At 50.8% G+C, this 68,747-nt stretch overlaps 4 protein-coding genes across 13 annotated transcripts; 1 reads left to right on the top strand and 3 right to left on the bottom strand.

The window, feature by feature from the left end:
- Positions 1–18,733: 18,733 nt before the first annotated feature.
- On the top strand, positions 18,734–25,356 carry DUS3L (dihydrouridine synthase 3 like). 3 transcript variants are annotated; one of them, XM_061355901.1, is made up of 13 exons: positions 18,734–18,799; positions 18,899–19,196; positions 19,840–20,424; positions 20,891–20,932; positions 21,028–21,180; positions 21,461–21,577; positions 21,918–21,983; positions 22,060–22,170; positions 22,605–22,701; positions 23,185–23,260; positions 23,539–23,727; positions 23,807–23,935; positions 25,193–25,355. In XM_061355901.1, exons 1-13 carry the CDS (start codon positions 18,750–18,752, stop codon positions 25,263–25,265), a joined length of 1,986 nt encoding a protein of 661 aa, XP_061211885.1. In that variant the 5' UTR covers positions 18,734–18,749; the 3' UTR covers positions 25,266–25,355. The 3 variants fall into 3 exon arrangements, with proteins under 3 accessions (XP_061211885.1, XP_061211882.1, XP_061211883.1); XM_061355898.1 differs by lacking the exon at positions 23,539–23,727; XM_061355899.1 differs by lacking the exons at positions 21,918–21,983; positions 23,539–23,727 and having other exon boundaries at positions 25,193–25,356.
- A 1,820-nt stretch (positions 25,357–27,176) lies between these two features.
- Positions 27,177–36,579, bottom strand: TIMM44 (translocase of inner mitochondrial membrane 44). The gene is made up of 13 exons (XM_061355897.1): positions 36,464–36,579; positions 35,475–35,582; positions 34,822–34,992; positions 34,309–34,389; positions 33,275–33,424; positions 32,485–32,624; positions 31,990–32,075; positions 30,915–31,007; positions 30,348–30,472; positions 29,702–29,752; positions 29,196–29,285; positions 28,617–28,727; positions 27,177–27,839 (listed from the first exon to the last, which is right to left on the bottom strand). Exons 1-13 carry the CDS (start codon positions 36,491–36,493, stop codon positions 27,720–27,722), a joined length of 1,356 nt encoding a protein of 451 aa, XP_061211881.1. The 5' UTR covers positions 36,494–36,579; the 3' UTR covers positions 27,177–27,719.
- A 928-nt stretch (positions 36,580–37,507) lies between these two features.
- On the bottom strand, positions 37,508–50,525 carry HNRNPM (heterogeneous nuclear ribonucleoprotein M). Of its 8 annotated transcripts, none has more exons than XM_061355916.1 (15): positions 50,120–50,525; positions 49,917–50,034; positions 47,501–47,566; positions 47,369–47,404; positions 47,083–47,236; positions 46,068–46,117; positions 45,382–45,442; positions 43,335–43,436; positions 42,714–42,758; positions 42,273–42,347; positions 41,817–41,915; positions 40,298–40,369; positions 39,065–39,846; positions 38,756–38,807; positions 37,508–37,963 (listed from the first exon to the last, which is right to left on the bottom strand). In XM_061355916.1, the coding sequence occupies exons 1-15, from the start codon at positions 50,212–50,214 to the stop codon at positions 37,800–37,802; spliced, it is 1,971 nt and encodes a 656-aa protein (XP_061211900.1). In that variant the 5' UTR covers positions 50,215–50,525; the 3' UTR covers positions 37,508–37,799. The 8 variants fall into 8 exon arrangements, with proteins under 8 accessions (XP_061211900.1, XP_061211902.1, XP_061211895.1 ...); XM_061355918.1 differs by having other exon boundaries at positions 49,941–50,034; positions 50,120–50,491; XM_061355911.1 differs by having other exon boundaries at positions 47,369–47,566; positions 50,120–50,491.
- Positions 50,526–50,775: 250 nt separating this feature from the next.
- Positions 50,776–62,190, bottom strand: LOC133213602 (heterogeneous nuclear ribonucleoprotein M-like). The gene is made up of 3 exons (XM_061355934.1): positions 61,976–62,190; positions 57,799–57,968; positions 50,776–50,991 (listed from the first exon to the last, which is right to left on the bottom strand). Exons 1-3 carry the CDS (start codon positions 62,173–62,175, stop codon positions 50,927–50,929), a joined length of 435 nt encoding a protein of 144 aa, XP_061211918.1. The 5' UTR covers positions 62,176–62,190; the 3' UTR covers positions 50,776–50,926.
- Between the last annotated feature and the right edge of the window lie 6,557 nt (positions 62,191–68,747).

Here is a 68,747-nt window from a genome sequence, read left to right as displayed (position 1 = left end):
CAGTGTCTGAGCTGCATCTTCTAAGGGATACAAGAGGTTAATATTAACAAACGCCTGTCTTGAGCCATGCTAATGCCACAGCAGAACAGAGCACCCCTGCCAAGAAGCTTATCTGAGGCTCTTTGTGAACAAAGTGAACCCTGGAAGGTGGCAGGCTCAGTGACAGGGAGCAGGGATGCAAGCCAAGATCGCTGCCTCTGGCCAGAAGAGAAATTTCCATCTTAGAGAGGAGCCACCCCATCCTGATAACCCCGCTGTTCCCAGCATGGAGAGGGGCCTCGAGGGGCCAGGACCCTGCTCCCTGGGAGCTCTTGGCACAGCTCGGCTCTGCTGGGGCAGCATCTCATGGCTCTGACTGCACAGACGGACACTTAGGCTAAAAAGCATCCTTAAGGGATGCAGCACAAAGCAGGCAGCCCTGCACTGAGCTCCGTGGTGGCTCTGCCTTTCTGCTGGCTCCTGCACCTTGTAAACTGGGACAGAAAAGAGCCCCTCACCCAGTCGTTACCCACTGTTAGAGCCTCTCTGCTTCACACACCACAGGTCTGAGCTCCTGCAGGACACGGCTATCACACCAGATAGACACAATGAGCCTTTCAGCCCTTCAGACCTCTGGACATACACTTGAATGAGCTGTATGTCTAATGAATATGTGGGAAAATCTCAGCGCTGCACAGAGGCTCCGGCTCAAACCTTCTGCTTCCCAAATCCTCTCGAGGCCGTGCGGGAAGGGAAAGCTCCAGCCCGATGCTCTTCCCATCCCAACGCCCAGCCGGGGTCGGTAGGAATCAGCGGTGACCGAGCACAGCCCGTCTCTGCCTCTGTGTTTGCTCTGAACCGGGGGAGTTGGTGGCTCCAAACTGGGGGAGTTGGTGGCTCCAAACTGGAGGAGCTGGTGGCTCCAAACTGGGGGAGTTGGTGGCTCCAAACTGGAGGAGCTGGTGGCTCCAAACTGGAGGAGTTGGTGGCTCCAAACTGAGCCGGGCCCCAGCAGTTCCTGGGAATTTAATGCACAGATCACCCCTCTGGAGCTACCGTGCACCAGCAAAGGGACCCCGGGCTTCAAGCCCTCTCCCTGCAGCTGGGAGGCTGCTCCGCCTGGCCTGTGACTGTGCTCTGCAGGCAGCATAAAGGGAAACCCTGTGCCCTTCAGGCTGGGGAAAGGCAGAGAGAACAACGCAAGGGGAGGGACCACCAGGCTGGACTGAAGACATGAGGGTGGCTGCATCCCACTGCTTCAGGTACAGGCACCCGAGTGGAGCGGTGCAGCAGCCCTTCAGTGAGCTCCAGGTGGGCACTGAGCTGCTCCCAGCGCCTCCCGCTCTCTCCAGCGGGCTGGAACTCGCTGTCCTCCGGTTGCTTTACTCTCTAAAAGCAGCGTAGGAAGCTCGTGAAGCGTTCCCTGCTCCCTGGGGCACGAGAGAAAGAACAGGTCTGTCTGCTCCTGGAGAGGGGCAGCGACAGATAGGACCTGGGGTGTGAAGATCCCAATTAGCCTTGGCAGGCAGCGCAAGCTGCAGGAGCTTCCTCTTATCCTCGCGTGCCCTGCCATCGGCAGAGCTCTGCCGCTGATCCCCTGGAGTGACAGCAGGGTTTAATCTCCATGGAGATGGGGCTAATACAAGCCTCTGATCTGCTGCAGGTGGTGGCTTGGCTACTCACAGTGCATCAGGAGCCAGGCTACCTTTTTCCTTCTGTTCCCCACCCCTTTTGGCAGCCGCCCTGGAGCGTGTCTGGATGCTGGGACAGGGTTCAGGGACCACAAGTGCTCTCATTGCCTCCAGCCTGTGTGGAGGAGAAGGGCAGAAGCAAAGCCCTGGGTGCAGCAGGGGAAGCCCACAGCAGGGGTGGGACCTGGCTGCTCATACACCCGCAGTGGTCAGTATTGGGCCAGCTCAGAGGTGCTGTGTAGGGATGATGTGGTAATGCTGGAGCTGAGGATGCTCCTGAGCACGCAGCTGGGACACACAGTGCCCACACCTTACTGCAGCTCCAGGAATGGTGTCTGACTTTCCCAAAGGATTCTCCATTCGTGACAGATTTCTCTTAGGGTTTATTTTCCTTCCTTTGCAAAAACCTTGTTTGGACAATGCACGGCAACATCCTCGCTTCCTACAGACGGGGATTAAAGCGACCAGATGCTTGTTTGCTCGCACTGGACCTAAAACATTCAACAGAGTGAGTTTGTCTTTTCCCAGCTGGAGACTTCCCTCTGTGTGTTTTGAGGCCAGGCTCATGCTCTCCATAGCCCAGCAGGTCCCCAGCACACAGAGCTGAGCTCCCCAGTGTGTGGTCCTCCAGCACCAGCCTCTGAATGCACCTGCACTTTGGATCATAGGGAAAGAGACCTGATGAGGCTGTGTTGCACGTGGCTGTAGCTACACAGCACTCTGCAAGCAATAGGGATGCAATAAACCTTACATGAGGCAGAGATGCAGCACAACATGAGGATTCTGGATGGACAGGGAGGACACCAAGGTTCAGAGCTGAGCCCAGAGCTCTTCCCATCAGCTGCAGATGTCTCGTTGCCAAAGCTGGACGGGGTTTATGGAGTCAGAGTTGAAGGGGCTGCTCTTGGCATCCTCAAAATCAGTTGCCATTGCAGAAGCCTCCCAAGAACCCCATCTTACCGTGCTGGCACCCATCTGCTCTTCCTTCCTGAAGCCCATAAAGGGGGAGCAAAGGACCCAGCAGGCAGGAGGCTCTTCTGCAGCTGAGGTTTCCCTCCTCATTGTTGTGGTGCCAACAGCAGAGGCGAGGAGGACTGAAGACATTTGCTAAGGAAACGAACAGCATAAATAAGCCATGCAGAGGTGCTGCAATGGCTGGACTCTAACGGGGAGTCTCAGAGCAGCCTGCTCTTTCCGGGCTTATTCCCTCTCCTCTGCCAAAAGGAGACAATCAAAGGCTTGGCCTTGGCTAAGAGCTATGAATACTCTCAGCTGTAGACTCTGCTCACACCCAGCAGGGTGGTGCAAACCTTGGCACACCCGGGAATGAAGCAGGAAGGAGGAATATTGATGCCTCCATAGGAAAAGCAGCACCCATCAGCAAGCAGAGGTTTGAACATCTGGTGGCTGCAGGAGGTCTGGGCTCCCCCCATCCCCATCGCATCCTGCAGATACCAATGCACTGAAGGAGCCTGCTCCAGACCCCTCACAGCCAAAGAGGAACCATTGCAGGTGAAGGGGACCCAGCTGCAGCCCTGCAAGGGGCTCTCCCATCCCAGTCACTGGTTTCCAGGCTGCATTCCCATCCCCATCACAGCTGGCTCCAGGATAGAGCACAGGGATGTGTGGATGTGCTCTGCAGCACGGCTGTGCATAACCCTCTGTGGTCCAGCTTAGCGTGGCTGAGCCTCCCTGGCAGGTAGCCCTGATGGGCTAATGGCTGTGTCTGATTGTATTCCCCAAATGACTCTCTGTGTTCCTAGAGCCCCAGCCAGACCCCAAGACTATTTGTGTTGGCTTGGAACCCTCTGCCCATCTCTGCGCAGCGGGAGCACGTAACCACAGGGATTTGTTAATAGAAACCAAAGCAGAACTCACCAGCAAGGCTTGCAGGCAAGGGGCCTGGCCTAGAACAACAGCTCAGGGCTTTGCTGTCACAAATGGGATCTTCCAGCATTTCCAGAGCTCTCCTGGACCTTCCACTGGAGTGACTGCAGAGCAACAGCAAAGCCCAGGCCCGTGGTAGCAGGGCTCCACTCCACAAGTGCCCCAGTCTGATTTTAGACAGCTCAGGGGCTGAGGTTCCCTTTGACTCCCTTTAGAGACAAAGGCCACGTCGACGTGATGGATTCTGTGCTGCTTTTCCTCACCCACTTGGACTGGAACCCAGCTGAGCCCATCTGGTGTCAATGGCTGTGCAGAAGTTCCTGTTTCAGCTGAAACAAGATCTGAGGTTTGCTCCCTCTACCATACATTGAGTCTGCAGCAGTTTAAACATCAAACCAAGGTCAGGATTAGAGTGTTCAGCGGGCCCCGAGGCCAAGCTCTCATCCTCATGTTAATCCTCATGTACCCTACGTTGGTCATGCAAACCAAGGGCACAGGGAGCAGGCTTTGTGGTGGTTCCCTCCATTGAGGGTTGGATCTTTGTCACCTGCCAAAATCAGAGGCTACTTGTATAAGGGACAAACCTCTCCTTAGCAACGTTCCCTCCCCAGTCTCCTTCTCCCATAGCCAGAAGCTGCAATGAATGCAAGATGCGCACATCCCAGTAGGGTTCTGGGGCAGCACTGCTCAGATCACAGCTCAAGAGCATCCAAGTGACCTGAGGCCAAGCTCCTTGTGCAGATCTATGCACCCAGGGCTTAGTTCCCAGCAGGGAGGCAAGGATCTAGCGCTCATTCCCCATGTGTGAATGCAATCTGCCTTGAATTTAAATGCAATAATCCCAGCCTAACCCCACAAACCACAATTGACACTTCGCAGGGAAAGCCAGGGTGTTTGGGATAACACATTGCCAAACGTCTCCCAGTTCATAACGCTCCAAAACCAGTGCAAAATGCGCAGGGGTCCAGGAGGGAGGAATGCTGGGCAAGTGGAAGTGTTGCTGGGAATGTTTCTTATTCACAGCCAGGCTAAATCACTGCAGAGCAGGGCTCTGCAGCCTTTTCATTAGCTCCAAGGACAACAGCAGAGCTCCTCAGCAGGTGTCAATTGCCAGAGCTCAATTCTGGGTGAGATCCTCTGATTTACCCCATACTGAGGACTCAGTTCCATTGCTGGGACAGAAACATCTGCCTTAGAGCTGTGTGTCCACCCAGAACTGCCCATCCTTAACAGCAACCACAGTGCAGTGGTGACTGAGGTGTTACTGGAGGACTAACATCATCTCCAGGGAGATCCTTCTTGGTTCCAGTCATTCTTACCTGTCCCAGGTCATGGAGCTGTTATCCCAGGTCTATGTTCCTCCCATTTATGCACAGCACACGAGATGCTCTTCAGCAGCATGGTGATGGTGATGGGCCCCTCCGGCTCTGATGGCACTGGGAAAATCTGGGACTGGAAAACTTTCTCCCACTTCCAATTGGGACAAATCTTTCCTCAAATCATCTCCCATCCTAAATCCTTGTGACTGGGCTGAAACAAATGAAGCGTGTTAGGTTTAGGCAGCAGGCAATGAGAGTACATGAAGGGAAGCAGGGGGCTGGCAGGACTTAACACAGCTCACGAGACTCTGCAATGGCCAAACTCAGCCCAGGCCTGGGCAAATGCCTCTGAGCTGGCTGCAGACATGGCTCAATTGGCTTTGGTAGGGTTTAGATTGCATCAGCCATGCAAAAGGGGCTACTGCTGTGCTGGGGCTGCTTACAGGATGGTTTTCCCCCATGAACTGAATTGCCAGACCAAGGTCAAAGTCCCTCAGTACGATGGAGGTAGCTGCAAAGCCTTGTGCTGGTCAGTACCTGGTCCAGGGCATCCCTCTGATCTCTGCTGGAAAGTGGCATCCAAGCGCTCTGGAGCTCCCTCTTCATCAGGAACGCTGCCTTCTTCCACGTGTTCCTCCCTATCCAACAGGGATGGAAGCTGCATTCCTTCACCCTGCAGCTCTCACAAGTGAGGTCATTTGATTTCCTGAGCAAGAGAGTGGCCAAAGCCCCCCAGAAGCTCACAAACACCATTAATTAATTAACATTCTTATTCACAATGTAAGGCCCAGTTAGTATCTGGCATGAAAAACTCAAAAGAGAATGTGCAGATGCCAGCAGCACAGGAGCTGATTCCTTTTAGTCTATACACACACATACGTATATATATATATAAAATCTAAATATATGGGGATGTATATACGTACATTCATATATACAGAGAGCAAGAGAGCTTTTACCAACCTGCTTGGACTCCCCAGATGTCCAAAAGCCCCAATCCAGCAGCACTCATTGGAAAATCTCACTTCAGTGATTTTCAGAGCCATGAAGAGCCCCGTGTTTGCTGGCACCACCAGAGAGGATGGCTGAGGACATCAATCTTCATTGCCATTAGCACTGGAAAGAATGTCCAACCCCATTTAGGATGGAGAGCAGCATCTCACACGTTACGGGCTGTTTCCTTGCTCATAAATCTCCCATCACCATACAGCACCGTGGCTGTTTTGCTTTGCTGGGCTGTGCTGAACAGATATTTTTGTAAGGCCAGACGTGGGTAATGCAAACAGAGGCACCTCCCATTGACTTCCACTTGCTGCAGAAAGGGCTAAAAGCAGATTTCAACGTCCTAACCTGGTGTAAGAAAGGAGTAAATCAACCCTGGGTGGCAAATGGGGTGTAAAGGAGAGGAGGATTAGCTCTGTATAGAGGGAAGTACATGCAAAGCAAGAGCCATCAGTCACCAGCATGGTGCTGAGCCCCCTTCTCCTCAGTGACATGACTCTGGAGGGGCAACAGAGCAAGGGATGCTGGAGCCAGGTCCCAGGAAGGGGACATGGCAGCATCAGAGCCACGTTGCCCTCTTGGGTTTGTGCTCCACAAAGCCTCTCCCCGAGCAGAATGGGCCCATTCCACAGGCTGCAGTGCTGGAGCACTCCATGCCCCTCAGCCCATTCAACATAGGAAACCTCTGCCTGACAATGAGCTCAGAATAACAACAGTCAGGCCTGCTCCTAACCTTGGGTGGCTTTTGCTGTCTGCTTTTGCCATTCTCTTCTAACAGCTCCCAGAGCTGGGATGCCAACAGCAGGATTGATATCCAGCCTTGCACGCTCAGGGATATCGGCCTGATTTCTTTATTGGAGCCAGGAGGAATGATTTCTATTATTCCAAGACCAGGGAAAGCATGTTCAGGCTGATAAATATCTGTCAGCAAAAGCCATTAGCTGATTAAGTGAACTACAAGGGGAACATAAAAGACAACACAGCCCTGTCATTCCCAGGAGCTCAATGGCCCTTTCCTCCATGCAGGATTTCTACTGGATTTCATAGAGTGTTTTCTGCAGGTCTGCACTCGTGTTGGTCTATTAAAGGGATGGATCAACAGCATTAGTCCAAACTAAACCTCATTCTCAGAGATCACAAGGAAGCACCTGCCCAGCATCAGCTTCCACTTTTGGGTCTTGCAAGCATCAAGTCTGGGCTCAGCTTTGGTGCAAACCCTGCACCAGGAAGTGTTGGCCTCCTCTCCAGGACAGGTTATGGACCAAACAAGGTCCATAGCAGCAAGGAACAGCCCTCTTTTGTGCCTCAGTTTCCCCCTCTGTCAAATAGAGATCATGGCATCTCTGTCCAAAGTTAACCACTCAAGCTTTGAGTCCCATTTAAGCAGTCAGTGCTGGTGATGAAAGCCTTTACCAGTGTGCTGTAGGGCCTGTGGGTTTTAGTGCCAATCTCAAAGCCTCCGTTCCTAGAGGGATCACACACCTTTAGGGGAAGGGGCTATAGGGAAAACCCCAGAAACATCACCCCAAAAGCCCTAAGAACTAAAATGCAATGAAAGGGATGCTCATTATTTCCTTCTTAACCTGCTCGGTCTTCAGTACAGGTCAGTAGCTGCTGGGGGATCAGGTGGTGGTTTCTCACTTGGAAAGGACTGGGGTCAGCAGTGGTGCCCTGGGAAGCCCCAGTCCCCACTGGCCCTCCTCTCTGCTTGGCTGGCAGCAGTGAGAGCCAGGATTTACTGCACAGCCACGCTTCAGATCCAGCCCTGTCTCTCGTCTGCCACTCGAGGAAACTTCAGGATATTGCGGGTGAGAAGCAGGCTCAGCCTTAATCCCAAATCTTGCAGGAGAGCAGCGGGTTCACGGCAGGGCTGATCCTCCATCGCTGTGCACCGCAGCTTGTGCAGGATTATGCCTCCCCCTGGACTCTGTACAGGCACACAAGGGAAGGAGAAGGATGGATGCAGAGCTGGACTCCGCACCTCCTGCTTTCCCTACCTTCTTCGGCAGCACAGCCCCTCCGTGCCAGCTCGGTGAGAAAAGCCAGGCACGCCATAAACCAGGGAACTAATTGCCCCCAGATGTCTCATTAAGGCCACAGGAAAATCCTTCCAGGGTCAGGAAAGCACTTGTGGAAAGCACCAGGGTCACGCTGCCACAGCTTCCCTGGGGCTACCAGCAGAGCAACAGCTTCGTGGCACCCGAGCACACAACCACCACCAAGCCATGGACCAGCAGCAGCTCTGCAGAGCAGGGGCACCGACCTCAGTGTGGCTCAGGCCTTGCACTGCAGGCAGCAGGGTGGATGCGACAGCAGGAGAGGAACGAGAGCACCCTCCAGCAGCTTACCGAGCCTGTCCATCCTGCTAAAGCTGCTCCCAGCAAAGCCAAGCTTCTCAATAGCCCCTGTCCCCATGACACGAGGCAGGTTTCACATCCACCCCATTAGCCCTGCTGTGCTCCCTGCAGCGGTGCTTATCCCGTGGGATAACGGCCTCGTGTCCTGCCCGGGCAGCAGGAAGCCTTGGGGTGACCGAGGTAACGTTGCTTATGGAAGCTACTCCATCTGCAACTCGTCCCATGCCGGAACAGCAGCGGAGAGATAAGGAGTCTCAAAGGTCTCATGGAAAACTCTGACAAGCAGTCTATTTTGAGCTGCCCTGGCTCGCTTTTCCTGCTGGCTGCTCCCTCCCTGTGTGCACGCATGGGATGAGCTGGACCTTGGGTCTCTGGAGGGCAGGAGAGGGGAGGAAGCTGTCCCCTTCGACAGGAGGCAAGCAGGGGCAGCAGCAGTGGTGTGCGTGGGAACGTGTCCATCCAGGAGAAGCATCCCGAGCTGGTGAGCAGCTTCCCAACGGGAAGGACTTCAAGTGATGCAGTGTCCTGGTCTCCATCTGCAGAGTTATCTCAGCTCAGATGCTTTTGCCTGGGGAAGGGGAGGAGGATGGAGCTCCAGGCAGGAAAAGTGCAGGAGGCAGGAATTCAAACTCTGGATGCACCCCTCCGAGAGGAGCGAACTCTGCCTCTGCCCTCACTCTGCCTCTCATCCAGAGGCTACCCAGAACAAGAGCAGAGCTGTTCTCACCCCCCCAGCCCTGCTTGGGTCCCACCACAGTGCCACGGCCAAGGAGGGCTTTGCTGCAGGGAGCCACCCCATCGGCTTCCCACCTTAGCTCCTGCCTCCCTGTTTCCAGGCTCCGCATTCCCTGCCCTTTGGCTGGCCTCACTGCTGCTCTGCAGCTTGGCACGCGCTGCACCCCGGGCTCCTTGCAGCTCCAGTACAGCTCTGCTGGGCTCACTGCAGGACCCCTGTGTAACCCCCACTCGAGGAGCTGGATCCCCAGCACCAGCCTCCATGGTTTGCTCTAACTCAGCCTCAGACCAAGGCACTGATATCCCCATGCTGCTCGCCTCCTGCTCACCATTCACTTGCGCTCCGATGGCTTCAGTCCCCACTGGCACATGAACATCAGCTTCTCTTTGCTCATTTGGACCCAAAATACGGCTTCAGAGCCCAGTTCCTCCAAAAACACCTCTAAAAAGCCACGGAACTGACCCAGTGCTGGAGGGGAGCGGAGCTGGGGTGCAGCCAGGACTCATTCCTCACCACAGCCCTGCATGGATGGGAACCGGGGCACTCGTGCTTGGGAGCAGAGCAGCCTCCCTGGGGACGAGCCGAAGGGAAACCATGACAAAGGCTGATAGGGAGAAGTGGCTGCAAAGCAAGGCGATGACATTTACTTGGTGCCAGGGAGATAAGCCCAGGGCCAGCACGTGCCAGCCAGCACCAGCTCAGCAGCTCCCAAAGCAGGCAGGGAAGCTCTGAGCACAGGCTCAGGCCTGCAATGGGTCTGTCCCAGCGTGCAGATGGCAGAGGACTTGCTCCCAGCTTGGGATGCTCAAGAGAGAGGCAGGGGTCTGCTGCTGACGCCATAGAAAGCAGTGAAGGCTGAGAAAGAGGAGGACTTTGTGACTGAAGCACTGCAGTGCCTGGGAACAGGGCTCCTGGGATATGGGAAGCACGCAGCAGACAGCTGGGGACAGGGACCGTGATCCATCCTGGAACCTCTGGAAGCAGGGAAAGGAAACAGGGAGCCAAGGCGGTTAAGTAGGGGTGTAAGAAGGAGCAAGCAATGGGCCCAAGGCTTTACCAACTATAAACACTGTGATGGAGGAGCTTGGTATTCAAAATAAGCAAAGGCAAATTAAAGGAGGGAATGAGGGGAAGGGAAAGACAGCAAGGAGGAGAAAGAGACTTGAGCAGAGATGGGCGAGCAATGCCCGGTGAAGAGAAAGCTCTGCCCAGGGTCTGCAGAAGTGACTGCTCCTTGCTTCCAGAACAACAACAGGGCTGCTCCAACCCCTCCATAAGCACACAGCTCCCCTCAGCCTATGAGGGGAACCAAGGAGGAGGCACCAGCTTGCCCAGCATTCAGGACAAAGGTTGCTCTCATCCTATTGCTCCACATGCAAAGCAAGCTGCTCCCACAGGACCTGTGCTCCACTCCCTTGGAAGCCTCAGGTGTTTATGAGACCCTGGAGAAGTTTCCAACCTTTCCATCCTTATACAGCCGTATCCCACTGGTCTCTCTCCTCCAGGTCCCAGCTCCATCCAGAGCCCTCTGCAGGCACTGAGTGATGCTCCACAGGTCAGAGGACACCTCTGGGGGGGAGAAGAGCACAGATAACCCAAGTGGCTCCATTAGCTGCAGGAGGCACCAGTGACTCTGCAGGACTGGGAAGGTTCCACCCAGGCAAGATGCTCATGAGAGCCACAGCAAACTGCTGAGTCAGCAATGCAGCCACATGGGATGGACTCGCAGGGAGCAAAGAGCCAGATGCCTTCACATGAACCCCCTTTCACCCAGCCCAAGAGGCTCCAGGACTCCTGTGCCCCATCCCTCTGGGCTCCCTGAGCTCCAGCCCAGGGCCTGGGTCCCTTCAATGAGCCCTGCAAGCTCTCCACATGTCTTCACGCTGGACCTGCACTGTTCTGCCCCAGCTCTCCAGTGTCTATCTCCATTTATCAGGCCTTCACGTTCTTTTAATCCCATCTCAGCCCTCCCCAAAGGAAGGAGATAAGAGGCAGGCTGGAAAGGCTGATAAAGGGGAACTGAACAAATCCATTAATGCAGTTTCTGTGCCAGGAATTACAAAGCTCAGCTCCTGTTAATACGCTTGCCAGCCCGAGTCCCAGCCCACCAGAGCCCAAGCAGCAAGGCAGGCTCACTACTAACCTGTCCTGAGGATAAAGCAGGCCCTGGAGGACCAGGACACTGATTCTTATGCTGCATGAGGCACTGGTTTCTTGTCTGGGCACAGAGGGGCTCAAAGCAGGGTGCCCAAACCTGACAAGCTACAGCATCCCTTCCACAGAAGCCTAAAGCAGTGCAAGTGCTGCTGCCCCAGCGCTGCCCTCTTGGCTGGGCACCAGCCCTGGCCCACGCACTCTTCACACCCTGTGCTGAGCCATTCAACGTGCTCAACCAGCAGAACAATTCCCTTTGGCTTCAGTGCCAGCAGCAAAGCTCGGTTCCAAAGAGGGAATATGCTGCAGAGCCCTGTGGACCTCAGTGAGCAGCAGTGCAGGAATCAGCAGCCTTCAGAGCAGGCTACAAGGGGGCTACAAGGATGCTGGAGAGGGGCTCTTCAGGGACTGCAGTGATAGGACAAGGGGTGATGGGTTCAGAATGAAACAGGGGAAGTTCAGGTTAGAGATAAGGCAGAAGCTCTTCCCTGTGAGGGTGCTGAGGCGCTGGCACAGGGTGCCCAGAGAAGCTGTGGCTGCCCCATCCCTGGCAGTGCTCAAGGCCAGGTTGGACACAGGGGCTTGGAGCAAGCTGCTCCAGTGGAAGGGGTCCCTGCCCGTGGTTGGAGCTGGATGAGCTTTAAGGTCCCTTCCAACCCAACCTGTTCCCTGATTCTATGAATTAGGGTCTGAGCCTTGGCCAGGAGGTGCTGGGGATGAACAAGAGCTGAAAGACCCAGGACCTGAAGCCCAACATCGAGAACATGCAGAGAGGTTAACGGTGCTGAGCTACTGCCTGCCTGCTCATGCAGGGACACAAACATCCCCCTGCGAGATGCTTCAAGACCTCTAATGTAAAAAACCAACTCACCAAGCCCCACATCACAGGAAAAGCCCAATTCAGGCCATTTTGTCAAGGTACTAAATCAAAGAGTGGAGGAGAACTTCCCACCCGGGTCGAGTGGGACAGGTTTTAATTGTGCCCTTTGGAAAAACAAATTTCCTCGCATAAATGGAGATGAATGGGCACTTCAAAAGACACAGTTGCTTTAGTCTAACCCCTCCCCATCTTCCTTGGAATGTGGCTTAATGATGCATCAGCAATATAAAAAGCAACAGAAACTAACTAAATAAATGGAGCTGCTCACCCAACCGACAGCCTCTCTGGAAGAGATCCAGGTTCTGTTTTCATTGATAGCTTCAAATAAAACAAATCCTTTCCCAGGAAAAATAAACCACGGCCACTTCAGGGAAAACCATCACAAGAGTTGCCACGGATCCCTCAGTTTATGGGAGGCAGAGGCAAGAATCCAGGTCAGGATCGCAGCACTGGGCATAGTAGCACAGAAGAGCACAAAGAACAGAACATACCCGATTTCACCCAAGAGTTCTCATCCTTTGGGGCTTTTCTCCTTCCTGAGCAGGTATTTGGGTCCCTGATGTTTGGGGATCCAGCAATGGGGGGTCTGTGTCCTGCCCTGGAGCCAGCTCCAGCACTTGTGGAAGAGCCTCCTGGTTCTTCCCTTTCCTGGGAGCTTGTTGCCAACGTGCTCCATCTTCCTCTCAGCTCCCACCTGAGCAGTCCAAAGGCTCCTTAGGAAATGGACCTAATTATCGTTGATGGATGAGGGCTGGGGCCATTACTCATCCACGAGGGATACCTCAGAGAACTGCACAGCACGCACCTGGCCTGATTCCATGCCCCCAGAACCTCTCCCATTCCCAAGGCTTCAGATCCTGAGCAAAGGGCCATGGAGCTGGGAGGACAAATACCCAGTTATTGTCCCAGCATCCCAGATGAGACCAGGCCTTCACTGGAACTGCAGGGCTGGAAAGCTCTGGAGCAGGAGCACATTAAACACAGAAGCCAAAAGAACCCAGAAACTGCAGCAGAGAGGAGGAGAAAGAGGTCTTTGAGTAAAACCGAGGGTCTCCAGCTCCTGTTCCACTATAACTACACCTGATGGAGCAGCTCAGACCTGTGCTCCCTTTCTGAGCCAGTCCAGTTCACCACATGGCCTCCAAACACTTAATGCTGTGCTGGGGCCATTGGCAGTGGCCTCAGGGCAGGAATGGGAGGTTTCTTTGGGAACTGTTGCTGGGCCAGGCTGGGGTTTGAGCCCACTGAGCAATGGATGAGCCCTTGCTTTAATGTGCTCTGTTGGCTGAAAAAGCCTTGGGCTCACAAGAGCAGAGCCATCACCAAGCTGGGTACCAAAGTTCTAAGTCCAGCAAACATGAAGCATTCTCCCCCTCAGAGAAGGGAGAGGGCTCCTTCCCTCTGTCCTGCCTTCTCTGATGGTGGGAGAGAATATCCCACATGGGAAGATATCCAAACACCCAAGCTCAAGCACTTCAGCGGGCATGAAGGCTGCAAAGCAGGGGAAGAAAGCAATAGAGAGAACCCAGAAAACAACAGAATAAAGCCCAGGCCTCTCAGCTGCAGGCAGTTTTCAAGCTGAAAGCAAACAAGTCTCTAAGCCCTTTCTACATGGATCCACCTCAATGACTTGGAGCTATCCAGGAAGAGAAATTAGAGCCTTTTCTATTACAGCAGCAGAAGGTAGAGGAGAATATGCCAGGTTGATCGAGCTCCAGTTCTGCTGGCTCGGACCCCAGAACACAACATCAGGGTTAGGGTTAGGTTCCTTCCTACGAAGGGAATATCCCTGTCCCAGGAAACAGGGAGCAGCCAGACCCGTCCTACAAACTGGTTCTCTGCAGTCACACAAGGAGCTGCATCAGTGCCAAGGAGGGGATGCAATGGGGCAGGGGAGGCAGCTCACAGGGAAACACATTGAGGGCAAGTGATGCATTGAGCCAGGCTGCAGAGGAGGGAGGGGGTGAAGCCTTATCCAGGCTGCAGGAAAACTGCTCTCTGCTTTAGGTCTCCCCCCATGAGGCCACCTGGGATCAAACCCCTGCATCAGGCACACGGGCTCCTGTCTCCCCGTTTGCCACATCTGCTGAACGGGACCATCCACCAGCACTTCCCAGGCCTTATCTCATCTCAATCCAGCGCCATGCCATCCTCCATGGGGAAAAGGGGATGAAGCTGCCGCAAAGCCTGCGCGGTGAGATAAAGGCACACCAGGGATGCTGAGCACACACCAGTGCCGCTGGGGGGTGATGCTCATCGCAGGTAGGACCCAGGAGCACCCTCAGCACCCAGTGAGGCTCCCGCAGGCTCATAACCCCCTCTCGTGGCAAACCCGCAGCTCCCTGACCCCGCACGGGAGGGCTCTTCCAGCGCTGGATGCGCTCCGCATTCCCGCAGCCCTTGGGAGGCCCTGCCATGAAGCGCGTGAATAGCGATGGTTTGCAGGGATGCAGCGGGAAAAGCGGCTGCAGGAGACAGAGAGCCCAGGGCCGAGCTGGAGAAGGGAACGGGAACCATGGAGCATCTGTGGTGATGCACGGATCAAGCATCAGTAGCACTCAGGGCACCCCACTCCTTGTATTCCTTCTTAAAGCTCTGGGATAGCAGCCTCACATCCGGACAGACCTGCTCCTGTCAGCAGCCCTGCCTCGGAGCTCAAAGCCACCACCAGCAGGCTCTTGCTGCCTCTCCCTCATTCACCCCCAGGGATATATTCCCAGCTGCAGGTGCTTTGGAGCTGTACACGGATGGCACCACCCAAGACCTCCCTTCAAGAGGGATTTGGCTACCAAATCCCTATGGAACTTGCAGGAATTCCACCCTTTGGAGACATTTCCTCTCTGCCAAACGCGGCTGACATGAGCCAGAGGATTCAGCTGCTGTCAGCAGCGGGAAGGAGCGTGCACTGGTTCAGAGATGCAATCTCACATCAGTGTCAAGCCAGCCTAGAAACCAAGTGTGTAAGCCCCTGCTGCGATGGGATATGGAGGCAGAGGAGGAGAACTGAATGGGACGGAAGTTTCCCAGTTCAGGAAGGGGAATGTTAACGCTCATTGCAACCTCCCACTGCCCCCCAGGACAGCGAGTTCTGGTAGCACAGCTCACGTTCAGCTCCCACACCTCAGCCAAAGCCCATTTGCTTCCTTCTGGACTTCCCACATCCCAGACATTGCCAAGGTCTTGGTTGGGAGAAGCCAACGGCTGCTCCCAGTGCTGCTGGTCCTTCCCCCTCCAACAGCATGAGCAGAGCTGCCAGCAGCTCAGAGCGCAGCAGAAAGCCCCCAGGTCCCTCAGCCCTTCCCCATCACACTTGGGCTCCAGGCCCTGCTCCAGTGAAGCAAACCTGCAAGGAAAGCCCCTGGTGTAACCAGGGACACGCACCCCACTGGTGAGCAGGGCAGAGATCAAGCCTTTATTCATCAATGACGGGAAAAGACACCAGAATAGAAGCTTGGGAAGGTTCTAAAGCTATTTGGGAAGTGAGGCCAAATTGGGCCCATAGCTTCAGCCAAAACAGAGAAAGTAATTAGAAAAACATTGAAAATGTGTCATTTTTAGTTCTTCTTTCTTATTTTTCTAACTCAAACGTTTTGCTTCGGAAATGATGAAACCGTTCAGTCCCAGCAGGATCTTGGCGCCTCTGTCCCAGCGAAACGGGAATGTTTGTTGGGTTTGTCCCTTACCGACTGAGTTAAATGTCAGGAGGAAACCTCAGCGGTGCCGTTCCCTGTGAAAACACAACTGAGAAGCGGACAACAGAGCTTATCTGGTGGCGCAGGGCACTGGAAGGGGCCAGCTAACGGCTTGAGGGCTCCTTTCCAGTCCAGATCCTCCGCTCCCCTCAAGTCCCAGCAGAGCCAACCCGCATGGAAGAGCAATGGGAGAGGTCAGGGATGAAGGTCCCCACTCCGGAGCACAAGGAGCTGCCCCAAAGCGGCCCTGAGAGCATGCAGGGACGTCAAAGGCTGCTGTGGAAGCCCCTCAGAGCTCCCAGCATGGGAGAAGCAGCGCTGGGAAGCCACATCCTGCCTCTCCTGTCCCCTGCCAAGGAACGAGCCTCTCCTGTGACTGCTGCTTTGGCTTCCGCTGCTTTCAGGGGCTGATGAAAAGGCCTGGGGTCTTCTCCAAGCTTCCCTACTGAAGGGCTGAGGGCCACGGCCAAGAGGCTCAGGATCCCACACTGCTCCCACCGCTTCCACACAAGCACACATGGCCCCGCCGTTCCCTTCCCTCGCTCCCTCCTCCGCTGGGAATCCCTGCCCACCCATCCCACAGAGGTGGTGCAGATCCAATGGTTTATGAGCACACGTTATCCCTGCCATAGGTAGTGCGAGATCCACAACGGAGCCTGAGCTCCAGCACACCCACAGCTCGTCCCAGAACCACGCAGGCCTTGCCCAGATAGTGACCTTTAACTGCTCCATCCTAGCCAAGGGCTCAGTCAGCGCTCCGAGCAGCTCTTCAACTGGCCTAAAGGGAACTACAGCAAGAGCTGTTTGTCTAAATCCACCACAGCACTGCCTGCCCACAGCCTGGCTCAGCCCTTTACAAGCATTAGAGGAGCACAGCCCGTTGCCAAAGCATCCCATCACAGGAGCAGATGTGGCACAGCACCTTTGGGAGTCCTGAGGGGGGGTACGGAGACCCCAGCGTGTGTCCCCATGGAGCTGCTGGGAGGAGACCGAGACCTGGTGGTTACGGCTGGGAGGGAACTGGGAGCTGAGGCATGAAACTGGAGAGGGGAAACGTTTGAGCTTTCATCTTGGAACCAGCTTCCTGATAGGAGATTTATGAGCAATGGGAATCGTCTCCTTTGCTGAAGGCTGGGAGTTCTGCTGCACGGGGCCTGGAAAACAAGACTGGATTAAAGAAGTAGACAGCAGACACGAGGGACGGGTTTTGTTTTGAGCAGAAGATGGAGAGGACCCAGCAGCTCCCCTCCAGCTCCAGCTCCCCTGCCCCACACATCAGCAGCAATCCCCCACCTGCCTCCTGTGGCCTTTGCCCCTTCCACGATGACCCAGCAAAGGGAACATTCCTGCACTGCTCTGAAGGCATCCAGACAAGTGTGAGCAGCCCAAGTTTCCATCCCAGCTGCGGAGGGGACCTGGGGGCTGCTGCAGAGCCTCATTTGTCAGCTCACAAATGGAGTAGCCAGAACCAAGGGCTTGACACATCCCAACCTTGGTGCTGGAGCGCGGGGAAGGGGCAGGGCCGTTAGCACACGTGGCTTGTTTAACTTGGACGTTGAAGCTGCCTTAGTTCTCACTGTGACAGAGCTCACACTTTCCTGTAGCCAACCTTTCCTTTCTTTCCTGCCTCCTTGGCCTTTCCCAGTCACTTCTTGGGTATTGGTTTGCTTCAAAGCTGCTTTCGTGCTGCTGAAGGGGACTGAGGTGGGAGCTCCGGCGGTCCAAGCACCACACTCACCCATGAAAGCCGCCCAGCTCCTCACTCCCCAGCCCCTCTTCCACCCTCAGAATGCCCCAAAACCAGCACGGGGTGAAGCACCACCGAGAGCATCACCTCTCTGGACCAGATCCTTCACCCGCATCCTGCACCAGCCACGGGTGGACATGAAGCTGCCTGGCTGCGTGTGGCTGAGCCCCTGGCACCTTGGCCTGTGTCCGGCTGGGATTCAGTGCCCAGGAGGAGCCAGCAATCCCATGGGATCTGTTGGGAAGTTCGCCCAAGGCCCAGCTTCATGAAGCTGCCCCCAGAGGGGAGCAGATACAAGTCTGTGACCTCAGCTGATGCAGCGAGCCCAAGCGCTCTGACTTCAGGCCTATTGCCCTCCGACAACAGCAATGAAGTCACTTCATTAATCCCCAGGGCCTCGTTTCCTCCCTTCCTGCCCTCAGCCAGGCCGACGCTTGGAGCAGGACTTTGCATTCCTCGGGTTTCACTTCCAAACTAACGAATACCCCAGCAGCCCAAGGCTCCTCTCGGCAGCAGCCCGGCTCCATCACCCACCCTGCCCACCCTTGGCAACGGCAGAAGCGCCCTGCCCGGCTCCCAGCCCTTCCCAAGGGGCGTTTCTGATGGAGAGCCCGGAGAGAACAGCACCGAGGCAGCAGGGAACGGGAACACAGGGAAACCAGAGCCCCACGTGCACAAACACCCCCTCCTGTGCTCATAAACCCACCCAACACGGGGCTCATGCCCCGAGGCCACGAGCGGAGCTGCCCTTCACCAGCCTCTAGCAGCACCTAAAGGCAAAAAGCACACGTTAGCACCGGCCGCCTCTCGCACCAGGGTGCGGGGCTGGAAGCACGCTCATGGGAACGAAGAGGGCAGTGCTGATGGAGCTGGGAAGGCCCCCAAGGCCCTTCGAGGGGACAGGGGAGATGCTTCTCCATGTGGAGAGCAGGAACGGGCGACAGCCCCCATCAGAACGCACCCCACAGCAGCGGGGGCAGAGCGGCCTCCTCCTTCCATCCACTGCAGGGAGCGCAGCTCTACCCATGGGAGCACGGAGCCCTCCCACGCTTCTGCCAGGTTGAGCTTGGACATGCGCATCCCCACAGCTCCGGCTGAGCACCCGGACCTTGTATTTACCGGTTAAACCCCTGCCCGATGCCTCCCTCCCGCTCACCACCGGTAGACCCCCACCTCCCACCCGGGCGGACACGGAGCCGCCCTGAGGCCTCACCCCCTCAGCAGCCCCTTTTATACCGCCCGCCAGGCCCCGCCCTCGTCACGTGGTCCCGGCGCGCCGCTTGCGTCATCGCTACGCGCGGCAGCATGGCGGCGGTGGTGCCGGTGGGCCCGGGGGTGGCGCCGGTTCGAGCCCGGTGAGTGCGGGCCCAAGGCTGGGTCCCCCCTTGACCCCTCCGGTACGTGCCCGGCCCCTCCGAACCCCGGCGGGGCCTCACGGTGCTGGGGCTCGGCAGGTTCCTCATCTCCAAGGAGCAGTTCCACGCGTACCTGCGGGACCGCGGCGAGGAGGAGGAGAAGAAGGAAGAGCAGCAGCAGGAGGAGGAGGAGGAGGTCGGCGTCGTCCAGGGCGAGCCCCCCGCCAAGCGGGTGAAGGCAGAGGGCAGCGGCCGGGATGAGGAAAGCCGAGAGGATGCTGGAGCCGGGGAGAAGGAGCCCGTGGGGCGGAAGCGGGCGCGGGGGCAGAACAAGAGCAGACCCTGCATGAAACCCAACTGCTACGAGCAGAACCGGCTCTGCCCGGCGGTGACGCAGGTGGGGCACGGGGGAGCCACGCTGGGAATGTGGGTTTGGGATGCAGGAGAGGGGTTCTTCATCAGGGCTGGAGCGATGGGACAAGGGGTGATGGGTTCACACTGGAGCAGGGACGTTCAGGTTGGATGTAAGGCAGAAGCTCTTCCCTGTGAGGGTGCTGAGGCGCTGGCACAGGGTGCCCAGAGAAGCTGTGGCTGCCCCATCCCTGGCAGTGCTCAAGGCCAGGTTGGACACAGGGGCTTGGAGCAAGCTGCTCCAGTGGAAGAGGTCCCTGCCCGTGGCAGGGGTTGGAACTGGATGGGCTTTAAGGTCCCTTCCAACCCAAACCATTCCATAATTCTATGATCCCTTCCTGCCCAGGGGCTCCATTCCTTTTTAAGCACACTGAAGTTGCCCTGGGGCAGGGATTGGGCAGTAGGGGCTGTGCTGGCTGGGAGGGATGAGGCAGGATGAGCTGAGCAGGACAAGTCAAGCTATCCCACTATGAGATCCCCATTTGGATGCATCAATGCCCTCCTGCAGCATCTCATGGGGTCCCCCACATCCTTGGGTGCCCAGCGCAGCTCTGGGCCAGGGCAGACTCAGCTCAGCAGGGTTTGAAGGTGCTTGTGCAGAGGTTTTCACCCCTCGTTCCTGTTGGAAGGGCTCTGCAGACAAGTGCTGCTTCGGGCCGCGGTGCCGGTTCCTTCACGACCTTGGTGAGTACATGGCCCTGAAGCCACCGGACCTGGGCCGCCGCTGCGTCCTCTTCGAAACCTTCGGCAAGTGCGCGTACGGGGCCACGTGCCGCTTCGCCCAGGCCCACCTCGGGGCCGGCTTCCGGAACATCGTCAACACGGAGCTGGCCGGGCAGTGGGAGGGGAAGGCGCTGGTGAGGAACAGCCTCTCCAAGGAGCTCCAGCACCGCCTGCGCAAGAGGAAGTTCAGCTTCAAGAGGGCTGAGTTGTTCCTGCGTGCTCTGGCCAAGCCCCGTGGGGATGGCAGGAAGGGAGGCAACGCCACCGGGTGCTCTGCAGGGGAGCAGGAGGTGCCCAACTGCACAACACCCCAGGAGGGCCATGGGGACGATCCCGCCTGTCCTGTGCTAGCAGAGCAGGGAGAAGATCCCAAAGCAGATGGTTTGCAGAGTCCCAGCCCCACAGATGATGAGGAGGCTTCCTCCATCCAAACAATGGGCTCAGTGACAGATGAAGACGTGATAAAACCACGGCCATGTGAGAAGAAGAAGGTGAGAATCTGATTGAGGGCTGCTCTCTCTTGTGTTCCTGATAAGAGACCGGGTGAGAGGCAGGCAAAGGACAGAGCTGCCTGGGAACCACATTAGGAACCACCATGAGGGGAAGGATGCAGGGATTCGGTGTTGTCCTTGGAAGGGTACTGCACAGAGCACTGCCTCCTGTCTCTCCTCCTCATCACCTCCATCCTTGCCTCCGTTACCCAGTCTTGCATCCTTCTCTATCTGTAACTGCTTTGAGTTTCCCCAAGCTGAGCAGGATTGAGTGGTTCAAGTTTATGGTTCTTGTATCCAAATGGTAGAGTCTCAGGGAATAGTTGAGGTTCTCCAACAAAACGGTGTTTTCCTGGGTTACCCACTGAGTTTCACCCAAGGCAAGTGATAACACTAACAGAGATCTTCCTGTTTAACCACTGCTGGTTCAGCTCTGCTAACGTGCTCCTCCGCCCTTGTTTTCCAGCTGGAAATCCAAGGCAAGCTCTACTTGGCTCCACTGACCACGGTAGGTGGATAGTTCTGTCCATCCTTCACAAGTTGGTGTCACCGTGTTTGGAACAGAGCCGAGGTGCTGACAGCATCTCTGCATGTCCCCTGCAGTGCGGTAACCTCCCTTTCCGAAGGATCTGCAAGCGCCTGGGGGCAGATGTCACCTGTGGGGAGATGGCCGTGTGCACCAACCTGCTGCAGGGCCAGGCCTCCGAGTGGGCTCTCCTCAAACGCCATCACACCGAAGACATTTTTGGGGTGCAGGTGAGCGCTGTCGTTCTGACAACCAAACGGGTGGGAGATCACGGGATGGCTTGGGGTGGAAGGGACCTTAAAGATCCTCCAGCTCCAACCCCTGCCACGGGCAGGGACCCCTTCCACTGGAGCAGCTTGCTCCAAGCCCCTGTGTCCAACCTGGCCTTGAGCACTGCCAGGGATGGGGCACCCTGTGCCAGGGCCTCAGCACCCTCATGATGATACCTCACATCTGAGGAGCAGCGCTGCTGCTGCAGCTCCTGCCCCTGTCCCTGTCCCTCTTTGGTAGCTGGAGGGAGCATTCCCAGACACGATGACCAAATGTGCAGAGCTCCTGAACCAGACAATTGAAGTGGACTTTGTAGACATCAACGTGGGGTGTCCCATTGACCTGGTCTACAAGAAGGTAAGAAGATGTTCTGCGGCATGGTTTGCTTCCTTCATTCAATGCTGGTCTTTCGCCTCATTCCTCACTACCTGATAGGATCCAGAGCTCCCAGTTCATTTATGGGCACTGGGCTTCAGGAGGAAGGCGAATAAGCTGTTCAGAGAGGGTTGCCTGTCTCTGGCCCAAGCTGGGAGGGAAAAGGGCTGTGGGTTTTTAATTGAAGAGTCCCCTGTCTCCAAGTCTTGAGATGCTCCAAGTCTTCCTTGCATCCCTGAGGGCTGCTATGGAGCAACTCCAGGAGCTTCTTCCCTATGGAAGGAGGCAGCAAGTCCTGCCTGTGCCGCCTTGTCCCCCGCAGGGAGGAGGCTGTGCCCTGATGACTCGGTCCAACAAGTTCGAGCAGATTGTCCGGGGGATGAACTCGGTGAGTGCGGGCAGCGGGAGAGGAGCTCATGGGGCCCACCCCTGCCCCAGCCCGGCCTCATTCTGCTGTGGTGCAGGTGCTGGATGTGCCGCTGACCGTGAAGATCCGGACGGGGGTGCAGGAGAAGATTAACGTGGCTCATAAACTCCTCCCCAGGCTCCGGGAGTGGGGAGCAGCCCTGGTCACGGTACAGGGACCCTTGCTGCGGTGCCTGGGGAGCTCTGCTTCCATGTCCCAGAGCACATCGTGGGGGTGACCTTCCCCTGCCCCACAGCTTTCAAGCACCTTTGACCAGCTGCCTCCTGTCTTTTAGTGTTTCCTGCTAATAACAGGTTAAAGTGGAGGTGCAGGGAGCATCTTCCTGCATGCTCCTGAGCCTTGTGTCCATTACAGGGGAGACTGTTCCTTGCAGTGCTCTGGGAACAGAGGTTTCGCCCAAATAAGCCTCATTACAGCAGGGTTGGGAAGTGATGGGGACCATCTCGGGTGCATGGGGATGGGTAGATCCTGCCCACAGTGGGTATTCCCTTTGCCTCCTGGGGTGGGATCCCTTACCCCAGCCTGCTCCTCTCTGCCTCCTCCTGGCATTCCACAGGGTCTCGCTGTCACTTCCCTCCCCAGCTCCACGGCCGCTCCAGGGAGCAGCGCTACACCAGGAGCGCTGACTGGGACTACATAGCAGAGTGTGCTCAAGTAGCCAGCCCCATGCCTCTGTTCGGTAGGTGATGCTGTTGTGTGCTCTTGTGGACTGAAGGTTTGAGCTTAAGGGAACAAACCAGCCCCCCCCCCCAAGGACATTTGGCCTGGGGGAAAGGCTGGAGCACCCCTGATGCTGGTGATGATGAGGATGGAGTCTTGTGCTAATCGGCCCATGTGCTTGGGGCTGTGTGTGATGAGCACTGAGCAGAGGACAAGGAACAGGCGCCAACCACTTGGGGTTTAGCAGATGCTTTCCCCCATGGGCACCATGGCACAGACAGTCCCAGCTAAACCTTCAGGGTAGGAGCTGGCAGAGGAAGAGGGGACAAGGCTCTGACATTCCCCTTACAAGGAAAAGGAATCTGATACATCCCTGAGGCGTTTCTGGTTCAGAAACAGGAGCCCCAGAGCCTCTTTGGGCAGCCCATGTCCATTCTGAGCTTTATCCCATGCCTGGATTAACATCACTTTGACCTCTGGCTTCTCCCTTCCTTCTGGACAGGGAATGGTGATATTCTGTCTTATGAAGATGCGAACCGAGCCATGCAGACGGGAGTCTCCGGAATCATGATTGCAAGGCAAGTGCCTGGGTTTCCCCTTTGCTGTTGCTGCAGGAGTCCAAAAGGGATAGAAAAAAAGATCCTTTTAAAGCCAAACCACGAGAAATTCCCTCTTGGTGAAACTCCTTTGTGGAAATGGGTCAAACCTGTTTCCATCTGTGGGAGCATCCAGCAGCTTCCTGTTTGAAACTGGGAACCGGGCTGGCAGAGAAGTGCTGGCAGGTCTCTTCAATGAGTTGGCATCTTCAGGAGCATCGGTCATGGCAGTAACGATGCCCCTGGGGTCTTGGCTGCAGAGGGGCGCTCATCAAGCCGTGGCTTTTCACTGAAATCAAGGAACAGAGGCACTGGGATATCTCCTCCAGTGAGAGATTCGAGCTCCTCAGGGACTTCACCAGCTACGGCCTCGAGCACTGGGGCTCCGATACTCAGGGAGTGGAGAAGACCAGGAAGTTCCTGCTGGAATGGCTCTCGTTCCTGTGCAGGTGATGCCTCCAGCTGGGAGGGAAGCCTGGGCCCACCTGCACGCAGCACACGCTGCCGTTGCATTGCGTCCCATTGCAGGTACATTCCCGTTGGCTTGTTGGAATTCCTACCTCAGAAGATTAATGAGCGGCCGCCCTACTACATGGGGAGAGACTACCTGGAGACCCTGATGGCGAGCCAGAACGTGGATGACTGGATCAGAATAAGGTCAGAAAGCGCTAAAGTTCATTTCAGTTCCTGCAAGGGACATCCCAGAGCCCTGCAGTGATTCTGTGCATCCTCCAGAGGGGTGCTTAGGAAGCAGCAGGGGTCAAACCAGGGCTTTACTTCAAGGCTTGAACTGAGTTTGGAGCTGTCATGTAGAGCTCTCCCAGTCCCTGCATCAGCTTCAGCAGGTCCTGCAGTGCCTCTCGCTGACCGCTCTCATGCCGCATTGTGCATCCCAGGACACACGTAGGAGCCATGGGAGGAAGCACAACCATGGGGTGTCTCAGGCTTTCAGCTCAGATCCCTGCGTGCTCTGCCTGTGGCCCGCATCCTGTTCCCATCCCCAGGCTGAGAGAGCTGAGCACGTTCCCCCTTTTCCATGAGCTGAGTCCATGCAGCAGAGAGCAGGAAACGCGTTTTCCCCACGTCCCCAAGTCCTCAGCACTGGGTTGAGCTGTCTTTGCAGGCTCAAAAATGAGAGCTGGAGCAGGCAGCTGCTGTTCCCCAGCTCATGGAAACAGATGAGCAAAACCAGAGCTTGGCTACAGCCTTCTGTGGCTTTGCTGATGCTCATCCGTTCTCTTAGCACTGGGACCAGCTGCCTAAAGCCACGTTACGAGCACAGTGGGTTTTGATCAGCACTTCTAAATGCCATTTTCCAAGCAGAACCTTCCCACATGAGGCTGCTCAATGTCCCCTCTGGTCTCTGCAGTGCCATTTATAGCCAGAACTCCCCAACATCTTAGAGTAGTTGAGGTTTATTCATTTAAGCTCATTTTAAGGAGACACTAACCAGAAGCAGGGCTCTCTAGCTCTGGTTTTGCACCGGAGGTTGAGGCTCTTGCTGTGCAATGCTGTGCCCTGCTGGGGTACTCTGACATGGCTTATGGAAAGCTTTAGTGATGCTGCAGCATCCAGGAAATAAGTTAAACCTCCTGGACTATAAAGCGAATGACTGCACCAAAAAGGCAACGTGTGAAACAGTTGTTAGTCTTAAGCCAGGCTAAATCTGAGCGTGGGAGAACTGCTTTCCATCACTGTAGGAGCTGCCCTCCAATGCTTTTTGGCACTAAGAGGGGTTTGGCTCTGCACAAGCACAGTGAGGGCTGGGGAGGAGCTTCTCAGAGGCTGGGGGTGATTTCCAGGCTTATTTGACCCCTGTGGCTGCACTCACCATCGCTGCAGAGCCCCCAGGGTACCGGTGCCTCTTGCACTGAGCACAGACCTCACCTGCTCTGTTTCACTCTTGTCTTCCAGCGAGCTGCTGCTGGGCCCCGTGCCCCCCAACTTCACCTTCCTGCCGAAGCACAAGGCCAATTCCTACAGATAGGGCTGAGGAGGCCCCTTTCCCATGGCCTGGAGTCAGGAGGAGGCCTCGGGATGCTGCGGCCAGGCTCCCGGAGCTGCGCTCTGAAAGGAAATAAAGCTTTGACGTTTGTAGCAGTGTGGCTGCTTCCACACCCAGTCCCTGCCCCACGTTGTGCTGCAGCCTCACTAACACAGAACCAGCTGTGAAGTCACCAGGAGGGATCTTTGGCCTCTGGTTCCCAGCAGGAGTTATCCCGACTCCCCCACACCACCCAGTGCTCAGAGCAGCAGCGAGAGGCCTCTTCCTACCACGATGGTTCTGGTAGTGCCAAACCCTCCCAGTGCAAGGAGGGGATGTTCTAACCCAGCCCCCCTGGGGGCCTGTGAAGCGCCAACAGCCCCAGCATCCCGTGATGGGATGTTGAGCAGGATCCAGCCAGGGAACAGCAGGCACAGCCCAGGGAAAGCACAGTCACTTCCAAGGGGGATCTACAGCTGCTTGTTTCCTGTCAGGAGACTGAAGGACCTGACAGCATTGCTTGAAGGGGGTTAGTGACACTGCAGCACCTTCCATGTGCCCCAGACAGTGCAGCACAGGCAATGGGTACAGCTGCACTGACCATGTGGCACAAAGAGGTGCAGATGGAGCTGGTCCCCCTATGGTTCTGCTCAACCAAACTTCATTTTTGCCCTCAAAATGACTATAATAAAGCACTTGCACTCAGCCTGTGAGGGTTCCCCAGGGCCCCCTTAACACCATAGAGGTGTGGGGAAGCAGAGTTTAGGGAATGGGGGGTGTTAGAGATTTAATGACTGTGCCTGTGTGGGGAGGGAGGGAGCACAGGGGACACTGGGAAATGGTACAGGAGGTGCCAAAGCCCCTCTTAGCCCATCTGAGCTGCTGAGGGGCACCGAGGCACCACCAGTGGGGAAGGAAATGGTGGGGGATGCCCTGCCCCTTCCCTGGGGGAGCCAGGACAGACCCACAGACATAGGAGCAGCTCTGGAAGCTTCCACAGCACCAGCCCAGACCCCTCCACACACAGAGCAATGCCTTTGAGCAGGCCAGCAAGCCCAGGCCTACCTGGTGCTACTGAACATTGGAGCCCAATTGACAGCTCACTGAGCAGTATTCCAGACCAATGGAAAAGCCTCCTGCTCCTCTCTCCAAACTGCCAGGAGTCTGCTGCTGGTGATTACATAAAACATAAGCCCCCAGGAGAATTCATTATCCCAAGAGCCAGAAGCAAACTGAGGTTCCACTTCAAAGGAACTCATCTGGACACGTGGAAGAGAAGGAAGAACTGGGAATGATTCTTTAATGGCAAGGAAGTGCTGTCCTGCACCATTACCCTGTTCTGTGCAGGGGCAGACCACAGCAGCAGGTCACTTCTTTGACTCCGTGTTCCCTCAGTATTCTCCCCCCACAACGATGCTTCCCATAAAGATGCAGTTGAGGAGCTGATCCACATCACAGCTCCCAAACCCAGTCTCCTGTGAGGGTACCAGCAGCTCATCCCCCAACACCTTCCCATTGCCACCAATGAAGCACAAGTCCCCCTGGTGACAACAGCCACGCTCAGGCCCCACTTCACACAGGAGGTGTGTGTATCACATCCTCTGTTCTCACCCCATGGAATAAATACCTGAGCTCCAGAGGTGATGTTCTACCTCTTACTGCATTTTATTGACTCCTGTGTTGCTGCTGTGTCCATCCCCACCCCTGAGCACCATCCTAGCACCCTGCCTGCTGTCCCCCCCCAACACCATCACATTAACCCAGCACAGAAAGGCAGCTGTGCGCTCCTGAGTGGTACCAGTGGACACAATGAACACAACACCCAAACCAACGTTCCCAGTGCAAAGCTGTGGCTGTATGAATGGTATCACTGCAATCAGCCTCAAGAACCTGCCTGATGATGCCAACCCCTCCACATGCAAACTTGATTGTATTTGGTTTGGTAAAGTGCAAGACACCGCAGCAAGAGAAGGCTTCTTGGCGTGACTCCACAAGAGTTAGCCAAGACCAATGTGCCTTAAAAGCACCTCTGAGATCTTCTGGGGGATGCTTGAGGCCACCAGAGGATGACAGCAGATGGGAATTAGACCTGGCACGTCTCACTCTCCAACACCCACCTCTGTGCATCACTGGAAGCACTGGGAAACACACAGGAGTCAAGCAGCCTCCTTCAGCCACGATTAAAAAAGGAGCCAACAGCAGCTGCTCGTGTCTCAGACCTTTCACTGGCCATCTCCCTACACCCTTACAGTGCCACAGCAAAGCAGAAGGCAGGTACTCGTCCAGTTCATGACTGGGATTGGCACAATGAGGGCACACAGAACAGCCCCCTCTTGCCAAAGGAACCAGTCCAGCCTCTTTCCCTCCTCCACAGTCCATCCCACAGCAGCCGGGTGCGAGTGCAGAGATGGAGCCACTTCCAGAGAGGTACAGGAAGCCCCTGGGTTGCCACTGTCCTCAGAGAACCTGCTCAGTGCTCGATGAGGAAATGTCCAGTAGCCTCCATGCAGCGTAGGGGTTGAGCTCGTCCTGGTCTCTGCAGAGTGCCCACACGTACAGCATCCGCAGCACCTTGTCCTGGAAGGGAAATCCTGCTGTTAGAGCCTGCGGGATGCTCAGAGACCTCACCCGATGGGGACAGGCTCCAGCCTCCTCCAGAGACTGTCCTCATGGGTTTGCTCTCTGGTTCTAAGCCTGAAGGTGCTGAGTAAGGACAGCGACTGGAAACGTTACAGCCAGGAACAGATAAAACTTTGATCTCCAAACTCAGAATTAAGAACTCCAACTCAGAACCATAGAATGGTTTGGGTTGGGAAGGACCTTAAGATCATCCAGTTCCAACCCCTTAGAGCCTGGACTAGAGACAGCGGTCTCAAAAAGCCTGGTCTTTATTAAATGCATGTATTAAGGCAGTCATTTTCTCCATCCCCTGCAAATGAGCTGACTCCAGCTCCCACCCTGTCTGCCAAGCATCTTTGTGCTCTCCTCTTATAACGCCCTTTGTGAAGGAAAGAACAGACCAGGATCAGGTGGAAGCTCTGGGATGGAGTTTCAGTGTACAGCAGGAGAGTTCAGTTCTGTCCCAGAGGAGCAGAACTCATGGTGATAACTGCAGGCAGGGAGCTACTTAATGCTCAGTTAATGGGGTTTAACACTTTGAGAGTCTGACAGGAAGAAACAGCCCACACTGAGCTGCACCAAGGACCTAACCCACAAGGTGCAGTATTATTCCTACCAGTCAATGCAGTATGTGTGACACCACCTGCTCCAGATGCACCAAGATGAATCCTAGCACCCAGGATGATTAACAGGGGATTAAGAGAGAAAGGACCTCCAGCTGAGAGCATTCCTTACCGGGTCACCTTCCACCACTTCCCCTTCCTGGTTCTTAATTACCAGCACGACCTGAGCCTGGAAAGTGATGATTAAAACTGGTCCCTGCTCCATCATCTTCCCCATGGCCAGCTGCAATGGAAGAAAATTCCATCAGGGAACAATTCCTGCAGATTAGGGTAAGAACATCAAGTATTTAACACCACTGCTCTGGCCTGACACGGCTAACACTGACAATCCCACCCTCTCCAGAGCTGCACCTGGGTTTTCCAATCAGGTTATACCTTCTCCTCAATTCTAATGTCACTCCATTCAGTATTTAAAAGAACTTCTTAACTGCAGTGCAGAGACGATGGAGAATTGAGGTTTGTTTCCCAAAGCTGTGCTCTTATAACATATAATTCTCTTCCTGCCTCTCTTTGTGGGGATGCAGAATGCTCCAGAGGATGTTGTTCTTCAGGAATTCTGGAGTTACTTTTTGGGTAACCCAGCCAGTAACTACCTCCAACTTAAGTCAGAGCAAAGAAGAAAACCCCTCCTCAGGTCATGAGTTTCTAATTCATCCCCCCCCCACAGTGAAACATAGGAAAGGGCACTCACATCAATGTTGTCAATGTCCAGAATCCTGGAGTGGAACTGGAGCCCCATGGCTTTGGCTTGCTGGATGGGATGAGCAAGCTGACTGTAAGTCTATGAACGAAGCAACAAACTTGTGTTACACGTTTGAATTTGTTCTGTCACAAAGAAAAAGGCATTTTCTGCTTACAGAGAACCACCAGCAATGACAATGAAAGCCAGGTTTTTGCAGATATGCTGAACACAGAGGTCTTGCCAAGCATCAAACAGCTACAGCAGATGCTCTGGGCTTCACAGAACCAAAGGCTCACTAAAACCCCCACCCTTCAGCTCACAGCCAGACTATTCCAGAACTCCTGCCCATATACGTGACTGCATTAGTGTTTTCTATATGTTCCCTGGGGAAGCAGCTGCACAAAGCAGGTAAGCAACATCACAGATACAACAGCTTGCAAGCAAAGGTGGCACAATACACCTACTTATAAGGGAGAATCATCACCTTTCCAGACAGTCTGAGTAGCTCTACTCACCGCTTCATAGCACCAGTCTTTGAGGACATCAAGCTCTCCAGACATCATAGACTGAAAGAGGAAATGGAATAAAATAGGAATATTTTTCCCTTTAGCTCATCCTATAATGCTGCCTCATGACTAGAAGCATCATAAACACTTCTACAGGTGTGTTAGCATGTATTAAGTGAGATACAATCATTCCCTGCACTGTTTTAGGATGAGATCATTGCTCTCTCTTAGCTTCTTCCTCTCTTCAAGCCTCAGATTTTCCAGCTCATACAAATCCCAACCCATTTCTGCTGTGCTTCAATTCCACTCCTTTCACTCTGTCTTTCCTGACGGACTGTTACAATGAAAGGAACTATATCCATTACACCTGAAGTCACAGCCTTCAGCAGTGCTGTCCTGAGTGGTCCTTAAAAACATGAAGTTCCACAGAACTTCCTTGACTAGGACCATTTCTCATGACCTCCTCTCTTCCCAAGCAGCCACAGACCACTTAAGAACCCAGTAGTACCTACACACCAAATTCCTTCCCTTATCAATATTTGATAGCACCATTTGCCCAGTGCTGTTCATTCACAGAATGGTTTGGGCTGGAAAGGACCTTAAGATCATCCAGTTCCAACCCCCTGCCATGCATCACACTGCAGCCCCTCCTCACCTCGAGGACATTGGGGATTATATCAAACTCGCACTGCTTTAAGAACCGGTCTTTGTCAAAGGATGGATCCACTTTGAGTATCTCTGTCAAAACCTCTGACATTTCTGTCTTCGAGAACAACCCACCTGAAAAACAACTCAGTGAGACCGGTGGGACAACTGCCACAGGGAACAAGGGAAAGGCGTTTGGGGAGACAACAGAGGGAAGGAGGAGGCACTTGGGACAATCTGTGGTTTAAAGGTAAGCTTCAGCTTTATCCCATACAAGCACTTGTCATGGCACTGCAACGTCTGATCCAGCAGCAGCCTGCCACTACATGATACTGGGAAATGATCCATGCCAACTGCTGTAAAGCTCCAGAATCATGGAATCATGGCATGGTTTGTGTTGGAAGGGGCCTTAAAGCTCATGGAGTTCCAAACCCTGCCATGGGCAGGGACACCTTCCAGTAGAGTAGATTGCTCCAAGCCCCGTCCAACCTGGCCTTAGGAACACCTGGAGCAGTAGCAGGCACCAGAGCAGAGCTGAGGCCAGTGATGCTCTTCCAGAGCAAGGGTGAAATGTTACCTATTAAGTCTGTGACTTTGTCTGTGACGGCTCTGGAAGCTCGAATGAATGCGTTATCACTCTCATCATACTTCATCTTCATCTCAAAGAACCCTGGAAGGAGAGGAGCTGTGAGCAGCAGTGTCCTTCACTAAGAAACAACATGAAGTGGACTGCAGAGCAAACCCACTGCTTCCCTTCTAAACCACTTCAGTGATTAACAGCTATCCACTCCCAAAGTTTCTTTTCTCCTCATCTTCCTGCAATGTTCTTAACTACCAATAACCGTAATGAGGAGAATGATGCTTTCTCTGACTTCAGCTGCCAGAAACTCTGGACCTTCTGTTCAGATTTGCAGGTAGAAAATACACCAGACTTGCTCACACCAGTAACAGCCTCCTTACAGCCTTGATTCAGTCTGCTACAAGGGGTAGCAAGATGTGGAACCAACACCAGAAAGTTTAACTGGGGCTGTGTGTCAAGAATAGATCACAAAATCACAGCATGATTTGAGTTGGAACCTTAAAGCTCATCCAGTTCCAACCCCTTCCACTGGAGCAGGCTGCTCCAAGCCCCTGGGTCCAACCTGGCCTTGAACACTGCCAGGGATGGGGCAGCCACAGCTTCTCTGGGCACCCTGTGCCAGGGCCTGGCCACCCTCAAAGGGAAGAACATTCAGTAAGTTCAGGGTTTGCCTTAAAGCCAGGCAGAAGGCAAAGTTCCACAGGTTCCAGAAACCCGCTCACTCAATACAAGATCTTTCCTCATCACAAGCTCAAGGTCAGGAAGAAGCGACCTGCCCTCTCCCTGCTGACATGCATGCATGAGTGCCCTGGCCTCTTCCCAGTGCCAGAGGGAATCTGACTAGGAAACAATGGAAAACAGAAGAGAGTTCAGCTCCTTAAGCAGTGCTGAAAGCAGGATTTGGTACCTGCAGGGAGCAGGGACTGATCAAAACCAACCCTGACTGAAGAGGGGCCCAAACATAGATGGAGCATCACGTTGAGCCTGGTTGCACAGACGGTAGGAGATCCAACCCAGCAAGAATCACAACTGGGAAAGTAAGGTGCTTTTCCATTGTCTTTGGAACACTTACTATTGAAGACCACGTTGTTGTCCTTGAAATCTTTCCACTGCTGATACCATTTTGAGTCTTTGTGCAGCACCACACCCATGGCCTCCCTAGAAGGGACACAAGACAGGGGTGCTTGTGAGCAAGTAACTTACAACTGAGTGAGAATAAGAACATCCTGAGGAGTATCAATGCAGCATCACTGAAGCTGACACACCACAGAAACATGGCTTAGTGTGGCCAGGCAGCAGAGGAAGCAAAGGAGCTCAGACTTAGTGCTGCCAAATGTAATTCAACAGCAAGATGTTAGGACTGAGGAAAGAGGGCACACAGGGCAGTCAGGAGTTCACATCAGAACCTTGTGCACCCACTTTAGCATTTTAAGTGCCCAGTTTTGCTATTGCAAGGTCCAGGATCAGCAGCTTCTGAGGGAAATCTGCTCTTAGACCTACCTGTGCTGCCAGGTCAGGCCTCACCCCACAGCCATCCCATATCACCCTAAATGCACCCCATACTTACTCATTAGCCTCAAATATTCGCTCCTCTTTAATACTCTCTCCTGAGAACTCTGTTCTTTTCCGTAGGCGCTCTGGGCGTTTGTAAGGACCGGTCTGTCCTAAAACACTTTCATCTATCTCCTTCTTGACTGTTTCTACTCCCTGAAAGGACAACATCCCCATTAGGTTGATTTACTGTTTCCCCCCATTCCCCAGAAACTGAAATTCACTTCTGCTGAAGGAAGAAATAAATACATAAAGAGGCCACAGGTTATTCTCCTCTCCCTTAGTCACCAAATGCTTCTCTGCTGATGCCTACTGGCATGCACACCAGTACCAAGGCCTTCTGCTTAAGAAGTCAACAGTCTAGAACACCAACTGGATGGTTGTACTGGATCTACCTGAAGAAAAAAGTCCCATATAGTAGAATCATAGAATGCTTTGGATTGGAAAGGACCTTAAAGCTCATCCAGCTCCAACCCCTGCCATGGGCAGGGATCCCTTCCCCTAGAGCAGCTTGCTCCAAGCCCCTGTGTCCAACCTGGCCTTGAGCACTGCCAGGGATGGGGCAGCCACAGCTTCTCTGTGCACCCTGTGCCAGCGCCTCAGCACCCTCACAGGGAAGAGCTTCTGCCTTATCTCCAACCTGAACTTCCCCTGTTTCAGTTTGAACCCATCACCCCTTGTCCTTTCACTACAGACCCTGATGACGAGCCCCCTCCAGCATCCCTGTAGCCCCCTTCAGATACTGGAAGGCTGCTCTGAGGTCACCACGCAGCCTTGGACAGTTAAAGCTTACAGCCGACAGGTACCTGAGAAATAACTTTGAAGGCTGCTGTCCTGCCCAGTTTCTCCCCTCCTTTTGTCACTGACTCTGCAGACTGCTTTGCTGTTTTTGCTGCTCCTTCCACACCTTCCTTTATCTTCCGGCCAATATCACTCCTACTGACCTCATCCAAGCTCTGCAAGAAAACACAACATGAAAGAAAAGCTCAGGTCAGGTGAAACTGGTGGAAACTGATATTGACTAACTCCTCTTTGGGCATTAGGAGGTATTTAGCATTCACACAGGACAAAACTAACCCAACCTACAGTGAGCGCACAGCTACATGTCACAGGGGAGACTGGCTGGGACACTATGGCTTGGCACTGCAGCATTGTCCAACACCTCTTTGCAGAACAGACTGGGCTGTTCATGGGACCACACACATTTGTAATAGCTGCTACCCAGAGGTTTTAACTCTTTTTTGCCTTGATATCAACGAGAATGACCAATGATGCCAGCATTAAGATAGCCAAGCCCTTCCCCTTGAATCAATCAGGTGCTTTTTCAGAGCAGGTACAGGAGCAGTGGAAATGGCTCTCTGCTATTCAACTCTTGCTGCACAATCAGGAAACACTCTTCTCAATCCCACACCTTCATATCCACCACTTCAGCTGTGTTTAGAGCCAGGACCCTGTATGCAAGAGGTTAAAAGGACTCTGCCAGTAGCTGGTTGCCCTTTTGTTCTGCACTGGCACATGTCAGATCCTCAGGGATCCTGGAATTGTCACCAGCAACAGGCAACCAACCCTGGATGGGTCACAAGCCACAGCTTCAGAGGAAGAGAAATGACAGGGTGCCACTACCAAATGGTTTTCCCTGGTTATCAATGGAATTTGGCTGATGAAGATGCTCACAGCACCTTCAACAGCACTGACCAGATACCAGTTATGTCCCCCTCAGCAAAGAGTTTTATGTCCAGCTCATAACTGCAGCAGCTAAGCCACACCAAAGCAGATTTACACAGATGGAGAGTGAAGGAGCAGAACAGGGGGACCGACTTCTTTCACAGCTGCTTTTTACCTCTTTCACTGTCCCAGTTATTTCTCCAAGTTTCTTTTTAATCACTTCAGAGGTCTTCACTGTTTCAGATTCAATGGTTTTCTGTCGGGAAAAAAAACAGGCTGCAGGAAACTGAGAATGGAAAATACTCAAGCCCAGTTTAGCACACAGCACAGCCCCTTAATGCTGTCACTGAAAGCAAAAGGGCTCCACCACAGGAAGCATCCTCCTTGAGGAACTACCATCAGAGGTTCATTTATGCAACTTGTGCTGTTTATAGTTCTTCAAAGGCTGCAAAATAAGGGTTTAAGTTCTAATGCCTCGTCCTTTCATCTGCTCATTATTTGGGAAGTCCAGTGAAGGGGCTGCTGGAAGGATTTTCCACTTAATCCCAGTATTTCCAGCCAAGCAGAACTTCCCATGAGAACAGACATACCGAATTCAGGTCATCTGCACACAGATTCAAATCTACATTCACAATGGTAACAGCTCAGTGAGTGGGCAATGAAAGCACCAAAGGGATTTCTGACTTACATATTTCCTCCTTGCTTCTCGAAGAGCGTCAGATTCTTCCAGCTTTTTAGCTTCATCTCGGAATTTCTTAATGCTTTCTTTCATCTCCTTGTTTTTCGCTAATTCCTGTTTGATGTTCTCCACAAACCCTGATATAAAACCCTTTCTTCCTCCCGCAGAGTAGCATCTGGACTAAAGAAAAGCATTCCATGTTGTAGGATCCAACGAGACATTAAATCAGACAAGAGACAAAGCCAGCAGGTAGATTTACTTAAGCCAGGCACTGAATCACTTCTAACAGAGTAAATGTTGTGGGGAATACAAAGCCACCTTAAAAAAGCAGCAGCTTAACCTCAAGAGCCAATGTTCAACACAGTTCTAATGCCCTGGGAAGCACATCTGCACAGCCATTAGCAAAGATGCTTCTCCAGGGGAAGCTTAACTCCAGAGGTTAGTTAAATAACTTGGTCGATGAAGTTACCAGAGCATCACGCCTGAACTCTGTCACTTGGACTCAGTTACTACAATATTCCTTGATCAAATACATCTTAACAAGTAGAAGCTTTCAACCTACAACCGGTGCTTCTCAGAGATCCATCCCAATCGAACAGATCAGTGCTCTAATGAGGAAGCACTTTTGACCTGAAATAAGAAGAAATCAGCTGTTAACCAACCTGATGGGCCTCTAAACCAGGCGGGCTCATGCCATACACTGTACCCCTGGGGACTGCAGGAACTGGGTATCTTCTGGATATCAGCCATATGCCATTGATGAGACATTTCTGCAACAAAAATGTAAGGTCTGGTGTACAATGCAAGAGGACAGAAACCCAAAAGAGCCCAAGAAGAAAAGAAAGAACACCGCAAACAGACAGCATTGACTGTGCTGCTGGGAAAACATCCCAAGTGCTGCCAAGAAACACTGGAGGCTGATTGTAAAATCACAGCATCCCAGCCTGGGGTGGGTTAGGAGGGACCTCAAAGCTCCTCCAGTTCCAACCCCTGCCACAGGCAGGGACCCCTTCCACTGGAGCAGCTTGCTCCAAGCCCCTGTGTCCAACCTGGCCTTGAACACTGCCAGGGATGGGGCAGCCACAGCTTCTCTGGGCACCCTGTGCCAGCGCCTCAGCACCCTCACAGGGAAGAGCTTCTGCCTAAGAGCTCAGCTCAGTCTCCCCTACCGAAGTTTAAACTTCAGGCAGAAACCACCACCCACCTCCACAGCCCATCGCAACACACAGCGGCTTTTAAAGCCACAACCTCTGCATTCAGCTCAACACCGCGGCGAAACCTGTGCGCATTTCAGCTTGGCAAGAGCGCGGTAGAGCCGGGCTCCAGCGGCCTGGGCTGGCTCTGCTCTGAACGGCAACAGAGGAGCCATGGCCCGGTTCCACCCGCACCGCAGCCCTCACTACGGGCCTGACAGACCCTCGGGCAGGCCGGAACAGGGGCGGGAAGGGAGGCGGAAGCCGGTAACCGGTAACCGGACCACGGCACTGGCCGCGCCGATCACTCCCCGCGCGGCCCAGGGCGCTCAGCTCCGCGCTCCCCTCAGGGCACCCCCGGCTCGGTGCCGCGGCCCAGCGCTGCCTCCCGGCACCCCTCGCCTCAGCAGCGGAGCCGAACCGAGCCCCCGCGGAGGCGGTCCCGGCCCCGCTCTCACCCGACAGCCGCCGGCCGCCGCCGCCGCCATCTTCCAGCGCAGCGTGTGACCTTCGGGCGGCGCCGCGCAGTGACGTCATGGAGCGCGCTGCCCACGTGCAGCGGGGCGGGAGGCGCGGAGGGAGGCGGCTGTTCCGGACGGAACGGCCCGGGGGAGCTCCCCCCGGCTCGGAGCGCTGAGTGCGGGGCTGGCGGGCCCAGAGCAGGGCCATGGAGCTGCTGCCAGAGCTGGAGCAGCTCTGCTCTGGAGCCAGGCTGAGAGAGCTGGGCTGGGGCAGCCTGGAGAAGAGAAGGCTCCTGAAGGGGAGACCTTAGAGCAGCTCCAGTGCCTAAAGGGGCTGCAGGAAACCTGGAGAGGGGCTTGGGACAAGGGCCTGTAGGGACAGGCCAAGGGGAATGGCTTGAACCTGCCCGAGGGGAGACGGAGCTGAGCTCTTAGGCAGAAGCTCTTCCCTGTGAGGGTGCTGAGGCACTGGCACAGGGTGCCCAGAGAAGCTGTGGCTTTAAGGTCCCTTCCAACCCAAACCACTCCATCCTGTCTTGGACATAAAGCTTCATCACTCCTGGCAAAATAATTCCCTCTCAAGAAGACCCACTTCTGCTATTTGTGTTGTTAAAAACGTGTTTGTTGCAGAAGGTGAAATATTCCCCCTTCTGCACCTCACCCTGTCTGGGACCTGGAAACCTCCACGATAAGGAGTTGTTTTAAATCCCTTTTCAGTTCAGGCCTTCAGAATGGCACTGACACACCTAAAGGTAGAGGATAATGTATTTATTATTCCTTTTGCTTTGAAATCAGCATTGCCACTGGAGCAAAATGAAAGTACCAGCCTTGCACCAAGAGGGGGCATCGCTTAGGTCTGAACACAGGACAGGGGGGGCCCCTGCACCCCAAAGCCATCCAAACCCCAAGACCAGTGTGCATCATGTTAAAGACGCAACGGCGAGGAACAGTCTTTCTTGACACTTCACAGGACACAAGTTCTAGTTTACTGAAGTTACAGAGAGCTTTGCAAGCAGAGGAGGTGCTGCCAGGACCAGATGCTGCGTCTGAAATCTTGAGTTTCATTTATTATCAAAGTCATTACTGTTTACATCTGTCATGTCAACGAGATGCCACAACTACAAAAAAAGATTGTGCACGTTGCAGTTTCAATGCAAAAACCCAGTAAAATGGAAATCCATTCGTTAAAAAAGTAATTAAAATTACTCCAAGAAAGCAACTGAATCTTTTTTTTAAACACCTTTACATCCAGTCAAATTAAAATGGTTAACAAGGAAAAAAAAAAGTACAAATTCCAAAAGTGTGGAAGCAGTGTTAAAAAGGCAATTCCTGCTTAAGCATTCCTGTCGATTCGCACGTCAATCTCCCTGCCCCGGAGCTGGATCCCGTTCATCATGCGGCAGGCGCGCTCTGCCACCTCCGGGGACTCAAACCGCACCACCCCACAGCCTTTGGACTTCCCATTCTCCATCTTGATGTCAGCGTAGAGCACGTGGCCTGGGGAGGAGAAGAGAAGGGGTTTGTTGAACCCTCTCTACCTTTAAGTGTGCCCAGTGGTTGATTCTGGTGTCTGAAGGGGGCTACAGAGATGCTGGAGGGGACCCGTCATCAGGGGCTGGAGCAATAGGACAAGGGGTAATGGGTTCAAACTGAAACAGGGGAAGTTCACGCTAAAGATAAGGCAGAAGCTCTTCCCTGTGAGGGTGCTGAGGCGCTGGCACAGGGTGCCCAGAGAAGCTGTGGCTGCCCCATCCCTGGCAGTGCTCAAGGCCAGGTTGGACACAGGGGCTTGGAGCAAGCTGCTCCAGTGGAAGGTGTCCCTGCTCGTGGCAGGGGGTTGGAACTGGATGAGCTTTAAGGTCCTCTGCAACCCAAAGCAGTCTGGGATTTCATGAGTCCATGGTTTAGAACTTCAGGCTGCAGGACAGCTTTCCCCAAGCTGTTGTTTTAAAGGAGTGTGCTTGGTTTAAGAGATGAATTAGTTCAAAGTGGTTGATTCTCACTGCAGCAGCAGCAGGTGAATGGAGCACCCACAAAGAGGCTGTCTGCATGATAAACCAGCACAAGATGGAGAAGGGCACCAACACTTACAGAAAGGAGTGTGTTAATGGATCATCAATTGCTTCCCAACACTCAGAACAGACATCCTCACATGGCTTAACAATTGTTAAGATCTAGCATTTCAGTAAGTCTGAGTGAAACTGTAGTTCAAGATACTGGTGTTGGGGACACAGAGAGCTGCTGTTTAATTCCTATTCCAGAGTAACAACCAGCAATAAAATAACTTACCACATTCATTAAATTTATCTTTCAGCATTTTCCATGTAAAATCGAAAGGCAGCTGTGAAAAGAGAAGAACAGGTCATTACTGAGGAGCTCCTGAACAGCTTGCAGGCACTGCCAGCTCTTCAGAACATGTTTTCCATCCTGGGACAGAGCTCTGGTCCCATTAAGGAAATGGCTTCAGCTCACAGCAGCTTGAACTGCCCCTCTGGCTGCAGTCAGTAGTGGATGTTGTGACTGGAGCACAGAGATGAACGTGTCAGTACTGATCAATTGCACGATGAGTGAAGGACAGGTAGGAAAGAGGCTACTCACGTTTCTCACAAATATCTGACACGCTTTCCTGGCCACCCCAGGTGCAGGTCCTCCAGTTCCTCCAAGGGAGCCTGCAAAGTTGCCTGCAAAGTTTCCACGTTCCATGTCCATTGTTCTCTCAAAATTGCTTCCCATGGGCAGTCCCATTCGCTCTATGCCTGCTCCCATGCCCTGCCCCATCGCAGGGCCCATCCTCTCCATATTAGTGGCTCCAATGCGCTCCAAGCCCATCCTCTCCATGCCAGCAGCTCCCATACGATCTATTCCTATTCTTTCCATAGGAGCAGCACCTATGCGATCCAAACCGGCTGGCATCCTCTCTATCACCTGACCCATTCCAGTTCCCATTCCAGCAGGGACCATACGCTCGATGCCTATACCCATTCTATCCATGCCAGAGCCCATCCGTTCTACGCCTGATCCCATTCTGTCCATAGTGGTGCCAACGCGGTCGATGCCAGCCCCCATCCTCTCGATGCCAAAGCCTATGCCAGAGCCCATCCGTTCCATGCCAGATCCCATCCTCTCAATAGCTGGGCCCATCCTCTCGATGTTGGGAGCAATGTGATCTATGCCTAGAGGGGCCATTCGGTCAATTCCTGACCCCATCCTCTCCACGTTGGAGCCCATGCGATCTAAAACAAGCCCCATCCTGTCCATTTCTGAGCCTACTCTCTCCATCCCATGCCCCATCCCGGAAGGGATTCTTTCTATTCCTGAGCCCATACGATCAATGCCAGGTGCCATCCTCTCAATCCCAGGAATGCTGGCATTTCCACCACCTGGAACACAACACACAGGTAATCAGTAATCATACAGTGACAAACCACAACCCTAATGCATGCTGAGACAGCTGAAATGCTTTAAGCTTCCTCATCACCCTAAAGCAACTGCCCACCACATGCTCTGCTGCTGCAGGATGTGAAGCAAAGGTTTCTTTTGGATGGTAAGAAGAGTTCTGTTGTTGATCACACACACCCCATACTGACCACAACCTGTTCAAGGTCAGGTTGGATGGGGCTTGGAGGAACCTGATCTAGTGGAATGTGTTGGAAGGGGGTTGGAACTGGATGATATTAAGGTCCCTTCCAACCCAAACCATTCCATGATGACCTTGTCCCAACTATAGTTTGGACAGAGGAAAGTTTATGTGTTCGCTAAGGAGCTTAACTTGGGTACACACAAAGAAAGCCTTCCCCCCCAAAAAAGAGAATTCTGAAGGCATTTGCAAACCTGGGAGAAGATCAGGTGGCAAAAGCTGTGTTTTAAACATACTCTTAGCTGGTAGCTGTCCTGTGCAGCACACTGCAGAATACACAGCAATAGTGAGTAGTAGCTCAAATTACAGTTCAAACAGAGACTGCTTGGAAGAGGAGTGAAGCCACATCCTCCTTGCCATACAGCTCCAAGATTACCTCAGCCAAGGCAGGGAGAGGCTTCTACAAGCAAACCTTCCCCAACCCTGAGAGCCCTCCTATCACTAGATCTCCGAGAGAAAGCAAGCCATTCCTTCACTAGACCCACAGCACAATAACTGTTACAGTCACAAAGCACGCTTGGCCTTCTCATGTGCAAAGAAACCCAGAAAAGCTACCTGGGTCATAAATCATAAAACTAAAACTGGGTTCCTGCATCTGCTACATAAAATCCCTTGACTGAGTTGTCCTGACTCTGCTGCAGAGCCTTTGCAGTGATTCCTCCAGTAAAGGATCACTCCTCTATGGTTTAGGCCATTTTGCTGTTGTATGAAGGCTTCAAGGTTATCCAGCAAATGAAGTTTAGCACTGCAGCACTGTAAGAAGAAAACCATGGAGTTTGATTTCCGTTTGAGGGGAAAAAGCCTTGTAGAAAGTGTGTACTTCAGTTACCTACATACAGTGAAGAGGAACAAGATATGTAACTCTGAACTGAGCCTATGCTCAAGGAAACCAAAGTGTACACATCTATGCGCAGCACTTGGGCCAATTTTAGAGAGCCATCTGAGTTGTATCAGAAACTCAATTTCTTTACAACTGAAATTCAAGTTAACAGAGCACAGCAGTGAGAGCATCACCCGAGCTGTGTATACACATGGGACAGACCCTCACATAAGACATGAAAAATGTTCATGTTCTGAATCTTCCTACAAAGCACCATCAATCCCTTTTCCCATCTCAAAGCTGCTGCAGAGCAGCACTGTGCTGTTCCTGCTCACTTCAAATACCATTATTACACATTCTTTACATTGACAGTCTTCCTTTTCCCACTGGGATTTAAAAGGCAAGACAGAAGAACACTAATTTTAGTGCTGCAGATGAGTGTATTCTCTTCAATCAGCTGACGGGTCTGATGGGCTTCCCAAAATGTCTGGGAAGAAGGGAAGGAAATTAAGGTTTTGCCGTATTGTCCTTCCTACTATCTAGGCCTCAGGCTCTGTTCTACTGACAAGATTGGGTCACAGATCACTCAGAACCTTCCTCATAGCCACGCATGTGTACAGGAGTTTAGCATGAAGCTTCAAGACACGAGACAGCATGTCAAGGCTGCCCAAAGGTTTCCTGTCACATCTGACGTTCCATTCACAGCACCACGGATGCATCCAGTGGATCCACTTGCCTCCTGTACAGCTCTCAGGGGGTTGATCAAAACCAGACTATCACAGCAAAGGTATATAAAATATAGGCTGGTTTGTTGTAACAACACACACGCAATTGGTACATACAGTTTGGGTAGGAGAAGCAGGTAGTGGAAGGGTATAGCTCAGTGTACTCACCTATTCCTCTCTCCAAGGTATCTCCAAAACTACGAGACATTCCCATTTCATTTCTTCCGAATTCTCTTTCGAATCCTCCACCCATGGCACGATCCATGTCTGCAAAGATGGAGTTTGAGATGTCCTACATGGCTCCCAAGAGAATGTTTTAACATAGCACCAGTTTTAAAGATTAAGATCAAGGCAAGGTTGTTCTTATGTTCTCCTGAGCATTTTACCATGGCTTCTTGAGATGCAAAACCCAACCCAACACAGGACTCATCTCTGCATGGACAAACACATTTGAGGTGGCCACTTTACTCTGGAGCCACCCTTCTGGTGTGTAGAGAGAGCAGTTTCTCTCTTCCTAAACTAGTCCTTAAAGACAACCCCAGTGAATCACTCGTGGCCTCTGAGCTGCAAAAAAGCTTTCAGGAACACAGCTCAAGAGTGGGATAGAACAACCCCAATGCCTACCGCTCATTCTGCCCATGTTCATTCCAGCTGGGAAGCGGCCAATGTTCTCAATGCCACCGAAGGGACCTTCCATTCCTGAAAGAGAACATTTTTCAGGGATTCTTTAGCAATACATTTCAACTTAACTGCACACTTTCCCCACCAGCTGCCTTCACAGAACACTCCCATGGGCACCAAGACAACTCAGTACCACAGACTCACAAACCCCGAAGTTTGGTCAGACTTTGGTCCCGACACACATGACAAACACGGGTTGTGTTTTAGGTGAGGTATGAACCCAACCCCATACACCTACAGCAGCTTTAGTCCTACTCAAAAAGGGATAAGTTACTGCTAAATCAGTGATGAACTCCAAGAACACAAATGCTGCCAGATACACAGCTACATTAACACGACTTGCAGAAAGCCCAAGCTAGAGACATGCCAAAAAACACAGCTTACCTCCCATTTTATTCATTCCAAAGCCCATGCCTTCCATTCCCATTCCTCAAAATAAAAGAGAAAACTTTATATAGCAGATGTAATTCTACAACACTTAGCCATTAGTAGAAAACAAAGACCATACAACATGTTCACAGCTTACATGGGGTAACTCTGAGGAGACTGCAACATTCCTTCTCAGAAAACAAAGCAGCAAAGGGGAAAAAAAACCCATAGGCATTTATCAATTGAAAGCTGAATGTGTGCTACTTTTTAGGTGGCTCTTTCAAACTTGTGCTATTGAAACAGATCCTCAACAAAAGATTTGCAAGCCCACTAATCGGTGTTAAAAGTGAGAGATGGTTTTCAAAGTTTCCTGTATGATTTGCAGTGTCTGCTGCTCATGCTCAAGAGTCAGAAAATGAGAGCTGTGCCTTGACCACAGTGAAAAAAAAATAAAAATGGAGCAGTTGGTTAAATTCAGGTTTTCATTATCAAGCTCATGACTTAGCCCAACAAAAACTCATTTGGCTTTAACACTCCTAATACACTTGGACTTTTTGTGTAGGCAGAACAAAGCTAGCTACCTTCTACACAGCTTAAAGCTCTCATGAAACAAAAGCATAGGAGTAATCTTCTTACCTCCAGGTCCCATGTTGCCCATTCCCATGCCTTTGTTTATATGATTTGCATCAATAGGTTGACCTCCAGGTCCTAATCCCATGCCAATACCACCAAGACCATCTGAAGGAAATATTCAGATATCAAAAAAGCCTTCTTTCCATAGTTTGACAAAACAGCAAGTTTTATTCTTAAGTAATTGACTTCCATTCTCCAAAAAGCTTGCTGTGTTCCCACTTTGGGGCATGTACTTAAAGCATGAAAGCGTAGAGTAAATCAGAGTAGATGTGTCTTGAAATAGACTAAAAACTAGCTCAATTTTTCCTCATCATCCATTTGCCATCTTATTGCTGAGAAAACTTGCTTGGTTGGTTGGGTTTAGGTTGACTCCTGAAAAATAACTGGCTAGAACACTGCTTGTTTTGTGCAACTCCTCAATCTAAGGAGAAAAGAGTGGGCAATTTAGGATAAAGATCTTCTAACCTTTGCACAATGTTACCCTTGGCTGACAATTGGTTTATTTCCACCTTTGCCAAGGTTCTTTCCTTATAGAATTTAACCACAAAGGTCAACCTATGGTTCTGACAGCCACCTATGGAATTCAGAGCACACAGCCAGCCTCTTCTCTGAGCAAACAAAGCATATCATTCCCAGGCAGGATTTGGAATCTCCCTGCACCCCATTGAATTAAGGATTCCCCAGTCCAAAAAACAAGAAAAAAAAAAAGCCCTCAGATTTTCCTTCATCAGGAAGGAACAGTCCTCTGCTTGCATTTGCAGCAAACGCCACCCTAATGGCACCCTTTGCCTATGAGAAGAGGACTTCCTCATTTCCAGCTCAGCGTAATAAACACGGGACGTGTTGACTCTTGTTTTAAAACCAACACAAGATACCCCTTCCCCACCCCAAGAAAGGCCAAGAAGCAGTTTTCCATTGGCGTTTGTTGAGTTTTATAGAAGAGAAAGAAACTGAAACCCAGGGACTTGCTCTTGAAGAAGAGGTATATCATTAGAGTCAAGGCAGCAGTAAACCCACAAACAATACTGCTGCTGAACAAGGCTTTGACAGAGACACAGGAAACTAATTCAGGGATGGGTTGGTTGATGATCACTACAGCTGTGTAAGTGAGGAGCACACCACAGGTTTGGTTCCCATCCCGAAGGAAACAGCAACCAGCTGGATGAACAGGATGACATTAACATCCCACTTCACATTTCTGCTGTATTTAAGTAAGTGAAGCCTGTGCTCTCCTGCCTCTAACTCTTCCCTTCCAACCCACACTCTTCCTGTTCAATACTTCCAGTATCTCATCACAGCAGGGTTGAAGTTGGAAGGAACCTCTGGAGCTCTTCTACTCCGAGCCCACCAGCTCAAACAAGGCCACTTACAGCTGGTTGCCCAGGACCACCTCCAGAAAGATCTTGAGTACCTCCAAGGATGGAGACTCCACAGGCTCTCTGGGCAAGCCATGGCTCCAGTACTCAGTCATCCCCACAGAATGGTTCTTTATATTCAGCTGGAGTCTCCTGTGTTTCAGTTACTGCCTCTTGCCCTGTCACTGGGCACCACTGAGAAGGGCCTGGCTCTCTCTTCTTTACACCCTCCTTCAGGTATCTATATACACTGATAAGATCCCCTTTAGAAATGTGAAGACCTGTAAGATTCTCAGGTCCTCAATTCAGCCCTTTCAGCTGAAGAACACCAGATATGAAGAATAACACCCCATAAAAAGAGGCACACCCTTCCCTACTGACTGATTACTTTGCCATTAAGCCCCACTATTAACAGTGGTTTTACAAGGCATGGGGGTCTCTGAATTGCAACTGAGACATTTGGAAGCCTTAAGCATCCTGTTTAAGACAAGCTTCTAGCTATGAGCTGAAAGGAGTATCCAAAAAGACAAGGCTGAGCAGCTCTTTATCATTTCCCCCTTTGATACTAATCAGACCATTTGGATCCCAGCTTTCCAAAGTCTGACCCAGAGTCTTACTGGGGCTGGGATCAGGCCCCAGTTGCTGAACAGCAAAATAAAACCAGTAACATGTGCAGTCATGGAGGAGAGACTTACGAGGGAGTTGCTGGGGTCGCTCTGGAGGGAAGAAGTCTCCTTTGGGAAAGGCTCGTTCATCCTGAAGACAATTCAACACATGGAAGTTTGCAAGAAAAGGAAGAAATTAGTTCTTGCCCTCTCCTCTTTTTCTTTTAAATTAAAACACAGCAACCTCAAGGTAAAGCAGTCTTTATTCTATTTACGATTGTCCTTCAGCAAAATGAGCAGAATGAACCCTCCCTGATGGTGTTGACATCACTAGGAATTAAGCAAGTCCTAGAGTCATGAAATGGTTTGGGTTGGAAGGGAACTTCAAGCTCATCCAGTTCCAACCCCCTGCCACAGGCAGGAACACTTTCCACTAGAGCAGCCTGCTCCAAGCCCCATCCAACCTGGCCTTGAGCACTGCCAGGGATGGGGCAGCCACAGCTTCTCTGGGCACCCTGTGCCAGTGCCTCAGCACCCTCACAGGGAAGAATTTTTTCCTTGTATCTATCCTGAATTTCCCCTCAGTTTGAACCCATTGCCCCTTGTCCTACCAATACAGTCCCTGATGAAGATGATCCCCCTTCTTTGGCATCCAAAGTCACATACACGTGTGTGTCCCACCACAATAATTCGACCCGACCTTGAAACCACCCACTGCCCAAAGCCAGGAGCACATTTACCACTTCAGAAAGCAGGAAGAGTTTGAATGTACTCACCATTTTTACATGCATTGGTCTGTCAAACAGCAGCTGCCCGTTAAACATTGCTTTGGTTTCATTAAGGATCATTACTCAAGACTCGGACCAAAGTCTTAAAGCTTTAAGCACTGCTTGATGCAGAGAACAAAAGCCCTGTCAGAAACCATCACCTCTCTAGGGCACTTCTTCAGCTATCAGTCACACATTATCAAATATCCTTCTGCTTGTTCTAGAACAAAAAAAGCTTTGAAACCCAGATAACTGAACAGTCAAATAATGGCTTTTTCAAATTAAAATGGGAGGTAAAAAACACTCTTTTGCTTAATTTCATCAAGAGATCACTCAAAATATGACTCCAAACCAACCTAGGTGTTCACATATCTCATCAGTAACTTTAGCCATGTAAAACAGGACAAAATAGGCAAAAGTTCAATGTTTCCAACTCAACCAACAGGCAGTAAGCCACACTAGTGAATCACATGAAATTGTCTGAGTCTCACTCCCACAACACTTTCTTTATAAGGTGCACATGCAGAATGGAATAAACACTTAAACAGCAACCTGGGGAGGGAAAAGAGGGAAATATTTTCTTCCTTTCCATGCACAGCTCATGCACACAGCAGTATGGTTTGGGGTTTGTGAAATGCTATGTAACACACCAGTCACACCATCTTACACAGTAAGTGGATTTGGTCTCTCTCTTTGCCTCCACCATAGGAATTGAAGACAAATCCTTTCTCAGCAATTGCATTTTAGTACTAGCTACAACCTAGAGAGAAATAGAATATTTGAGCTAGATATACATACATTCAGGTATGAAAGAGAATCAGGTTTGTTATTGATTCTGAGCCTATAACAATAATTCTTTCAAGATGGACCTTCTTGTTTTCCAGTTTTCATTTTCCATCCAGTGCAATGGGTTGGCTGTGCCAGAGCAACATCCTCGTTTATAACACTACAGTTGAGATTTCCATCCTGCTTTGTTTGCTAAGTTATTTGCCTACTGTTTACCACCATTACTCTTCAAGGATACATATAGCTTGAACAGCCTCTATAGCTTGCTCGAAAGTGACAGTGCCGATGCCACGACTTTTGCCATCTTTATCTTCAAGTATGTCTGCCCGAACCACAACTCCAGCCATGCTGAACACCTCCTTCAGTTTCTTCCAACCAACCTTGTAATCCAACTGGAAGACAAGAAATATTGGGAATAGGACAAAGATTCCCATCAAAACCCAGTTTTAATGCTCCTTTGTTTCCTTTCCTGCTATGAGGCAGCTTCAGAAACAAAGCCTTCACAGAGATTATACAGCACTTACATTTGCAACGAAGACAGTGCTCCCAAGTCTTCCTGCCTGTAAAGCATGGATGATCTCATTGGGTATGTTGGGGTTGTTGAGGATACTGGGAGGGATATTGATCATGCCGGGGCCACCTGGGCCTGGACCAACCCCCATTCCACTGGCTGCTGCCATGACCTTCTGCATTGCTCTCCTGGCGTGCTCCCCATCAGGGTCCTGCAGACACAGAAACAACACACTCTGTTCCCTCTGTACTGCACTAAGTGCCTGGGCACTTACTGGCATGACTAAGACATGCAAAAGATGGGGTTTCCCTTTACCCAGGGCTTCCTGTTCCCTACAGACCACCCAGCCAGCCACTTCACCCATTACTGCCACAACTACCCCCCCTCCCCAGTTTATTTTCTCATAACCAACACACCAGTTATCCCAACTCCTGCACTTCTCTCGAGTCTGAAAGTGATTATTATTCTATCATTCAAGACCAGCAATAAGCCTCAGTTACATGTGGTTCAAAGACTGACAAAGCCAGAATGGCACTGGAGAGGCTTCAGAAGACAAATGCCAACTAACTCAACAACTCATTGACCTTGCACCTGGACTTCTTGACAAGCCAGGATAGTGTCAACATCAAGAAGATTGGTTTGGGCAACACATTCCCCATCCCCACTCGCTTTCTTATCCCAAAACACCTTTTAATGCATCCCCCTATTACTCCATAATTTCAGGATTTCAGGACACGCTGGAGAACAAGAAGCAAAGGATGAAGAATTCAAGGAGGGAAATAAGACTCATCTTTGTCACTTTATACTCATGACTGTAAGCACCTTCACAATAAAAGGGAACTTGTTGCTTAGGTTGGAAACATCACACTGTATTCAGTAAGCAAAATGCACCAGACTGCTGAAGGCGGCAAAATATCAAATAGAATCAGTCAGAAATACAGATTCTTCTTCTAATTGAGTTAATTTGAGTCTTGATCTGAATTTGAAGACTAAAAAACAGCACGTTTTGAGACAGGAAATCAATGTTTCAGCTACAGGAAATCACAGCAGCGTGGGATGAAGAACACATTAAAATGAATCAAGTCACTTTTCAAGTTTAATTTCCTATTTTGTTGTTAAAATAAGGTTTCACTTTGTCATGGTTTAAGCACAGCCGGTAACTCAGAACAACGCAGCCGCTCACTCACTCCCCCAACTTCTTCCTCCCCCGGCTCCCAGAGGGATGAAGAGAACCAAGAGAATGTAACTCCCACAGGCTGACATAAGAGCAGTCCAGTAACTAAGGTATAACACAAAACCACTACTGCTGGCACCATTAACAATAATGATAAGGGAAATAACAAGGGGAGAGAATACAACTGCTCACCACCTGCCGACCGATACCCAACCAGACCTGAGCAGCAATATAGCCCTTCCAGATGACTGCCCCCAGTTTATATAGAGGGCATGATGTGCTGTGGTATGGAATACCCCTCTGGCTAGTTTGGGTCAGGTGTCCTGTCCCTGCTTCCTCCCGGCTTCCCCTCCTCCCTGGCAGAGCATGAGGCTCAGAAAGTCCTTGGTCGGAGTAAGCATTACTGAGCAGCAACTAAAAACACCGGTGTTATCAGCGTTGTTCCCAGGCTGGAAGTCAAAACCACAGCACTGCACCAGCTACCAAGGAGGAGAAAAATGACTACTAATACAGAACAAGAGGTGGCTTATCCCAGAAGCAAGCTGCTGCTCTCAACTTAGGAAACCTGAGATCTGAGAAGTGCTGCCACTTGTCCCACCCTTGCTCCCAAGTGCTCCTCAGACTGTAGCAAGAAGCAGGTTACCAGTGGAAGACCTCCTGCACCCAGTTCTCTGTGTTATACTTCTGTAGATGTCTTTCACCCCACCGTTAAATGGGCAGGGCACAACAGAACGTGAAGTCTGCTTAGCCAAGAGCACAGCTCACATACCCCAAGGCCATGTCAAAGCCAACACTGAAGTAAATTGTTTTTACTGTTGTTTAGTTGAACCTTCAATGCAGCTACAAGTTCCAACCTGCTGGAATAAACCTTTAAACTGTTCAATGGTCAAGTATTAACTCATGGCTCAGCTGAGCATGTCGTACTGGTTGACAGTGGTGCAGCTGAGCATGTCATAGTAGTTGACAATAGCAAAGCCATTAAAATGGAAATGAATTCTGTAAGGATTTCAGAAATCAGCTTGTTCTATGGATTTCTGTGTAGAATACATTCGTTAGGATGCAGAATTAAAAGGGAAAGCAGTCAAGAACAAACAATATTTATGCATATTTCTTCTTGAAACCACTAAACAAGAAAGCAGACCTGCAGTTAAAGCCAAACTCTTGCTCTGTCCAAGCTGTGCCCTGTGACCATCAGCACCTACTCTTTAAAAATCAAGCTTAGTCTTGATCATGTCCAAATTCAACCTCAGCAGTACGTGCCAATGGTAACAAGTGGCTCACTGTGGATTTTCAATCCTATCTGATAAGTCCTAACTTTTGTCAGTTATTCTTATCTGTAAATGCCATAAATCCAAGAACTACCCCTTCACCTTCGAATTCAACATACTGAAAGAACAGATGCACGTCTTACTTCTTTCACTTTCAATGGTCTTCCACCAAGACTATGCTTGTTCAAAACCTCCGCAGCCTTTTTCATGCTTTCTTCCATCTTGAATTCAACAACACTGTGGGGATACAAGATAGCTAAGAACATTGCTGACCTTTGAAGAGCTTCCTTATTTCTTGCCATAAACTCAGAAGTGAACTTACGCGCATCCCTGACGAGGCGATTTCACAGGCGAGGAACAGGTAGAAGGGAAGAAAGAAGAAATCAAGTCAGTAAAAGCACAACACACACAACTCATTTACTTTGTTTTAAAGTCAAATCACATTAGTCAGCCCTAGTAGCAAAACCAAGTGTAATCTTACCCAATAAAGCCTCCAATACTTGAATTCCATAAGATATAATTTGTGTTAATGGGGTTAAACTGTCGATTCTGAAGTTGGAACAAACAGAACTAAGTCCAGATTCTCCAAGAAGAATACCACACGCTTCACGTAACCTGATCTTCCCTGACATCCAGCAAAGCCCTCAGCATATTCTCTCACCCTAAATCCATCTCTTTCAGTACAGTAAGTGTGCTCCTAGTGGGCTTTTCCCTGTGAGATACTGTCACTGGACTAAAGGACTTAAGGACCTATGAAGGCACTATACATTTATGCACAGGAACTAATTTCCTGGCACAGGAAGTGTACTTACAGAACCTGCTCTTGCACACTAGCCTTCCAAATTCAGCAAACCACTACAGTGACGTTATCCAAAGCACAAGGATTACATTAAATTCCATAACACTATACATACTGCTAGGGTCCCTGGTCATTCAAACAGCCAACGCCAACTGAACACAGTGGAAAACCACCCTAACGCTGGTTACGAGGCCCCATCCCACCTCCACCCACCCCAAAAGCAGCTTTAAGCAGCCCTATGGTGTAGCCACTAACCATACACACTCTCTGCCTTCCTGACGCCACCATACAGTTACATTTGGCATGTAGAAAATCCACAGAAGAAAGCTCTCAAACACTTACCCTTGACTTTCCTTCAGCGTCCATTAAGAGCTCCACGTATGTTACCTCACCAACTACAAATCAGATTCCAGACGACACATATACCAAGGGAGAAAAGCCAAGAAAACAATGGGAATTTAGAACAATCAACAACCGTGTATGGAGCCTCTGCCTTATAAGCAAGCCCAGAAACACTCCATGTTCTCTAGACCACAAAACTGGACAATTACAGGTATGCAGTGAAGTCTTAAACCAGTTAAATATGTTCTTGATTTTCCTCCATTTCAAAAGCCAGCTATTGCCACAGTACCTCTTGCCTTGATCTCTAGTACTCAATCCTTACTCGAGGCAATCCAATCCATAGGAAAGTCTGCAAGAACAAGTCTCCTTCACTTCTCTAGTATGAAACCCTGTCTCCATAGTCCAGGACTTGAAGTTATTTGCTTTTCTCTGGACTTAAAGACCAACTTCAAAGGGAGTCACACTGAATCAACACACAGCTGACTGCCTACTATTTATCTCAGTAGGTTGTCAGCCTTTACTTAAGCCACAACCAAGTCTATTTCCCAGCTTCAACAAGCAGCATGAAACAGCTGGACGTACTTGCTCTCAATACAAAACCATCTACAGCAAAACACACCAAAACACAACATCTGCACCTTTCCTCCCAAGATCAGGATTGTCTTTTTATGACCACAGAACCACGTCCTGTACCTCCAGAACACAACTCCAAAGCAGCTGCTGCCTGTGAAGTGACTGGCATACAGAAGGATCAAAGAAGTAAAGAGATTTTTACTTCTTCTTTGTGGTTTTAGAAAGTCCTAGCTTTTCAGTTTAAGACAGGAAGACTCCAAGTTGCATTAGCTGAAAGGTGGGAAGCAGTCTGTGGAAAATCACTACCCAGCATGAATACTGACAGCAAACTTTGAGTGAGGAACTTGAATGTCACATTCAAGAGTCTAGCTCTTAGCAAGGGACAGAGGGAGGAAGAGTTGACCTGACCTCCCACAGGACCAGTCATCTGTAGGACACCAGTGTCATGATGTAAAATGAACATCTGAAAAGTCTCTGTCAAAGCTGGAAGAAAAGGAATGCTTTGTGAAATCACCACTTTAGCTCCTTGCTTTTTATTTCAATACGTAAATAATTAGCACTAGCAGCATTCCAGCCAGAGAATAGTTCACAAAAATCACAGACTGGTTTGAGTGAATGGACCTTAAAGCCCATCCAGTTCCAACCCCTGCCACGGAAAGGGACACCTTCCACTGGAGCAGCTTGCTCCAAGCCCTGTGTCCAACCTGGCCTTGAGCACTGCCAGGGATGGGGCAGCCACAGCTTCTCTGGGCACCCTGTGCCAGCGCCTCAGCACCCTCACAGGGAAGAGCTTCTGCCTAAGAGCTCAGCTCAGTCTCCCCTCGGGCAGGTTCAAGCCATTCCCCTTGGCCTGTCCCTACAGGCCCTTGTCCCAAGCCCCCCTCCAGGTTTCCTGTAGCCCCTTAGAAACTGGGAGCTGCTCTAAGGTGTCCCCAAAGTCTTCTCTTCTCCAGGCTGACCCAGCCCAGCTCTCTCAGCCTAGCTCCAGCGCAGAGCTGCTCCAGCCCTCAGAGCATTACCTAGAGTTAACTAGAGAGAATAAACAAGCTCTGATCTATTCATGTGTTTGTGAGGATAGCATTTGAGATTGGTAGAGAGTAACAACTCCCTTTGAAAGGGACAGGGTAGATGAGTGTCCCATTACTATCCATAGCTCCACTACCAAAACTACTCCCTGAAATACAGCCTAACAAAATTAATTCCATCCTATGATCTCATCAGTGTGGGATCTGATCAGTACGAGATCCCATAATGTACACAGAATTGTTTCCACAGTCTCTGTAGTGAAAGGGGCTGCCCTGTAACCAGCCCCCCTGGCCTAGTCCTTGGTTGTACATGGCAGCCAGGCACCAAGCCCAAGCCTTCAGCATTACCAAGACATTCTGAAGCCATCCATTCCAACAGCAGCAGCCAGAATCAAACCCAACTGTGTTCATAGAATGCAAATGTCATTCATCAATGTCTGTAGTAAGAAATTCCCTGATCACCTGCCATACCAAACCACTCCATCCCACAGAGGCCAGAAGCCCCTAGACGGAGGGCTCTCCTCTCCCAGTCACTAATAGAGTTCAGCTACAATTCCTCCTTCAGATCCATACAAACACCTCCAAAGGAGTTTGCCAAGCCTGAACATAACATATTAAATACAGATTTCTGCCCTCTGAGCCACAAGGTTTCAGGATTCTGTCACAGCAGCACTTGTCCATCACTTGGAAGATCTTTTATGTGCCACTTTTGCTCTGTGCTTCACGTTCAAGCCTTATAGACATCTATAGTAAAAACTAAGTGTACATCCTGAAGTAGCTGTTCTCCTTCCAAGGAGATGTGAACTTCATGAAGAGCCAAATTAAGGAAGCAAAGTGGAACACACAAGTCATGTGCCAGCTCAGTATCCGAGACACGAAGTCCAGAGTACAGAACTACTGCAAGAAAAATGCCTTCCCACCACCACCACCTGAAAAAACATATAAAACAATTCAACATGACCCTTGTTCCAAGAGACTATTGCTTGCACCTGGCAAAGGAAACTTCTTTAAGAGCCTGTACTGGGTCACATCTGATTTGGCTTTTTCTAGATCCCCAAACCATTGGATATGAGGTTACAGCAGCAAGGTCAGTCTACAACAGTGCACAGAAAATAAAGCCATGGAAAAGTACCCAGAGCAGACAGCCCAGGACTAAATCCCTTCAGAGGGCAGATGTAGTGCCCAGTGATCCAGGCAGGTTTTCCTTTTTCCAGAGAGCAGTTGGCTTTTATCAGGAAACAGATCCTGGATCCCCAAGTGAAGGAATTTCATCCAAGCACATGAGACTTACTTAAGGAACTCAGGTTTCTTACCGGAGATGAAACTTGCATGAAACACTAGCTGCAAGTCAATGCAAGTATCATTAAGGAACACATTCCCTATTGTGTCCTTAAAACTTAAATAGAGCAGACTGATGAGTTTCTTTATTAACCTCACACTTGAGAAAGTTCAGAAACTCAGTTTCCTGAACAAGGGACTGAAGTAGAAATCACTGTAAGAACTCAAAGCAGCACAAACCAAAGGAATCTCCAGTGTTACTTACTACAGCAATTATTCCCCCCCCCAAACTTTACATCCATTTCCCAAAGTTTGCACAGAAAGTGAAGCTGTTCAAGCCAGGCTGGTCTGTCAGAACTCAAATACTCTCCAGTGACTGCTGAAGTTCAGGTAAGTTTGTCTGTATGGTGATTTGAGGCATGGCTCAGATGGCTTTCCCTGGCCCTAAAGACAGGCAAGTACCTAAGACACAAGCTCAGACACAGATGTCAACCTCAAAGAGTCTTAAGTTGGGCAAGACGAGTTGAACAGTCACAAACCAAGCAGCAGTGAAAGGTGTGAAAGGTGTAGAGGCAAGTCTCAGCAAAAGGAGAAACACAGAACATGAAGAAAGGATAAATGCTTTCTATCAATTATGTCTTTGGCCTAGAGGGTCAAAAGTGAATACTAAGTACAGAAAGAAGACTCTCAAGACATTATCAAAGCTATACGGATGTTTCATCCTCTTATGAAGTAAAGAATTACAAGTAGTGTGACTGATTCAAGAGGATCCTGTGATCAGGAACCCATTACTTTCAACATGAGGCAGTTCAGAGGTGGTCACAGCTCCTCCTTCATCTACAGTTTAAAGCTCATGACAGGCAACCCCTAAAAACTTATGCGGTGGTTTGGGTTGGGGAGAAAGAAGAGAAACACACTTTATACACTTAACAAGTTGTAGTTAACTGGGGAGAAGGAAAACCTTCTTCCTGAAGTAGAGACAGAGAAGAGTCCACAAGCTGTTCTTTTACAGCAGGGGAAGGGAAAACTCACGCAAGAACCCAGGAAAAGCCATGGATAATTTTGGCTCTTTCAGAGCTGACGTACAAAAGAGAGAGTGAAAAGGCTCATTGCAGCCACTGGTGAAGAACAGTGTCTCCTTGAAAAGGTAGCTAAGGCCAAAGACATTAAAGCAACTGGTCAGCACACATACTGAAAGTAAGGGGAACAAGTCAGATGGAAGCAGCACTTCCACATAGCTTAACTGTCCCTTTCTCTTTACCCACCTAAAGCTTCATCCTGCAAGCACACTGCACTAGAATCCTGGGCACCCAAACCCAGGGATTTTCCAGAGCAACTGTTTGCAGGTACTGCCAGAACAGAAGTGCTCTCCAGTGGTAACATCTGGGAGCTGTACCAACCTCTGCATTGAATATGATAGCAAAAGGTACTTTTTAGGGCACAAAGGTTCCAAAAATTCCTGGGGGTGAAGCAGGAATGAAGGCAGCACATGAAGCTCAGCAGCTGCTGCTCTTCAAAGGAAGTTTAAGCTGGAAAAGCTTTGTGGCTTCTATTCCTCCCCAGGTTTTGATCCGAGGAGGTAAGTGCCTGCTCCATATTCCAGCTCTGCCCTACAGAAGGGTAGATACAGCCATGCCAACACCAAGAGTCTCTGGGGCGTCCTGCATCCTCTGAATTCAAATACATAATTCTCTATTTCCTAAAGGAACCAAGAAATCTGAATTCCGATACAAGTTCTTTTGTATCACATGGTACCACTTCACTCAGCCAGCTGCCATGAAGCATTACCACTTCTCTCCTTAAGACAGAGCTGTCTACTGGGGGGACAGACTAAAGACACATTCCCACTCAATCATGTTAAGACTCAGCTTCCAGGCTGCCCCATTCTTCTCCTGAAACCATTCACCAATTGCCAGCTCTGTGCTGATCATGTCACTTTAGTAGAACCTTGTGCTCATTAGCCAATATGAGGGAGTTTCAAACAAGAACATCTTTTAATATCATTAATAACTCTTGTACTGCATACCTGTAATTGAGTTTCACCAACACATACACTGAAATGCCTGAACCAGGGCATTACTCTTACGAGATGGCACCTTTAGAAGACTGTACGCATCTGAAGCAACCAGGTTGCAGAAATGTGAGCAGACCTCAAAGCTCACGTCTCCTAACCCATACTTACTGCCACAAACCAGCTGGAGGGGAACTCCTCCACGTTCAGCAACCTGCTATGCCAGTGCTGCTAACAGCTGAAGCCTTCACGACTGCCAAGCGCTGGAGCAGTCCTGAAACACCTAGATTTCCCCTTTGCGTACTGTTCCACATGCTCCCCAAACTTGGAATGGTTGGCCTGCAATTCTTACACTTACAAAGCAAGAATTCTAACGTTTAGATTTTACCACAGCCACATTCCTGGTTCTTGGAACTACTATGCCTTGTATCAAGAAGTCCCAATTGAGCAAGTTCAAGCACAGCCCAAGAGCACCAATTTGTGAGAAGTCAATGACTGATTAGAATGAAATCACAACTACACAGCAGATCTAAACTGGTGGATTTTAACAAGCAGTCCCAAAAACCACGAACAATGCTTCTCAGGCTTTAGCATAACAAGCCCTGAAGACAGAATGAAGAGGTTTCAATGTTCCCCTAGGAGTATCTGCTGGAATGAGCAGCTGAACAGCAAGGCAGGAAACAATCTCACACCGGACTTTTCCATCCACGTGAACTGGAGAGAAACCACAAGACACTTGGAACGGAATTCAACAGAGTACTTAAAATTAGACATCTACACATACAGATACTCCTGTTAACCAATGATCTTGGGCAGCAAAGTGAAAGCGTAGTTTGAGGCAAGGGACCATTCACAATTAGGGCCTTGTAAAGCAGTCTTTAAGAATGTAATTCTTCATATCAAAGAAAACCATTGCTCAGTCTCAAGCATGGACATTCCATGGCCTCTAATTATGGAATCTTCCCAGGGCTCACATCCTGACTGTCCTTACGAGACTCAAGTTCCATTTCACCTCCAAAGACAAAGATTTTCAAACCCTTTGGAAATTTGTTTTCCCCTTCATTAGGCCACACCTTGTAAACACATTAACTCTCATTCCTTCCCTAGTGCAAGCACAAGTGAACACTGATCACTCTTTAGGACAGATGCTATGTATTTTAGCAGTGACCCACAAGAGGAATTGTTGCCTTAGTTACTCTTGTTTTGAATAATTTTCATGATGGAGAAGCTATGTACTTTCTTGCCGCTCCACTGCATTTCCAAGGTGATTTAAAAATTAAAGAAGTTAGGCAGCTTAAAGAAGTAGCAATACATTTAGGCTTGCCACAACCTGAGTAGCAGCTCAATGTCTTCATCATCTCCAAAAGATAATGATGATAAAGTCAAACTAAGGCAACTCCCATTCCCATGGGACAATTAAATCCAAGTGGGGAAGGGGGAAACACCATGAACACCATTTCCAAAGCCCTGTCTTGCAGCACATGACAAAGCACAAACCTCCTTTTTCTTTTGTGTAAGTCACCCTTGAATAGATTTTACTGCAACCAAATGGCAGGATGGATCTTTATCTAAGCACAAATCACTACGAAGCTGGGGACACAGCTATATATACACACACCAGGGCAGCAGTAAGGAACTACCTTTATTACCCATAAGACAGTAAAATGCTTCAGGAATTTTGCTGCACATCAAGGCTAAAACCTGATAAATATCTCATTTCCCCCCCTAACAAAAATACTGTTAGATCTCCGATAAAGCACTACCAGCTCTATGCCAACATGACTAGAAAGAAGCACCCATCTGGAAGGCTGCCAGGGAGCAGATGATGTGCAACACCCAGAAAGGCTTTGAGAAGACTTTTTATGAAGCTCATGGCACTAAGTCCACCCAGCACGTCAAGTGGTAAGTTCACAAACAAAGTCAGCCACAAGTAAGATGACAGACATCACTTGGCCACCTGAGTTGTACATTACCTTTCTCTTTGACCAGGTCTTTCAGAGACTGCCACTTCACATCAAAGGGAATATTTGTAATAAAAGCTCGGTATCTCTTAGCAGGATTAGCATATGGCTCAAAGCGATTTCCTCCTCTTTTGACACTTTTCTCTTTCCTTTTTTCATTTTGGCTTGGTCGTTCACCTTCACTGCAAGCAAAGAAAGATAATCACATACATTAACTACTCTGGCATTGGACCAGGGTCATACCACCTCTGGGAACAGAACTTGTTACATTCTTAACGCTATAGCAAAACTTGTAAAGTTCCATCCATTCATCCTGGCACAACTGGACACCTCTCAACCAAAGCTGGTGCGCACAGCACCAGAGCTACACAGTGGATTGCAACAAAGATCTCCTAATAGCAGACAACTTATGTCTTGAAGACCCACTGGTTCCTCCCACATTTATCCAAAATAACTCAAGGTTGCTATTTCATAAGCTGTGTCTCTTTAAAGCCGACCAAGCCTCAGTCCATCTCCTTGTGACACTCCAGACCAGACAGTCCACCCTATGTATATTCTGCCCAGCTACTCCACTGCTGAAACACCATCTAGGTCAAGTAATTAAACACCGTTCAGTCAGGTAAAAACTGACTCATCAGAACTATAGTCTTACACTGGAAGAACTGTAACAAAATAATCCTGGATCTAACTGAACACTCTGGTCAATGACTCTTACCTAAATCCACCTTTTTCTCCTCTAATTAATAGAGGTTCTGGATGACAGATTCAAAGCCTCTATGCATTCCACCCAACAGAGTGAATAGTGCTTTTAGCTACTTCAGAATCCAGCTCCAACAGGTCAAAATTGAAAAAGCATTAGAAATTAAACTATTTCTCAACCAACCCAGTGACCCTCAGGGCTCAGCAGAACACAAATGCTGAATAACAGTATTTAAAACCCAGGAGAATGAAACACTTCAGCCTCAGCCAGACACTATTTCCTTCACTAATCCAATTCATCTCCTTGTTCACTTTATGCTGGTTGAGAAGATACAAAAACACACCTTTAGAAAGAATTCAGGAGAACACAGGAGTCAAAAGAGCTGGTCAAGTTTCTATACTTGTCTGTACATACACTGAGTTTTTGCTCAACTTAAGACCTACAAAGTGCAAACCATGTCAGAAACACTGTCTCTGATGTGAACACACTCCTGCACCAGCACTGCCCTTAGAAGCATTTCAATCACTGCACATATACAACAGCCTGTGGGGGAATAAAGCAAACAGGTACACAGCCAGCTACGAAGCTCTATATTTGAACAGGTTCCCTGTTTTATCACTTTTCAGCCACAAGGATATGTTACAAGCAAACACACAACAATATTGCATTTTATGGATACAGCCAGAACCACAAACAGAATTTGGCTCCAAATATGGCCATCATTTATCACTTTATGCCAAGAACAGGCTCTGCATGCAAGTAGTAAGCTCGAAAAAGATACCTACTCAAATAAAAAGTGCTTTTTAGTTACATACAGTACTTCACCGAAAAATGACATTTGTTAGACCTTCCCTCACTGAACTTCTTAAGAGTCTTGAATAATGAAGTAATTAAAACACTAAAAATAGATTAAAAATAGGACAATCCTTCCAAGACCTTAACTTCTGTTTGGCTGAACAAACAGCACAACACTGAGTGCTTGTATGCAAAGCTACACCCCAGGTTTTATGGTTATTCCTCCAACTGGAACTAGTTACAATTCCCCTGGGCTGAAGTGCTAGATAACACGCTCTGAAGTAATGTGGTACAATGCAGGCCTTTTCTGCAGTCCTGCATTTAAGGTTCCCAAGTCAGCTTCAGTACACCTCAAGCTTTGACACACCTGGGAAGAACCCAGAAAAACCACAATACCTGCTGTTGAAGACAAGCATTAACCTAAAATACCATTCCTTATTTAGCATAACAAACCACAGCAAGGTCAAAAGGAAACTACTGCAGCTGCAAAGTTGTTTTCTTCTGCAGGATTTCAGACACCTCCTCCAGCAGTTTCACACACAGAGACAAGGACAGGCACAAGTCCACAGAGATTGCTTAGATATGGTTAACAAGGGGCAAAACCAACTGTTTAGGGCTTCTTTCAAGGGAGTTGTAGACAGCAGGAAGAAATGAGACCCACATCACCTTCAAAATACACCATGGGAGTAACCCCAAGTATCCGTATCCCTAAGAAAGGCAAGGGAAATGAAATACAGACAGCAGCTTTGCCCATCCCAAGAGGGAAGCACTCTGAGTAACAGGGCTCCATTTACACCAAGGCTTACACAAGATCTATGGAAAATAATGTATTTAAGTGTCTCTTTTCAGAAGGTATTTTATTTACTGTGGGGTTTTCCCCTTGGGTTACAGAACTAAAATGCTTCACCCAAATCCTCCCCTTTGTGATGTGTGTAGAAGGAGGAACTGAAAGGGGAGTTCTTATCTCCTCCAAAGACACAAACTGTTAGCACATTCCTCTCCAAATTTTCTTACACATGCCACCTCCACCCAACAAATGTCCCAGAAATCACTAGGAATCGAAATCCATATAGGCACATCCTCCTCCCTGCTCCAGGACACTGGAAATACATTCACACAAACGTTGGCGTTACCACTGGAGACGTGTCAGCTTTGCCACATGGAGCTCAATGTGACACATAGAACTGTACCTGGATAAAGGAAAAACTCTCTGGAGAGACCCCAAACATAACAGGGCCTAGGGGTGAGATCAGAACAAAGCAGCAGACATCTTTACTTGTACGAGGAGACTATTCCTGAAGCGTAAGACAATTCTGGAGAAGAGAACATGATGGGAAGATCCTTCTCCAGCCATGGATAACGCATTATATGTCACCAGAGCACGAGCCATTGTGGCACTGAGATCAGGACATGCCTGTTCCTGCCTGGCAGGAAGAGTTGCGTGTGCTGGTATTGTTTCAGTTGCCATAAGCACAATTTAAGTTTTTTGTGTTGGAAAAAGAGAGATATGAACATTTTACTGCAAAAAGCAGCACCTGGGAAGCTGGTTACCTTCCTGCTCTTGTGAAACAGCACCCACAACCTCCAGCAGCAAAAAGCAGATGAGAGCAGTTTCCCAACTCAAGAAACCACCATCTCCTCTCCAGTTACTTGGTTACCTACAGACTCGCAAGCTGGTCTCACTCAGATCAGTCAGCTCTGGGCCAGGCTATAGGCACACAACATGCCTGGGTGTAGCAGCCTGCAGCAACCAGCAGCCCAAAGGCACACAGGTATGTAACACACCTCAGGAACAAACCTGGCCTCGAGTCTCAAACGTTACTCACAGAACATCAGGTTCAAAATCCTGATTCTTATCTCCACAGCATTCAAGGCCTGGGGCCAAAAATTAACTGGAAAAAATATGCTCTTCATTCAACAGATTTAGTATTAGCTAACAAATAGCTTTGCTAACTATGAGATTTTCCAGAATTAGGTTACATGAACACAGGATGGCAACAAGCACTTCCAGCTTTCTCATCGCCGTATTTACAAACCACAGCTGTAACCCATGCAGGTTCCTTTGTAAGTTTCTGTACCATTTACCGACATCAGACACACAGCCTTTACTTAGTGCTTGGCATCCCCTTCATGCTCTCACACGTGAGGCATTTATGTTTCAATTCCCAACCGCTCCACTCATAGCCATGGAACAGAGCACGCTTTGCTCCAAACCCTGCAGCAGTATGAGGCCAGGTCGAGAAAGTAATGAACTAAGGATAATCCTGCGCCTCCAGGAGAGGGTTTAAGCTGTCCGCTGAGGCCCAGCACAAACATCTCCCAAGCGCGACAGGCAGAGACCTCCAGGACCTCTCTGGCGGCCATACACCGGGGCCTGGAGCTGCATAAAGCGCCGAGCCTTTGCACCGGCTCCTTCCCCGCTCCCCCTTCAGGCTTCGGGAGCCCCGGAAGCGCCTTCCCACCGGGTAGGCCTCGCCCGGGCTCCCAGGGTGCGCCTGGAAGCGAACAGGAACCCCAGCCCCAGCAGCGGCTCTGGTCCCAGTGCACGCCCCGCCGAGAGAAGCCCTCGAGAGGCGGCGGCGGAGGCCCCGGTTTCCCCACCCGGGCCCGGCCAGGCCGGGCCGGCGGTGCGGGCAGGCCACATGCGGCGCCGCAGGCCCAGGAGGCAGCGCGGTCTCACAGCGGCCCCCCTACCTCTTAGGGGGCGGCCCCACAGCACCCCCGGCCCCGTTAGGTGGTTGCGGAGCCGCCGCTGTCGCCGCGGCAGCCGCGGGTGCCTCTACTTTGCCGCCGGCGTTCTCCGTGGCCGCCCCGACCGCCGCTGTAGCCGCCATTTTCCCAGCGCTGCGCCTTTGTGTGAGGAGAGCCCGCCCCGCGGGCCGCGCGCGAGGCATGCCGGGACGGAGCCGCGCAGGCGCACTGCGGGCTCCCCGCTTCCCGCGCACGGCTGAGGGGGAGAGGGGGAGGCACCGAGGGTCTGAGCCGGCTCCACAGGGCCGTGCGGTGTGATGAGGGCACCTTAAGGCTCCTCCAGGGCAGGGACACCTCGATCGATGAAGTTACCAGAGCATCACGCCTGAGCTCTGTCACTTGGACTCAGTTACTACAATATTCCTTGATCAAATACATCTTAACAAGTAGAAACTTTCAACCTACAACCGGTGCTTCTCAGAGATCCATCCCAATCGAGCAGATCAGTGCTCTAATTAGGAAGCACTTTTGACCTGAAATAAAAAGAAATCAGTTATTAACCAACCTGATAGGTCCCTAAACCAGGCGGGCTCATGCCATACACTGTACCCCTGGGGACTGCAGGAACTGGGTATCTTCTGGATATCAGCCATATGCCATTGATGAGACATTTCTGCAACAGAAACGTAAGGTCTGGTGTGCAGTGCAAGAGGACAGAAACCCAAAAGAGCCCAAAAAGAAAAGAAAGAACACCGCAAACAGACAGCATTGACTGTGCTCCTGGGAAAACATCCCAAGTGCTGCCAAGAAACACTGGAGGCTGATTGTAAAATCACAGCATCCCAGCCTGGGGTGGGTTAGGAGGGACCTTAAAGCTCCTCCAGCTCCAACCCCTGCCACAGGCAGGGACCCCTTCCACTGGAGCAGCTTGCTCCAAGCCCCTGTGTCCAACCTGGCCTTGAGCACTGCCAGGGATGGGAGGATGGAGCCAGTAGGGGGCTGGTCTCTGCTCCCAGGGAACAAGAGGAAACAGCCTCAAGCCTATTGGGATGAGATTGTACTGTATCAGGCCACTCGCATCTTGGGCTGCATCTCTGTGACCTCTGGACTGGCTCCAGCAGCTCCAAGTCCTTGTGCTGCTGCCCCAGAGCTGGGTGAGGACTGCAGGGGGGTCTCCCCAGAGCGCAGCAGGACCTGTTCCTGCCATGCCAGGCCCATTGTCCTGACGAGCACACAGGGCCTTGTTGGACACCATCACCCAGCTCAAGGCACAAAGTCGAGCAGCGAGGAATACCCATCCCGCAGAGAAACAAGTCTGGCTCTAAGGGCTTTCGTCCACTGGAGGGCAGATCATGCACAGGCATGTGCAGGTGAGGGGGCCTGTCCTGTTCACATGCAAGGAGCCCCCAGGCTGCTTCCTGCTGACATTTCTGAAAGTCACTCAAAGAGTCAGAAATGAGGAATGCCAAATTAGTTCTCTGCACCTCTAGAATCAACCCAGGTTTACTAATGAGAACCATCATACGGGGCAGCCGAAGGTCCAGCCATCCACAAGCACTGGAGGAGCCTTCCCATGCCTGGGGTGTGCAAGTTCTGCATGGAGTTTAAATGCAAAAGTTAAGAGCGTGGAAGATGGGAGCAGCATTGAGCTACCCGAGAGCCACACACAAGCACTGCATGGACATGCAGGGACAGAACTGGAAAAGCCAGAGTTCAGCTGCGCTTGGCTGAGGACCAGAGGAAGAAGGGTAAGTTCAGCGTGTGAACACCTTGCCCTTCTCCCATCTGCTGCGTGTTTATAAAGAGCCATTCTCTGCCACAAGGCAGATGGGGTTTATCTTAGTGTCCCTTCTCTTGTCCAAGTACAGAATCGGCACAATCCATGGTCCACCTCACACAGGCACAGGGTGCACAGCTGAGTTAATGACACCTTAGCCTCCATCATCTTTTGAACCCAAAACACCTCCTGCTCGCTGCAGAGGTAAGGACCTTTAAGGCATGCAGCCAAATCAGGTCCAGACTCATTTCCACCTGCACATTCCACTGCACCCCTCTTTCAGCCAGCCCCCTGCATGCTGTCATGGCCAAAAAGCCACACACACTTTCTGAGATCCACCACTTCCATAGAAAGGTAGAGCTCCCTTCCTGCTAGGGGAGCCAGCATTCCCAGAGGATCATTTTGGAGCCAATACCCAACAATAACATCAGATTGAAGATGCTCTCACAGGATGCAGTCCTGTACCTGGCACAATGGTGGAGGCCCTTGACCCAGTAATTCCAAGCATGAACTTAACCACCTCCCCAGAAGTGCAGAGAGCATCTAGGAAGCCATAGCCACCTTCTTGTCTTAACCCCTCCTTGGGCAAGGCCTTGCAAGATGCAGGTGTTTGCACTTGCCAAGATCCATCCATGTCCTTCTGACAGATGGTTTCTAGCAAGCAGCATGGCCAGCAGACCCAGGCAGGCTGATATAACCAGGCCCCAGGAAGGGAAGCAGGAGACAGACTCAGCTCCATGGTGAAATCTGGCTACTTTACATTCAGAAGTTACTGACTTATGTTAATAACAAAACTGTACATAGCAACCAGTGTGAAAGCACTTGAGCACCATTCCCATAGGTTGCCAGAGGCCTCCCCTTCGAACTGACACCTTATGGCTCTCAATGTATTGGTTTCTTCTGGAAGTGCCTTTCCCAAGGCATCCTGGCTGTCCCACTGGAGGCTTCTGGGCTTCAACCACCTGAAAGCCCCACTCACCTCTGCAAGGCTCAGGGCTGTTGGATTCTGCACCGAGGGATGCTCGGTGCTTCGACAGCTCCATTTCCCAGGCTCACACAGGGAGTGTCCCCAAGTGGTGAAGCCTCACACTCTGCCAGGAAATAATGACTCACTACAGCAATCAGCAAAAATCCCTGCCCAGGGCTCATCATATGCAGTATTTCTGCAACTGAGGCCCTCACAGTCAGGGATGGAAATACCCCCATGCACCAAGATAGAACAGAGCTCTGAAAAGAGGATGTGGGGACAGCAGAAATGATAACATCTCTCTCTGTCAGTTAAGAAGAGGCTGTAGGTGTCACACACACACATTTGAGACTATGAGCAAGGCCCTCTCACAGGCACGTGGTGCTGTGCTGGCACTGCGTGGGCACTTGGTAGTAGCTGCCATCAGTGCTCCAATGTGTTCTTTTGAGGGGGCAGGAGAGAGGGAGGGAAGGGGTTCATCCAACCACTGTTGGTGGGATGCTGGAGGTGGAGGAGTCCATGGTGTGTAACAGAGCTGTCCAGGAAGTGATCAGACCCAAACAAAGGTGCCCACTCCATGCTTAAGCTTCTTGGGAGGGAAGTTCAGAGCAGGACCAGGGGAGGTCATGCAAATGCTGCGAGGGCTGGAGCAGCTCTGCTCTGGAGCCAGGCTGAGAGAGCTGGGCTGGGGCAGCCTGGAGAAGAGAAGGCTCCTGAAGGGGAGACCTTAGAGCAGCTCCAGTGCCTAAAGGGGCTGCAGGAAACCTGGAGAGGGGCTTGGGACAAGGGCCTGTAGGGACAGGCCAAGGGGAATGGCTTGAACCTGCCCGAGGGGAGACTGAGCTGAGCTCTTAGGCAGAAGCTCTTCCCTGTGAGGGTGCTGAGGCGCTGGCACAGGGTGCCCAGAGAAGCTGTGGCTGCCCCATCCCTGGCAGTGCTCAAGGCCAGGTTGGACACAGGGGCTTGGAGCAAGCTGCTCCAGTGGAAGGGGTCCCTGCCCGTGGCAGGGGTTGGAACTGGATGAGCTTTAAGGTCCCTTCAACCCAAACCAGTCTGGGATTCCATGAAGTGAAGGTGCTGCAGAGTCCCCACTGCTACCTTTGTTAATGAAAACAACCCTCCTCCACTGGAATGACTCTGCTCCCCCTTTGGACACTTTTTCTCTCCCACATAGCGTTTGCCAAGGAAGTTCCATCGTAGTGGAACATGCCTCATCTCAGCCCAGCCAGCTCAGCCTCTGGCTGCCTTCACCTGGCAGTTCCCATGCTCCTCACACAGCTCTAAAGGCCTGCTTTGAGGGAATCAGAGACTCAAACCACTTTGAGGGCTGTTTATTAGTTAGGTTTAAGTCTATTTTTAAACAAAACGCTTTGCACATCATGAGGCAATTTTCACATTGGTCTTTAGTTCCAGCTGAAGTAGTTTGAGCCTGATTTTGAAGATAACTCTGGTTTTGGTACATAAAGTGGGGAGCAGACAACATCCCTCATAAGTATTTGGTAACTTGCAAGACCTTCCACAGAAAATCAGAAACCAACAGCCTCTACCACCAAAACCAGGAGACGAAACAGCAGGCAAAGTCCTTCTCCTACATCAGCCCATACAGGCACCAGCTGCTTCACTCAAGACGTGGTCCCCCTCTGATGCAGCATATGTGCACAGGCAGACACACACAGAGAGGACATGGAAACTGCACTCCTGAGAGAGGAAAGGCAGTTCCCTTATGACTACATGCAACACCAGTGCCCAGGGGAGGGTACATGTATTTCTGACGTTCTGCTCTGTGTAAAGGTTTCTTTCATGACACAGGCATGGTGCTGGAACTGTCACCCACACTGCCACCGACTGGCATCTGTCCCTGAGTCCACCTGCTCCAGGAAACACTGGGAAACAGCCCCTGTCTGTTCCTCAGAGCTGCTGCTGAACTATGGTCTTCTTCCACCTGACCAGTCCCACAGCTTGCTCTGCCTCAGCATAGGAACCAGCTGCAGCTGCCAGTCCAGGCTGCGCCCATCTGCTGAAGGGAAGGATTTAACCCGTCTGGGCCTGCACTGGGGCTTACAATGCCTCTGTTCTACAGCCTGGGCTGATCTGCTCCACTTCTGTTGCCATGCAATGGAATGCCTTAATTTTGTATTGTGAGGATACGTCACCAGTGGTTCTGGTTCAGCGGACACCCACCCAGTTTCCCAGTGGCAGGGTTTGGGTCTAGAGAACTGGCTTGAGGCCAGGGGGAAGAACACCTCCACCTCACATCTGGCAAGGATCTGGGAGTCCTTCCAGTGGAGCATCTGGGCTGGAGGTACCCAGAGGTGCTCAGCCAACCTCAAGACATCTTTGGCTGCATGACCAGAAATGAGGACTCCCACAAAGAGAAAATCCTGTGTGAAGAATCTGCACTTGAGAGTGAATCAGTTACCTCGGAGCACTGTGGCTGCTCAACCCTTTGCCTTTGCTCTGTCTTTACACGAATCTCTTGAATTCTGTTTACTTTTCATTCAAATAGCCTCGTCCTCCCCACCCTGCACATTTCTCCTTTGGTGTCAAGAACAGGCAGCACCTTGACCACACCAATTCATGACCCATTTTCCTGTTTGTTCTTGTAAAAAATGCCTTCTTATGTAAAAGAAAACCAACCTTTTCTTTCTGCAGGACTCCCCTTTTGGCATGTGCACAAGGGAGGACTGACACCTCCTTGGAAGGCAGATACCCCCATTACCTTGCAATCCTTGGCCTGTTGCTGTGTCTTCTTCCAGAAGAACACACTTTGATAAAGACATCCCTTTTGCTGTTCCCCCATCTTCCTCAACCCTTGCATCATTCATGCTGCTTTTCTGCACAGGTCACAGCAGTTCACAGCCACTGTCCTGCCTACTGGCTGTGACTGCTGCTCACATCTCTTGTCTGTGCTGCAGACTGAGCACCTCAGCCCCTTTAGGCACTGGAGCTGCTCTAAGGTCTCCCCTTAAGGAGCCTTCTCTCCTCCAGGCTGAACAAGCCCAGGACATACAGACATTCACTGAGTGATCTTCATGGTCATCTGAATTTTGTTGCAAGATCATTATAAAGATTGATAAATGATCCTTTGTAAAATACTTTGAGATCATGGGAGCACCCTTTGCAATGACAGAAAGCATTCCTTCCATCCCATCTCCTTTGTTCATGATGTAATTAAGACACACAGGAGAGATGGATTTCATGCACATACCCGTTATCTCCATACGCTGTCTTCTCCCCTCTTCTATACATTTACTTTGTAAACTATACCTTTGATGGAGGCTGTCTCTTAAGGAATCTCAGCACTTCCAGATGCATTCCTCATGATATAATGTGACGGGCTAATGATTTTTCAAAGGGGGACCAAAGGTTTCTGCTTTCACCTTTGCTGCAAACTAAGCTCTGAACGCACTGGGAGAATGAAATTAGAATCTTAACCCATCTGCAGGGAGATCGTGACAGAGGCTGAGCCAGACAGGAGGTACAGAGCAGGTTACTGCAGCTGCTGGAGCAAAATATGTCAACAGCTCTATGGTGACGGGCTCGGAGCCAACCGCAGTTGGTCTGCGGGTTTGAAAATTAGGCGCCAAATGGTTGTTTTGAAAAAGCCACGCGGGGTTTGTTTGCATTGGCTGGAGACCAGGGCCAGGTTCGATGTAAACCAGTGCGGGGGAAGATCTGTGCATGCTGCCCTCCCACTGCAGCAGCAGTGATGGCAGAGGAGCAGAGCAGAGCTGGGATTCCTCCTGGCTGATAAAGCTCAGAGGAGCTGTGGTTCGGAGCCAGTCCCCACCCTCCTCCTCTCTCCAAACTGCCAAATGACTAAAAGATTAGGGGATTGCATGTGGTAGGAGGGAACATGAACCCCATGGAGCTATCCTGGAAGGCTGCACAGGAGTCTTTTATCTTTGGATCCCCGAAAGTATAACCAGAGTGAGATTCAGCTCTGTATGTGAAAGTCAGAACTCGTAACATTAGAGATTATTTGGCCAATATTTCATTAAAAGTGATATGAATAATCCCTTCCCAGAGAA

The sequence above is a fragment of the Neopsephotus bourkii genome, unplaced genomic scaffold, assembly GCF_033783945.1.
Source record: "Neopsephotus bourkii isolate Nb327-2 ecotype Australia unplaced genomic scaffold, CSIRO-AGI_Nbou_v1 NB_838, whole genome shotgun sequence".
Classification (NCBI taxonomy): Eukaryota; Metazoa; Chordata; class Aves; order Psittaciformes; family Psittacidae; genus Neopsephotus; species Neopsephotus bourkii.
The sequence above is the reverse complement of the archived record's forward strand: the minus strand, read 5'-3'. Positions and strand labels throughout refer to the sequence as shown.

Bases quoted from the DNA above. Each gene is read 5' to 3' on its own strand.
- HNRNPM (XM_061355911.1), bottom strand. From the start codon at position 50,214: ATGAGTTGTGTGTGTTGTGCTTTTACTGACTTGATTTCTTCTTTCTTC. The intron at 45,443-46,067 runs GTGAGTACATTC...AATTGTCTTCAG, and splicing joins GACCAATGCATGTAAAAATG to GATGAACGAGCCTTTCCCAA. The intron at 42,348-42,713 runs GTAAGCTGTGTT...GTTCTCTTTCAG, and splicing joins TGGAATGAATAAAATGGGAG to GAATGGAAGGTCCCTTCGGT.
- TIMM44 (XM_061355897.1), bottom strand. From the start codon at position 36,493: ATGGCGGCGGCGGCGGCCGGCGGCTGTCGG. The intron at 32,625-33,274 runs GTACCTGTCGGC...TTGTCCTTTCAG, and splicing joins CCTTCAAAGTTATTTCTCAG to GGAGTAGAAACAGTCAAGAA. The intron at 31,008-31,989 runs GTAAGTGTTCCA...CTCTCCTTCCAG, and splicing joins CAACAACGTGGTCTTCAATA to GGTTCTTTGAGATGAAGATG.
- DUS3L (XM_061355901.1), top strand. From the start codon at position 18,750: ATGGCGGCGGTGGTGCCGGTGGGCCCGGGGGTGGCGCCGGTTCGAGCC. The intron at 19,197-19,839 runs GTGGGGCACGGG...TCCTGTTGGAAG, and splicing joins TCTGCCCGGCGGTGACGCAG to GGCTCTGCAGACAAGTGCTG. The intron at 22,171-22,604 runs GTACAGGGACCC...TTCCCTCCCCAG, and splicing joins GGGGAGCAGCCCTGGTCACG to CTCCACGGCCGCTCCAGGGA.
- LOC133213602 (XM_061355934.1), bottom strand. From the start codon at position 62,175: ATGCCTCGCGCGCGGCCCGCGGGGCGGGCTCTCCTCACACAAAGGCGC. The intron at 57,969-61,975 runs GTAGGGGGGCCG...CTTTGCTTGCAG, and splicing joins GTGGGGCCGCCCCCTAAGAG to TGAAGGTGAACGACCAAGCC. The intron at 50,992-57,798 runs GTAATGTACAAC...TCTGATTTGTAG, and splicing joins AGACCTGGTCAAAGAGAAAG to TTGGTGAGGTAACATACGTG.